Here is a 72089-nt window from a genome sequence, read left to right as displayed (position 1 = left end):
ACAGTGACCAGGGAGTCAAAAATTGCAGCTGTGAGAGCTGCCAGCAAAGGCTGTGCTGGCTTGCTGAGGAAAGCAAACCCATGAGAGACAGTCTGAGTCCTAGAGCCAAAGAGCTACGGAGTACATTACCCTTGAAGTCCCTTCTCAGTGGATTTACCTGTTGATTCCCCCATAATTCCTTTAAACTGATTAGTCAGGCCCTTAAGCCCCCCTCCTTTTTCTCTATATCTTAGTATAGTACCTTTTAATGAAAATCAACTATCAGTACCTGTAGCCTTGGCCTTTAATTGTTTCTTTATATGAAACATTCTAATGAATTAACTAAGGCAAACTGAAAGCATCAGCTGACACTATGAATACTGTCAGACTATAGCTGAACTGTTGAGAAGCTGAACAAGTACAGCTTCATCTTTCAGATCTCCTTTCTTCACAGAGATTCAGCTAAGGACATCAGGACAACTACTGCTGGAAGATACAATGGTAATAGAAGAAATCTGCAAGAAGTGACATGTTACCACTGTACCGTAGTAGAGATCTTTCCAGGTTATTTTCTGCAATTTATAATTTCTTGAATAACAGTTACCAATATATCATTTTTAGAGCATTTTCTAGGTTATACGTTTTCAGTGAAACAAGCTTTTGATCTGGACTTCTGAACCCAGGAAGGCCAAAAGCTTATTCCATGTGCAATCAGGAAACAACTATGGATTGTGAACATTTGTCAATGTCTGGGGCTAGGAGTTCCTGCAATGTCACACGCCACTAACATTAATCTGTATTAATCACAAATTCACTGTAGAAGTAAACTCTAATGCATTCTCTTGTACAGACTTGTAAAAAACTAGACCTGGAAGGAACAGTGAAAGGACTTCCATGTCAGGCTTCTTTCCCAACACAGGATCTTATGAGGTGTATGAGGTGTATGCCAGAGACTTGTTTCTGAAGGCTTTCAGAGACAGTGATCACACAACCAGCCCACACCATTTATTCCAGTTACTCACTGCCCTCCTTCTTAGAACTATAGTCCTCATTTCTATCTGGACATCTTTTGTTGAAGATTAAGCACATTATTTCTTCTCCAGCTACTTTTCAGAAACAGAGAGAACAGATTATTTCTTTTTCCATAGCCCTTTTGTTACATAGAGGCCACCATCATGTCTTCCACTCAGTCTTCTCTTCATGTTAACAGCTCCACGGGGCATGGTTCCTGGACCTCTCACCAGTTCTGTGGACTGGACTGGACTATCTCTGAATCCCTCTGCTCTACCCAGTTTCCCTACATGTTTCTGGAAATGCATGTGCCCACAACTGAAGATAGGACTCCAACCACAGCTTTTATAATGCTGCAGAAGCAATAGAGCAGGAGGAAGATTTCACATGCTTCACTGGCTGTTGTCCCCTTCAAAAATTCCAGTACAGTGGTTGGGGTGTTTTGCAGTATCATGACACTGTTAGTTCTCATTGAGCTTGCTGTAAAATGTAACCTCTGAATCACTTTCAGAAGAACTGTTATCTCCAGCTACCTTTTCTCCCCTATTTGTGCCATTGATACCTCTTCCTACGTGTAGTTCCTGTATTTGTTCCTGTTAAAGTTTGGGCTAATTTTCCTGAACATTTCTCCAACCTGTTTTCCATTTTGAATTCTAATACTGCTTTCCAACCTGCAATGCTCCTATTTTCATTTCACTCACAATTTTATTACATGCACTTTGCATTCAGGCATAACTGGATAAATACTCTGTGCAGAAAAATTACAATGCCATAAGCTCCATATTCTACTTTGTCATCTGAGTAAAAGCCTTCCACTCTGTGTAACTATATATTCACCCTTCTGAGCGTATGATGAAAGGACTGTAGACATTGTTCCACTGCTGTTAGGGGAGTTTGGACCATCCTATGGCTTTTTATGTTCTTTTCTGTACAAACTACTTCTTTATCTTAGCTGCCACATTTTAAAGATAAAACAGCAGCAGACAGAGATTTACTGTGGTGAACTGCACAGTTGTGTCATACGGCTCCCTGCCTCACTGGCATTCTCAAGGCCATCTTTTTCTCACACCACAGCTTACTTAAGGAATGTGTGGTGCAGTGAGAATGCAGTTTGCTGTTACTGCCTGTTACTGTGACTCTGTAACACTTATGGTGAGGTCAGAACGACATTCAGGGAGTCCTCATCACAGCAGCTGACTTGGCTTCATTGATGTTTGCTTTTTCCAAATTAACAAATATTTGTGTAATTAAATATTATATACTGGCATCTCAGATTGACTGAAGTGTGGATTCAAAAAATAATTTTAGACCACAAGGTCTAATTTATCCACTATTTTTGGCTTTCTATAGCTAGCTCCCCATTAGGTAATCTAGCACTGTCATCCATTAAGAAAGTAAATCAAAAGGAGAGAAAGTGTGGATGCACATGGCAGTAATTACTAGAACTGGACTGGCAGTCCAGCAGAAAGATGCTTTTTAACTGATTTATGGAACTTGCAGGGTTTCAGCTTGGTAACGTTATTCAAATACTGTGCCTCAAGTAAAACTCAAGTGAATTGATTTTAGTGTCCAGTGTATGTAGATCCCAGTGCCTATCACTCTCTGTTTTCTCCAAGACTACCAACTGAGCTATCAGGTAAATACCTTTTTGGAGGTAATGATTTTCATTATGCAGTCATTTCTCTTTTTTTCAAGTAGACAAAGACTTCTATATAAACCACCAGTCACCAGCCATCCATTTCATGTTATTCATGTTTACCTGATGTATACATTGCCTGTCTTCAGTTTGAGCTCCTGGGATGAAGCAGTCCAGCTGATCACAAGGTTTTCTTGAAGACCCTTAAATTGACATGGATTTTCCAAGAACACTTCTAAAACAGGAAAGAACATTTGAATAAAAGAAAATCATATTAAATGCTTACTGAGCTTTTCCCCTTTCTCACTTTCTAGTCCTGAAATCACCTCTGAATATTTTTAGGTTTTGGGAAACAGGAGTATAAACCAATACTAGAACAAAGCAAGTGCTGTAGATGGAGTCATAGCACTACATAGAGCTGAGGTTCATGATCTTCCCAGAGGCCATGATGTCAGTTGCTTATAACTCCATCAGACCATGACATTGACAAGTAGCTTTTTGCATGCTCCATTGTCTGCATAAAATTTAATCTTTCATAATTTTACATTTAAACTTTATCAGAAACATCTAGTCTTTTCCCCTCAAAATGCTAGAATAAAGATATTTTTTGCCTATGTTAAAAAAATATTTTAAGCCATTCAGTGATGAATTCTAGTACCTCTGTGCAGTGAAACAAGGATTTCATAAATGGCATGGGTTATATTGTGAGAAAGATACTTGCTTTCTTGCCTTAATCTAACTAAATTCTGTATAAGAGTTGCAAAGTTAGGCTCGCAAAACTTAAAAGTCAGAACTGAAGTCAGGTGTGTGACCATAATATATTCCACTGTCTGTGTGCTATACAGTACACAATTGCTACTTGTATAAACACAAACTAATTTTGCACAAGACCCTTACTTCATTCAGTTCATAAGGGGGTTGGTGGTTGTTTAATAATCATTTCATCAATATTTCATTTTCTCTTAATGCCTGTCTGCAGTCAAAATGTGCAGTTTAGTATGCTGTGATCCAGGCTGTCAGGGCATTGACTGTCCTCCCGGCTGCCCTGTGCAGGCACTCGCAGCCACCCTCCCAGTACAGGGAAGGAGGACGGGGAGATGGGAGGAAAGGCCTTCCTCTCTGAAGGTGTGGTAAGTTACCACACATAAAGGCACTCTCAGCTGTAGTAGAGAGTATCCACAGAGGAGGCTTAGTGCAGAATTACTGTCCTTTACACATCTACATGTGTATAGGGTATTGAACTCTCTTCACAGGCAAACATTCATTCATAAAATAATGTCCAGTCCAGCTAAAAATAACACAGGAACCCCACTGGCAGAATTCATCTCTACCCAACCTGGTTCACACCCAGCAGAAGCATACCCTGTCCATGCCACGTGTCAGGGTTCCTGGAAAAGATGGCTTATAGGCTATGTAATTTGAGAAAACAGATGCAGTCAAGCAGGATAACTTAAAACACTGCACATGACCTTAAATTCAAGCATTTCTTAACTCCAATTATTTAACTTTTTGACCTCAATGGTCTTTTATTGGACTATTTTTATACATATATATAGTGTTATTTTTATTTATGTGTTATTTTTTTTTATGTGTCAATGCATACTAGATATATTTTCTTACATACTGTCTCTTTACGTAAGGTCTCTTGCCTTTTTTTTTTTAGTTTTCATTTTCACCTTGTTCCTATCCACACACCTCAACATTATTATTTGTCACGTTTAGTTTTACACCCACAGGGTTGGAGACTTGCCTTCTAAATCCCTGAAATGTCATACACCTCTATGGTGTTATATACATAATAATAATAAATAGAAAAAATAAATCAAAAGTTTATTTTATGAGCTCACATTATGTTGTTTTGCAGAACATCTGAATGAGGTTTTGTTGATTTGGGACAACAAAAGATAGATTTGATCCTCTGTCATAACATTTTTTTGTACTTCCTTGTATTCTATACAAAATAAATTATTTTTCTTGGTTTAATGCAGCACATGGTGCTACTAGGACACAGAAGTTCAAAAGTAGTAACACTTGCACATGTATTAATGTAGCGTATAGTTGTTCAAAAACCCATGCCATCCTTTCACTGACATTTACTCTTCTGAAAAAGATGAAAGCCCACTTATTCATCTTACAATAGTTACAGATGTGACAAATCAAGAATATATATATTGTGGCTATATATATATAGAGAGAGAGAGAGCAGAAGTAAGAGGACAACACTGGGAACTCCAAATGTCTACATGTGTGTGTAAATGTAGGAAGTCATAAAAATTAAATCAGCTATCCCTGGAGGCACGGACTCTACCACTGACTTACATACAGATGAACTCTTCATACGTTCAAAATAACACTTATCACAAGCTTCTAAACATTTAAATATGAATTAGCCAAGATGAGCTATGGAAACTTGGAAAAAGGCGGTTACAACTATATACATGTCATAAACTAAGTCACTTGCAGTTTTAAAGAATATTAACACAGGGTTACCCTCAAAGTTGACTGAAATCTGTCCTTAAAAAAGCTGACTCCATGCAATCAAAGTCACCACAGAAGTCTGCTGTTTCTTTTAAAACATTTTATGAAGAAACCTGGAGTTATCTTTGGGATGTCCCAAATCCTGATATCCCATTGTCCCTCCTGATCAATTGCCTGGTATCCTCCTGAGATACCCAACTAGTGGTCTCAGCAACCTCTGTGGCTCCTTAGCCCCACAGGCCTACTAGAAGCACCCCTCTCAGTTTGCCATTGATCCATTTTTCAAGCTTTAAAAGGTGTGTGCATTAAGTTGGGAAAGCAGTAGCCATTTGGCTGTAACTGCTGCAGCCCATGTAGAGACAAGTATAATTTGTTAAGATAAAATGAAGTGGTATTTTTCCAAAAAGTGAGGGAAAAAGTAACCAAAATATTATCTTAGCTGGATTTCAAAAGGCCTGGAAGTGTTGTCTGAACACAGTCCCCAGTACAGTCCCCAGCGAGAATACAGTACACCTCACCAGTGCAATGGAAATACTGCCTCTTTAAAATAGAGGCAAGCTGATAAAGCATAAATGTTTCTCTAACCTGTAATCTTGCAATCACTACCTCCTTCATCCGCCAGCATCTCTGTATGAACCATTTCTTGTCTGGCTGCTGAGAGCGACAGAAAGAGCAACCACCATGGAGCTGCCTTCAATTTCTTTGAAAAACTGCAAGACGGAAGAATAATTGAAAACCTGGTGGGATTCAATCATTTCTGGTGTCCATGGTCCATGTTTTCCACCCTTGCCACTACATCATTTAGAGGTCAGATGCAGACTTTGCTTTGGTGCCTGGGCTCTACACTGCTCTATGACTTGCGAGAGATGAATCGGACTAGGGACTAGGGATGAGGCATCAGCTCTCCAGGTGATTCAGTGAGACTCCAACACCCCAGCCCAGACCTGAGTATTATCTGGGTATTGGGAGCCACCAGAAGTGTTTTGAATGCATCCAGCCTCAGACTTTTTCTGTTTCATAGGTGTCTCCAGTCTCAAAGTTTGGTTTCCCCCCTACAACATGAAGATAATAAGTATAGCATTCACACATGGTCCTTCAAGATTTCTGCTTGAAAAATGCTAAATACAGAAAACTGTTTTTTGCTCAACACCCCATCAAAACCATTGCATATTGCTACATAGGAAAGGCTGAAGGAACATGGTCCTTTTAAATAACTCCAAATTTCAATCTTCTACTTTTTAAATGTGTTTGGTTTTTTTTTTTTATGCCTGCTGCACCACATATTTAGGAATTAAAAAAAAAAAAGAGATTAACAGCAAAAGAACAAGCTTTCAATAATTAGCATATGGCATGTCTTAGTTCTTTACCATCCACATGCTATTAGAAGTGCTGTGGTCATGACACATCAGAAAGGACATTATTCATGTGTGGTTAAGGTTGCTGGACATACTTAAGTGCTTCTGCTTCCACCTCCAACGAGGGCTGCCTGCAGTACAGTGTCTGCCTGAGACCCCCCAGTGCAAATCTTTAACTGTTGGGGTTTTTTTTTGACTCAACCATCATGTCTACATTTTTAAAATAATCCAGATAAATGTTCCTTTTTCATATAAAGCTTATTCACTCAGCTTCTCAGTGCAGCTTCTTAAGAGGTTTTGTTTCACCATGAACATGGCTAGAAACAACATATGTTGTACGCATAAAGGATAATTTCAATAGCATTAATCACGACATCTACTAGACATAGAGAAATCATTGTTGTATAAAATGGATGCAAATAAGATTAAAATCAAGCTAACTTCTGCTTTCTGTTTTCAAACTATGAGATCCCCAGCAGTTTCAGTTCTCAAAAAGTTACAAATGTTTTTATATGTGTGCTTAGGTCACCTTTGACAGAAACTTGGTTGAGACAATTTTTTCTATGTTCACATTCTGAAGGGAAGATAAAAGATATCTTTCAGTTGTCCCATATTCATGATTCATTCTAAACGTTTATTGATTAAAGCCTTCTGGAGTCTCATTTTTAACTTAAAGTGGATGTTGCTGCCAAGTTGTCTCCTAGAGCTCTAAAGGTGTTCTATAGCCATGTGTTGCTTCCATTCTTGCACAGACCAGCTGGATCTTATCTGTATGATCACAGAGTTAAAAACAATCCCTATTATTATGCTGATTTAACTCTTTCTCATGGTTTTGCATAATTCTAAAGGCAAGTGTGTCTTTAAAGGCATGTTTGAGTTCAAACTGATTTTGGTCAAGAAAGACCATTAAAGATTGTTTTAAAGACATTTAAAATACACATGTGTCTATATATGTATGCCTACAGAGAAAAACATGCTATTAGACCCTACCAAATTTGGGGTTTATTTTGTGTCTTTCTTACAGTATGGATTAAAGAAAAAGAAGAGAACCAGCCTAAAATTTCAGGGTTAGTAATCTCTGATGATGAAATCCTGCTTTTTTTGGCAGAAAATCCATCTTCTTGATGACATGCATTTTTATAGCTGCTAGGACAGTTCCTTTCTGATAAAATCCTGTTGCATGTCCAAAATCAGGAAATAAGTACCAGTGGAAATGGAATATTAATTTGAACAGCCATACTTCTGCTCCTCCTATAGACTGGAAGGCATGATAACATTCTTGCAATCCAGTGAGGGGCGGATTCCCAAACCAGTTCTACCACAGAAAAGACAGTGGTGTTCAAAGTATTCAGACCAGTTCAGATTCTTTTTTTTAACTTTTGTGTAGTTTTTATTCAGAAACAGGCTGTGGAAAAGTTAAGTCAGTGCTAAATCAAGTCTCAGAAAACAAAATAAGAAGGAAAACTGAAAAGCGCTACTTGTGGAACTTTAAGATACTCTTTGGGTTAAAACATCTCAGGTATATTGCTTCAGCATGAAGGCCCCAGAGATCCTGCAGCAGCAAACAATCTAAAACTAAATTATATATGAGGACTTTGATGTTAAGGAAGTGTTTATTCTGACTGTAAAGGCAGGAAAGTAGGGTATGAGGACAGGTGGTTAATATTTTGCATTATAAAAATTATTTTACAAAATGTTATAGCCTGATTCATTTACAGTGAATCTTGAGATAGAGGTGCCCATGCTGTTTGGTTGGAAGAATATCTATGTCTGGCATGCAAGGTCAGTTCAGATCTGACAGGACTTGTTAGTTCAGGGGCAGTGATGTGGAAATGCATCATATCTCTTCCAGGACTAGCACTAATCCAGAAGCAGTACATCTGCTTTTTGTGCATCAGCCAGAATCTGTGGCAATTATAAACTGGCTTCATGAAGAGACAGAATGGGTGTCTCCAAGAACCTGGTCTCAAAGAAAGTACTTCCTTCTATTGGGAACACTTTCTGCTTCCTCAGTAAGCGATGGGGACCAGCTTAGATTATGATCTCTGAGCACTATGTATGATAGATAATTCAGTTTATATAAGGATTTAATTGATTAAGTGTAAATGCACAGATACAGACTGCACCAGCACTGCATCTAAGCAAATACAAGGTCCTAGATGGCAGTGCAAAGATAGTGACCGGCTCTGTAGGAAACAGCTGACAAATGTTATAGGCAGAATAAAACTACAGCTGGATCTAAACTGACTCTCGCAGTCTCTCTGTCTCTCTCTCATGTCTGCTCCCCAATCCTTGAGATTAGAGAAGGATTTATCAATAAAGATGTGACATGAGACACCCAACTATGAAAAGTCATTCTAGAGCATGGAGTTTGGGAGAAATACTGTAGAAAAGTCCAATAAGTTTGGCTTAAACTTAATTACCTTCACACTGTTGGTATGTATATGAATACATATATAATTTGATTTAGGTTCTTTGTACTATTTACAGATTATACTAAGTCCAACCATGTTTCAGTTGAAAACAAAAAATTAGGACTTTTATGAGCCCCTAGCAGGCTTACTCTGGGAACATTTTGTTCTATTTCCATTTCTACATGCTCTTAAGGATCTGTAGATTTTGTCCATTTGTTTCTATTTGCTGATGCCATGGGTTCAGCGTAAATGTGGTTGCTTTTATTATCCACATGAATATATACCACTCTTAGAATGAATTTTTAGATACTTAAATACCAGTGCATAGGACCAGGAGGCATGACAGCTAATAATATCCCATGTCTCAGCCAGTGCAGTCTCCCTTAACAAGTATGTTTCCATCCAGTAGTGCTCTGCTCTTATATTCCTAGGATGGCCACACAGGAATGCCTATTTAGGCACTAATCATTGCAGTGTAGAAGAGGTAGAAAGCTGGATTACCCCATCCATTAAGTGATCCCCCAACCAGAGGGAATCCCAAATGGAAGAGGGCCAAGAAAATGTGTTTGCCATACTCTAGCATGTCAGTACGCATCAATGGTGAAAAAAAGGTTTATGTAGATGGTAAAAGTTGATGCTAATTCAATCCCTAGCTCTGACATATTGGCTTCCAACAGAGTTCATGTTTGGTGATTGAGGCAGTCCAAGATGGCTCTGAGAAGGCACAGATCCAGCATTTTAGAGGTTGAAATGCTTCTGGAAATGGTGCTGAAACAGAGTCTTCCCCTCCAGTTACTCATCTTCTGCCATTTATATGGAGATTATGTATTCTCTTTTTTCTTTTTTGCATTTATGCTGGTTCTCATCCAAAGATATTTTACCCATTCTTTTCCTAATAAATTCTTCTTAGGAGTTTTGCTCAAGACTTCTCAAAAGTCTGATTATCGGATCCTTGTTACCCACTGCCTTGGTTATGTCCTGTACTATGATTAGGCAATTATTTTAAAGAACAATTTACTTTTTAAAAAGCCCTGCTTTTTGTCCTATCATAACTTGCTGCTGTATAAACTTTTGCTTCTTTCAGCCATTGTTCTCAAACGATGCACCATTTTTCAATACAGGTTTAAACAGACACATCGTTGCTATGAAAACAAAAACTAGAACTGATAACTAGGTATGGGCGTGTGGTATATGAAGTCATGAAGACCAGACTGGCCCAAGCCTACACCTTCCCTTTAACATAACTACCTATTTCGTAAAGTCATTTTGTAAAGTTATTTTGTAAAGTTCAGAAAACATCTTTTCTCAGCTCATCTACAATCTTAGCTTGCATTGTCCCACTTAAATTCAAAAATGTAGACATCATACCTTCTCACATCATGATCTTTCACGTGTAATGAATACTTCCTGAGACTACTCTTAATCACTAGTAAGCAAAACTGTCTACAGTTTTATAACAGACATACATAATGAATGTGATCCATTTTTTTGTTTCAAGGTAAAAATAGAGGGAAAAGGTAAGAAATGTGGCAAAATTATGGTATCTAAATTGGCATTATAGTTATATGCACGTAAAATAATGCATATATCATTATATTTAGTGTGAGTTGATAAAGATGACCCTGAATTTGCTAGTAATTACTCTAAAGTTCATATAGCAAAGAATATTGATACTGAAAATTCTAGTCAAAGCAGTATATTAGTATATAACCAAAATAGTAATTATCATTTATAAATTTATAATTTATAGATTCTTACAATGAGCAGGCACTACTGTTTTCCACTTAAATTCAGTTATAAGTAAGTAAAATCCTTATGTAAACACAAATAGCTGGTATTTCACAATGTATGAAATATCTTCATAATTCTTTATGAAATATGAAGATTTTCTGTTTCTTAAGTAAAACAGGGGTTTTACTTAAGGGGTCTTAAGGGGTCTTTGCAACTCCTCGGATAATGCAAAGAGGCCAAAGGATATGAGACTATGGTCCTTGCTTTTTGAAGGTTCTGATCCACCTCAGTTATTTGACTGTAACACAGGACATTTGCTTTTGTGTCATAACACTGCTTTCAGGCTACTGACTTTTGATTTTCTCTCTATGTTGTTTACTGCTATTGTGCTAACACTGAATCACTGCTTCTGTCAAAATTAAAATGAAGTAGGTAATAAATAACTCCCAAATAGCATGTATTTTTGTTCAAACCATGGCTTAATTCAATGAACTGTGCAGAAATTTTATATTCCTTAGGCACAATGAGTCACTTATGCATTCTTCTCTTTCTATAGATGTCAAGTCCCATCTTACTGATGCTAATTGCTTCTACCATAGAGACCTTTGGCTTTTACCTGTAGGTATGGCAAGTAACAAGAATTTGAACCTCAAATGAGATTGTCTGTGGTGTTGTGTATTTTGCTGCTATGTATTTTAGAGAATTCAACATTCAATGAGACAACAAAGCATCAGCTTATCTTACAGCATTCCCCACTATAGAATCAGAGATGGCATTTTAAAAAATGGTCAGCTTCAGCCCGTGATTACCTTGAGAGTAACCATTTGCACTGGAGCAGAATTCCACCAGTGCAAGCTATGTCTGCAAAAGTATCTCTGCAAATTCCACTATACCTGTAAGCCACAAACCAACCCAAAAATTCCCTCTAGAGAATGAAATAAATAATAACGTTTCAGCATGGTAGCTTACCTGAAGGAAGGTGTACCTACTTGTATTTTATATTAACCATATGTTCCCTTTAACAGTGAAGACAGATAATGGGAAGGCAACACAACAGACACTTCATAACTCCAAATTTCTGAAGTTTGGAGAGTTTTGGTTACATAATTACTTTTTATAAATTATATTGATCCTAGACTCAGTATAGTAAAGGAATGAGATTTGGGAATATTCTTTTAAATCATTTAATCAACTCCATTGTGATTCATGACTGGGAAAAAATAGATTTGAAACAAAACAGTGGTGTAAATTTCATCATTACCAACAGCAGTACCCCTCTGTTTCCATGTGTGGGGTCCTGTGAGACCAAGGGGTCATCCAGACAGCTTCCACTATGCAGAAAAAACTGTCAGGTCAATTGTGGAACCACCAGAGCAGCTGATGACCGCAACAGTGTCATGGTATGTGAGAAATTATTCAGGTTTTTTTTATATACAGAGAAATCTGGACTTGTCTACAGTAAAAGTTAAGTCCAACTTCAGGGTTGAATTTTACTGGGAGGATGCATGACATCTCACCCAGGCTCCATCCCTCTCCTCTTCTGCCAGCATCGATTGGCATGGCACATGGTTGTGTAGTTGCAAAGCCTCCCACCACAATAGATGTGCCCTGGCCTTAAGCAAACTGTCATGCCTCCTGAAAGCAGAGGTCTTTCAAATTGTATTGCAATGACAAGAACATTGAAACTCCCTCAGATGTCCCCCAAAAGTACAGAGGATTACAGAGTTAATTACTGTAGTTATCATACAGCTCAGCTAGTGGGAGGCTATGGGCAAACTATTCATTTCTGCTCTATGTATTCATATTGGGCAGGAGAGTCCACAGATTTACTGAATCTTTCCAGAAACCCCAGATATACTCTGATAAAATTTTGCCAGACAAAACGTTACATGTAACACATTGAACAATATATTCCACTGTTGTGAGTCCCTTACCAAAAATCAGTATAGCAGAACTCCATAACACACTTATTTGTATTAAATCTCACATGAAATGAAAGAAAAAGTGAACTGTGGACAGCATAAAAAAATATTTAGTGCCTTTACCGGACATTCCCTCTACTGCTGTAATGGGCTGACCCATGCCAGTAGCCAAGCACCCATGCAGCCAATTGCTCAATTCCCCCTGCCCAGGAGGACTGAGGACAGAATAGGAAGATCAAAAGCAAGAAAAGTCATGTGTCAAGCTAAAGACAGTTTAATAGGTGAAGGAAAGGGGAAAAAAAACCTAAAACCCAAGTGATGCATAGCTGGACACTCACCACCTTCTACAAGCACAGTGATGCCCAGCCAGTTTGAGCAGTGGCCACCTTGGAGGACATTCCCACCCCTCCACCCTTCTTCATCTGCCCCAGTTTTGACTGCTGAGATGGGAGTCATGTTATCCAGTCATACTAAGATGGTATGGGATATCCCACTGGTCATTTGGGGGCAGCTGTTCTGGCTCTGTCCCTTCGCAATTTCTTGTCCACCTCTAGCTTACACGCTGGGGACGGGGGCAGAGAGTGAAATGGAGAAAGTGTCAACGTTGTGCAAGCAGTGCCCAGTAATAGCCAGATTATTTGTGTGTTATCAACATTATTGTAGCCAAAATCCAAGACACAGCACCAAATAGGCTGCTATGAAGAAAGTTAATTTCATCCCAGCCATGTCCAGTAAAATTGCTCATGTATAATCTAAAACCATGCAGTATTGATGGTTCTTTCACCCATTTAAGATGAGACTTCTCCTTAAAAAATAGTTCCTAGTTCAATAATGATTTTCCGAAAGCTACTTCCTGCAGCTTAGGCTCTGTTCACACTTGGATGTTGATAGGAAAAGAACTGTACCATCAAACACACCCAAGAATTATGTTTTCTAGGTTCTTCTCTGTTTTCTAAGATGTAGGCAGTGCCAATAAGAAATGCATCACCACTACAGCAATCACCAAAAGTCTCACTGAAATGGACCAAAACCAGAGAGCTTTTTAACTGGTATGAAATATCAGAGTTTTGTACTTTGGCGGCTCTGTGGACTATAAAGGGTGTATGGTTCATTTTGCAATGAGGAAAGAGAGCCAGTGTTTCACCACTGAAAATAACGCCTGTATCCCACATTAGTGTTAACGCTGATTTATTATGGGGAAAAAGGAAGTGGACTTTACCTCCCACAAGCGCTGCCCATCACGGGACACGACGCCGTGTCACGCAGCGCAGTCACAGCTGAAGGAGACCTGCCCACTCGGGCACAGCGGGGGCCTGTTGCGCCACTCCTCAGTCCTCTCTGGCCCACAGCAGGAGCAATTCATCCCTGGCCAGTCCCTGGCAAAGGATAGCTGCCACCTTTTGGCCGTCTGGGGCCATCTGCTGTGGGAATTAATTCCTTGTCACACAGGGTGATGAGGAGGCCTTGAAGACGGGCTTTCCCTCAGCTTAGTGTCTGGGCACACTGGACACACACCTGGAGTTGCTACAGAAGTATTCTGGATTGAAATATGGGGGCTGGGGGCGGGGGTGTTGAGTTGAAATATGACAGCAAGGGGAGATGCTGTCTATGGCAGACCCCTGCCTTGCTCCAAAAGGAAACCCTCCAGGAGTCATCTTCTCACCAAAGTACACTAAGCGACACAGAGCTTCAGTATTCGCCAGAAGTGTGCATAGCCTTTTTCTCCTTACGAGAAAGGTTTGATACGTTTGTTGCCCACGTTAGGTACACTTCGCCCCTCCATCCTGAGCCTGGTGGTGCTGAGCTGCGACCGGCGCGCCCACCCTTCGAAGCCAGCAGCCTGCGAGGCGGCGCCGCCGCCACGGCCACCCAAACCGCGGGGTGCCACGGGGACCCGACACCGCGGGGCCCCAAGGACAGCCGCATCACAGCGGGGCTCGGGCAGCCCCATGCCGCGGGGTCCGGAGGACACGGCTGCTTGCCCGCACCCGGGGGAAGCACCGCCGGAGGGGCCGGGGGGCCCGCAGCGGGCCGGGCCGTGCCGCGCTGTGCCGTGCCGTGCCGCCGCGGCCGGGGGCCCTGCGGCCGGGCGCCCTCCCGCCGGGGCTGCGCCCGCTGACGAGGAGGGAGTGAGCGCCGACACCCCGTTGAGGAAGTGGCCGCGACTGCGAGACAAAACGAGGAAGCGGCGGCGGCACCCGCGGCGCTACGCGCGGGTCCAGCCCCGCTCCCGGCCGTACCTCGACGAGGCGCGGCCAGGCACGGCACGGCTTGGCGGAGCCGCCCGCCCGAGGGCTGCCTCCCTGCCGGCTCTCTCCCGGCGGCGGCGGCGGCGGCGCCGCGGGGCCAAGCGACCCGCGGTGGAGCGGTGAGTAGCGGAGCCGGGCCGCCAGCACCGGGGCCCCGGCGGCGGCGAGCCCGCCGACACCGCCCCTTTCCCGGGGACGCGTGAGGCGGCGGCGGGACGCGGGAGCGCGGTGAGGAGCGATCGCAACCGGGCGGCGCTCCCCGCGGGGAGGGAGCGGCCGGCTGGAATAGCACCAGCTTGGGGAGCGAGGGTGAAACCTTCCTGTATTACAGCGCTTCTGAAAATAAATACCGCTAGCCCGGCGTTTGAGGAACTTAAATCTAGAACTTAGTTAAAAAAAAAAAAATAGTTTTAACAGGTTGTTGGTACGTTACCGTGGTGGGTAGGTTTTAAACAAAGCAAAGCGCAGGGTTTCTGTCCGAATGGTGCCTAACGTTGTCAAAGATTTGGTGCCTGACAAAATGTCTTTAAAAATGTGTTTATTTCTGACTAAACTTCCCTATTTTGTTTCCAAGAAAACAACTGTAGTGTATTACTAGAAGTGCTGAAAGTAGTCGAATACTACGAGCCTGGTGGCCTAGTCATTGCCGTTCATTTCATGTGTTTTGCCAGCGTTATTCGATTTTCTTCTTTAGCACCGTACTGCATAAACTTTGTGTTGTGGTTGGCAGAATTAGTTTGAAGTGATAGTACCCTGGACAAAGATGAGCCATGCTTTTGTTAGGTGCCACTGGCTTCAGCAGAAGGGTGGCCAGTGGTGTCCCAGTCTGGCCAAATGACGTGATATAATGCAAAGCACTTCCATTTTAAAACAAAATTATTCCTTTTAAGGGAATTATTTTTTTTTTTAAATGCTCTTTTCTGGTAGGCTTTTTTCATTAGGCTCTTCTTATCCACAGAAACTTAGATCTCCTGAGCCCTTGGGTTGAATCTGCATCCTAATCCATGGGCACAGCCATCCGGTATGGAGCTAGTATCAGCATGCAAAGCTGTGTATTTTTACAGGCTTGGAGGCCATAAACTGTAGCAGCATAGAGTACATTGAGACAGTCCGCTTAGAGGAACTGTGACACTTTTTTTTTTTTTTTTGTTTCATCCCTCTGTTGAGCATTGAGCGATAAACAGACAAATAAGGAAGTCTGAATGTTCTTTATATCCTGGCAGTTATCCTGTGGGGGGAGAAAGATTATAGTGTGGTGAAGACATAATAATTTTAACTAAAGGGTTTGGAATCAGTTAGGATGCTCAGAAATGGCTGAAATAGATAAAAGTGAATAATTGCTTTGGTTTTCACATTCACTTGAAATAAGAGCAAAATCACAAGAGAAATACTGTTGAAGCGTTCAGGCTTTGCTTCTGTTAAAAAAACGTCAAAGCAAAGAAAACTGTGCAGCTCTCCTACCTGCATGTCGTTGTGATTCTGATACAAGAGCAGAATTTGATCTGAAGGAAGGCAAAAACTGAAATTTATTTTTAGAAGCAGCTAGCAGATTATGTTGAGCACGAAATAACAGTTTAGAAGACTGATGGTAAAACTGTAAGTTGGATTTAAGCATCTTTGTAGATACCCATGACCAGAAAAAAAAGAATTGTAGGGGCATTTCGTTAGCCTCCCATCCTTTCTTTTGGATCTGTTATGCTAGAGGCATTGGAAGTAGGAGAAGTCACTTCTGAAATATGTGTTTTGTGTAGAGGTCATGGTCTCAAAATCATAAATATTTTTTTGCAAATTGCACTTATTTTTTCCTTCCTAATGCTTTTCCAATATGTAGTATTTAGCAGAAAGCAACGAGTCTGTTGTCATTGCCAGTTGAATATTGTGACTGTAAGAAACTGTGTTTGCATCTGAACCCACTGAAAATACTAGGTAGTGTCATCCTTTTTCCAGCTTTATAGGCTTTTGGATCAGTGCCTCCAGAATAACTCTGTGCACACTGGACAGGCTGTGCCAGAATCTGCTTTCAGTGGCATGTGTTTAGTTCCAGAACAACAGAGCTGAAAAGGGGAACTTGTCTGGTTTTATACCATAATTACAAGGAATACAACACTTACCTTTGAATGTGAGTTACAGTTACAGAAAGATCATTCCAATGAGCTATTTAAAATTACTTCTGTTTTTTTACTTAAGGGTAAACATGTGCTTAAGTGAGTTACTCCACTGGGGCGAGAGTACTTGCACTGTTCAAGATGCCTGTTTAAAAGCTGACGAAGGTCTTGCAGGCATTTGCGAGCACGAGTAGCAAGGTTCAGTCGTAAGAATGAAAACTTTTCACCTTGCAAGGATTTGCAGGATCAGCTTCTTAACTTCTAATGTAGGAAAACAATAGTATTTTATTACAGGGAAACAGTTTCATAATCCAATTAAACAGTAGTTTTGCATGCATTTGATGCAAGAAAATCTTGGGGGAGGAGGTGATGGTAGCGCGCTCTGTGTCTCAGCTGCCATTTCTAGAAATGCTTTTGCAGAGAAACATTCCTAACATTTGCACCACTTTTACAGAGAAACATTATTAATTTCTGCAGTTTCATTTAAGCCCTTTGATCACTGTTGTGAGAAAAAGAAGCCCTGGGCTTTGCAGGATCATTCCCTATTCTTGTATGCAGTAGAGGATAGTACAATACACAATTATTAATATTTATTTTGAACGTAGTAAAAATAATCACAAAGTTGTTGGTTAGTATTTGCATTTTCCTCCTTTAATTTAAGGTTTCAGCAGTGAGGTTATGTAGTCGATGTTGTCTAGCTTTTATTTTCATGACACAGGGTAATGTGGAGGTATACAATTAAGCAGAAGAAAACGTCTTGCTGCTGATTTCTGCGTGGCTTCTCAGGGTGACGGGAAGCATCAGCAATGCGAGGAGTATGAAGGAGCCTGCATTCTCATGCATCAAAAGAAATTATTCCAGGATTTGCTGTAGGAGCACACAAAATACCACCTGCCTCAAAGAAATAAAATGGGATTTTGTAGTTTGTCTTTACATTCCAAAGTAAAAATTAGATCATAACTTCCTGTCCCTGTACATATAATGGCTAAATGGCCACTTTTTTAAACATGGTTGTTGTAAAAAGGAAAGAAAGGGGAAAATATTTTTCAGCTCTTGGGGACCCTGATGTTCTAAGGAGACATCAGTATATGTAAAATGCCACAATCCTTCCCTTTGTACCAGGTGCCAGAGCAACTAGTAAAAAATTAACAAGTATTAGAACGTAAATAACCAGTGCACAGGAGTATGGTACAGATAGTTAGAGCACTTTCACTGTCACTCGGTTTGTAACTAGCTGATGTGGAATGTATTGGTTCGACCAGATAGGACTACCCTGTAGTTTCTCTAGCTTTGTTCTAATTTGCTTTGGGATGGTGTTCTTGAGCACAAATATGGGGTGCCAGGAGTCCTGAATGGACAGTATATCCAACAACTTCTCTTCCTTTCAAAATGCAATGAGACAATGCAAGGGATCTTTCAGCACTGACTCTGAGTAGAGGTAAGGTGTGAGGTGCTAAAAGCTTTTGTAAAGAAGTAGGACTGGTAGCACTCTGGTATGTGTATCCGGCCATGTAAACTCACGAGGCAACTCTAGGCTGGGGATGGAGTTGAAATTGGCCAGAATCACAATAGTGATTGGAGGTAGCTAGAGAAATCACAGGCAGGAAGTATTAAAGTAGAATATGTACCAAAGAAATGGGCATACAATTGCCTAAATATTTTAACATTGTAATGTAAAAAAACCCAGAGGTTTGTTTGTATGTTTGTTTCTTTTTTTAATAAAAATCCTTATCTTAAGCAACAGATGCAGTAAAATGTGTAAAAGGACCAGGGGTCATCATCTAATACATGAGCCGTAGTCTACCCCTACCCCCTTGGATAGTCTTTCTCTTATTTTTTTTTCCCCCGTTTGGATAAAATAATGAAGTAAGTGAGAAAATAAAATAAAATAAAATAAAATAAAATAAAATAAAATAAAATAAAATAAAATAAAATAAAATAAAATAAAATAAAAAAAACAACAACTTTTGAGACCACAGCCTCTAGAACATGTAGAAGAAGCCACTGTACTCTCTCTTAGCTAAAGCCAGGGTAACTGACAGTGTCTGTGGGATGCTAGAACTAAAATGTTAAAATATGTGCTGCCCCTGACCACAGAGTGTGTAGTTCTGCATTTTAAAAATATAGTGCCAATTTCAAAATTGGGTCTACAAATTTCAGAGGAATTCAACTCAGTTTAAAACAATGTCTCAATGTTTTTTGGAAACTAGTTTTCTTGGTTTTTTTGTAGCACTGGCTGAAAAAAAAAGATTTCTTAATCTAGATTGGAAAACGGAGGTTAGAAACCTGCTATGAAGCAAATTCTATGTGTGCCCCCCGCCCCAACTCTTCTAAAGTACATCACAGGAAAACTTAAACTGAAAATAATTTTTGTCATATTGTTTGGAGGGAACATGGAAAAGGATGCTAATAAGTCTACTAAGCAATTGTTTATTGATAGGTTCCTACTCTGGGAAACTGAGCCCAAATTGGATAACTTGAATCAAACCCAAGTTTGCTCTATGCAACAAACAAAACTAAGATTTTGGTAATGTGAAAATCTGCACTATCTGAAATATGGGGAATATAAGTAAAGGAAACAGCGTTAATATAGTCATCTTTGACATAAAGAGTTAGATTTTACTGCTGTATTTCAAAGAATACATATGAATTGGCCAGTATTTTGCTCAAAATTAGTAAAGCAAGCATGATGTTTAAGTAAGGAATTTTTTTTTTTGTGAATCAGATAAGGGGATTAGCTATCTTTTGAATCAGTGGAGCATCTTGCAAGTTTTTGAGAATGATGACTTATTTAAAATTAGTGTCAAGAGGAAGAGCACTGCTCTGAACAGTTCTGGTCATGCAAGCAGCAGGACACCCCAGAATCGAAGTGGGCATTTAGGGAGGTTTTGAGTGACTATTCTGTCTTCAGTTATCATGTGCACTTGGTAAGAAATCTCATTCTGGCTCAGGTGAGCTGAACGACTGCATGACAGTCTTCATCCAGTGGGTGTAACAAAGATCAGGTCTGCAGGTACTCCTAGCCACAGAAGTGCAGATGAAAACCCAGTAAGGGAAGAGTGAGCCCAAACCCACTGGAGCCTGCTTCCTGCAAAGGATGCAGAGCTGTGTTCACTTGGAAGCAGTGGCGTGTTGAGGAGTGATGTTGCCAGCACGAAATCCCCTTGCCTCTGAGTCCCAAGGGACAACTTTCATCAAGTGGAGCCAGCTTTTTGGTATGCTGATGTAGCAACTGTCTGAAGCGACCATTACCACTGGACAATTTAGCAGTGTAACCACTGACGCTGTGTAGAGAATGGCATGACGTGAGAAAAGAAACCTGACTACAAGCTATTTTTTTTTCCAGCCTGGCAATTTGTCATGCAAGAGCTGGGGAAATACTGCCTGTTGGCCCAGAACGTGCTGGGGCCAGGTGCATCCTTTCTCTGCCCAGAGTGGTAAACGGGCCTTATCAAGAGTATTTCACTGGTCCAGGTGCTGCAAATAGGCTTCCTCTTTAGGAGGGGAGGAGGAGTCTCGTGTTTCTCTCTCTGCATAGATTTTTCTGGAACATTCTTATGTTTTACAGGAGAGGTGAGGTTAAAAATTGAAGCGGTCATTTGCTGGTTTAAAGAGATTCCTGCCCGCTAAAAGACTGATCTGTTCTTCATAGCAATGAGAAGTAAGCTTTAGCTGTGCTGCTTGTTCTGAGGATACAGGGTGGTATGGGGAGAGGACGCAGACTTAAGTCTTTTCCTGGACTGCTGATTCACTGATGTGCTAATTGCTATGAGGAGGTTTTTTGCTATGCAGTCTGTCTTTCTGATGTACTTGTTCTCACAAAAGCTAGTCAGGAAAAGCTGACTCTATTGCTGGAGGATACTGTTTTTGGAGAGAATCTTTCCTTTGATCTGCCTCTTAATTAGAAAACTATTATATAGACTTTAAGGAAGTGATCCTTAATGCCAGCAGTCTGGCTGTGTGAGCTACTATTGCATCTTTTCAAAGAAAATAAAATAAAAATGCTTGTCCTTTCCTCCATAACTCTGTGGGTGTGAACTCTTTCTGAGCATAATTGCTAGCAAGGGATGAGCCAGTGTCATCTACAGTGTCTCTGTAGCAGAACGTTAACCTTGAAATATCCTCCTACTATGAGCTTTTCAAAGAATGAAGTAATGTTGCACAGTTTTTATAGACTCTATAAAGTGGCAGTGAGAAGTCTTGATCAGTTCTGTAGAAACTTGCCTATTCTAAGAGTACAAAAAGCAAGTTATTTTTGTTCCTGCAATAATTTCTCTAGTTTATATAAAGCAGGATACTGCAGACTGTTTCAAATGGCAGATAACCTTGGTCTGAAAGAGAAACCTGCCTAATTTTGCTACTCTAACTCACAATGACGCCAGTCCAGTGCAAGACCCATTCCGCAACAGGTTTTAGCGATCCTAGAGATAGAGCAATACATTTCAGAGAAATTAATGAAGTATAATGGGATCCAAATGTTCTTGGTTTGTTATTCACTTAACAATAAACCATTGCTAACATTTGTGGCTGAGAAACTGAGATTGTTATCAACATTTGTAGCCTTGAGGCCAGGAACTAAGTAGAGACCGACAAAGCTGCACAGAGAAGGGGAGTTCATACCTTCATAATGGCTTTGGAAATGTCAGCCTGTGACAACTAAACAACTAATTAAAAAGAAGGTAACTGAAGATACTTATTCGAACCAAAAAGCAAGCATATCTTTTTTTGGGTTTGCCCACTAGTAAAATCAGAGTGGTGTTTATCCCGGATTTTGAATGAAACATGTGGCATTTTGTTTTAGTCCTGTGATGGCTTTCAAACTTCAAGACTGCTGTAATAATGTTCAGTTTCTGCTGAAATATCTTTTATTTTCAAGAAAGTGGTATTACTTTTCTTTCCCCTTCTGTTTGAAAGTAGTGACTTTCTTCTAAGACTGGTGGTGCTTTAGTTCTGAGAGATGTTTTGTTTACCAGGGATTTTGCTAAAAATACCCTGAGGAATGAAAACCAAAGTTATGGATTGTGCATGTATTCACACTTGGGGCATGATGCTTCTGAATGAAGCCAGTCGTTCTCATGGTAATAAAAATCCACAGTATCACCAGCTCTGCGCTCAGGACTGCAGCTTTCTCTTCTTGTGTGTGTTTGGAAATTGGGCAGATATTCCAGGTTTTGCCTTCCTGGAAAACAAGGAACATTTTGGTTCAGCGTTGTTGTTGGTGCAGCATTCTGGTATATCTGCTTCTTCTGGCAACTTCTGAGTTGTAAAAACAACTGACAAAAGTGAACCTTGAAAAAAATATTTTGGAGTAATATTTTGTGAAAGTTTGATGTGTCTTAGTTTACCTGTGGTATCTTGTCCATAACAGCTTCGTCATAGCTGTCTCTGTAAAAAGACTTCTGTAAAAATAAGAATATATTCCACCTGGAAACATGGTATGCTGACACACTTAATGTCACTGTATCTTTGAATCTGAAAATATCTAGGCTATTGGGTAGGCAGTTCTGCCTATTTTTAGTGGTCTTCCTTGCAAGTAGCCTGCTATTATTTTTGGTTTGCTTTTCACGTGTTTTCACTATTAATTTCGCAGCTTGCTCTGTGCAGCCGTAGTAGCCTGTGTGATACGTAGAGGAGTTTTACTTCTTACTGTATTTCTGGAAAGGCACTATACTTGAAACAAAACCAGAGAGGAACTTTATATGTTATGTAAGTCAGCTCAGCAGTTCCTGAAGTAATCAGAGGTAGTTTGGGGCTCCTTGAGAAGGACTTTTGTAACTGCACCCCAACCCAGGTTGTTTTTTTTATTGTCAGCGTTGGGAGAAACAGTTATCCCTGTACTCTTCCACAGTCACTGCAGAGCCCACAGCCGGTGTTAGGGAAGGTCTGTCTGTGCCCAAGTTAGTTTGTTCACACCTTGCCACAGCGGGAAAACCGGAGATTAGAGAAAACTCTGCCAGGAGTGTCTTGAATGCATTATTTTGGGTGTTAGCTCATCCCCAGTGGTTCCACTTTCTGTATGGTGGTTTAATGGGTACTGATCACAGTAAAGTACTTTGCCCAAAAGGGATTAGGCTTCCGTACAAACAGTGCGATCTGTTTTAAGGCAGAAATGGTTGCTTTGACAGGAGACATCTTTAGCTGGAGGCAATGGTTGCATTTATGACCGTGTAAGATTTTGCTGGAAGAGGGGGCAGGGGGGTGACTAGTAGAGCATGGAGAGGATGGGGAAGGAAGTGTTGATATTTATGTGTTGGTGTGGTCTTTTTCTGAAGGGAAAAAGAAAACCAAACCACCCAAAACTTTCTTTTCTTTCTTCAATATATGTGAAAATCGTAGGGTTTCTACTGCCAGGGAAAGAATAATTATAATCAATTTTTTTTCCCAGTAGCATTATGAGCTTTTTAAAAGATCAAAGCAGAAAAACCTTTTTAAAGGAAAACTATGACATGTGAAAAGGTTACCAAAGACAAGAGAGTCCCAAAAGGAAGGTGTTGTGGAAGAGAGACAGTAGATACCTAGCATCAGAGAAGAGTGGATTTTTAGTAATCAATGTCCCTCTGTGACCTCAGTACAGAAGCCTATATAGGAAATCCCTGAATAACATACAAATGCTGTGATGCTTTTTCTGAGCATCTGTTTGCGTTATAATAGGGCAATAATAGCATTGCCAAGTCAAGTAGTATTTCCTCAGGAAATATTTCAATAGCTGGAGTCCCTGGAGTAGTCTGATGGTATCAGAATGTCAGATGCAATTTAGAATAAATGAGGGCATTGCTGGCATGTTTCAGGAGAAATAAAAAGCATCTGTCTAACTGTCTGCAATATAGATAAAAATTACTCTGGAAAGCAAATCCAAAGAAAAATATTTCAAAAAGAACAATTTTTTGAAGCTAATAATAATTTTAGGTGTATTTGTGATTTTTTTTTTTTTTCCCTTTGGATGAATAACTTGCTGATACAAGAGAAGAGATAAATGGTATTTTCCTTAAACCTAGTAGATGAAGCACCAATGGCACCTGTTCAGCTGGCAATTTTTTGTTGTAATGTGGCCAAAACACTGATGATTTACATGAACAAAGGCAAACATTGTTTTCTCTTAAGCTGAGAGAGGTGCTAGCAAGGCTGCTAACTTTCAGAATCACGAGAACAGACGAAACCTGCCACAAATTAGACAATCCCACAGGTCACTGTCAGTGTTATTAGATCCAGGCTGTGGACTCCACAGCAGAAGAATCTTCTGGGCCCAAATCTACCACATTCCCTATTTGTTCCCAGGAAGAATTTAATTAAGATAAAATTCTGTGAAAGAACACATCTTAGTGGTTAAGAACCGTAGCCAGAACACTGTAGTTATGCTGGAAGCATTGCAAAAAATCAGAAATATCTGAAAGAAAGAAAATGCTTCTGAAACTGAACTGCTGCAAAGTAATATATGGAACTTGGCACCAAAGACAGGTATGTCTGATAAAAGTGCTAAGGAGAGACACAAATGTTGAAGAAATAGTAAAAGTGAAATCTGCGTAAAAACTAACTGATATGCTTTGTGTATCCATCAGCACTGCCCAGGAGTGTGCATGGAACAACAGGAAAGCCTTCAGATATGAAAGAAGGCATGCTTTAGGGTCTGAAGTGCAGGGAAAACACAGTGCAACATAATGCTTAGATCGTCAGTTAAAGGATGCAGGGTTCAGAGACGGGCATTTGATTGCATGAGGAAAGCTTCTCAGGCAAAGCCAGAGAAAACGCTTGGAGAAGGAGGCCCAAGCATGAGTGATGGAAAGGTTGCTGTAAGCTATAAGCTGGTTAGAGACATAGTAGGTGGAGGCTGAGGCATACAGCCTTAGGCGTCAGTACGTAGCCGGGGCACTTCCCTGAGGAAGATCAGCACACTGGAAGAAATGTGGTGATTCCATCTATGTCACTTTTCCCTTTGAGACAGTACCACACACATCTCTTTCAGTATGATGAATGGCACATTGTTTGGAGATGTCACTGGCTACAAAATTTGTAAAAATCATCAGTGTTACCAGTTGAATTAAGTAAGATTTCGGATTTTTTTCAGTAAGTCAGAAAGTTCATCCTAGTGTCCCAATCAAACTCTAGTTTGTTTGAATGACTTGAGAAAATGGTATTCTGCTTCATTTCCTACCCTAACAACTTACTTTTAAACATCTGTTATGTTCTTCCTTTATTTCTGAATAATTTTATCATAAAAATTCCTCTCCTAATGTCTGGATAGAAATTAAATCTTCATGTTTATGCAGGAAGGTAAAGAATACATTTAAAGGTAATCTGATGAACCAAATTAAGACTGCCATTCAGCTGCCTAGACAGACTGGAAGGTGATTTTAAAGGTGAAGAAATGAGAATAGAACAATTGTTTAAATCCATTTTATTTGTTAAAATACCATAAAAATGTAAATATCTGCTTTAAATGTGAGGCAATACCAATGGATTTATAATACCTTGATGGTAATTGTCAGAATTTACATCAGTTTGGAGTATACTATTAAGATTATGCTAAACCCTGAAAGTACCAAAATATTTAATATACTACGTGAAGTCACCATCAAATGTATATTCTAATTCTATGCACGCTTAATTCCTTTCAGCTTTGAGGTATGTTACATAAGGTGGAAATGTAGAAAAGTATCTTACAATGAAAAATTGTAGTACTATTCAAAGAGGCACACATCTTGATTTCAAGAAACCTAATTAAACAAGAATATTAGAAAAAAAAAGCACATTCACATTTTTCTGATTTTTTTTTCCTGTGGATGACCAACAAAGAACTGTTGAAGTTACAAGTTGGGTGCTTGAAATAGCACCCTGTGCTAGAACAAATTGTTTCAGTCAGCTTATTTCATCAGTCTGTGCTATCTAGTGAGCCTTTCTTATGCCTTTTGCATGACAAATACACTTGCTCTAAACTTTACGTCTTTACTTTTATACATTGCACGGAGAATGCTACTTTGAAAAACAAGGGAAGGGGAAAAAGTAAGTCTGTTCAAGTAAAAAGCTTATTCAGGACACTGTTTGACCGGTGCATGTCTTTTGATCTTTTGTCACGCTTCAGTCCTTTTATTCATTAAATAGTTGGACGAGTAAACTGATCAATCAACTGTCCCTAAGTCTCCTTCCATATTCATGTTTGGTCTTTGTAGAAGGATTCATACTCCTATTAATAATTTTGTGTGTTAGAGTAGAGATCAGTACCTCAGTAATACTATACTCACTGCTATGCAAACCTTTCAGTAAAAATTATTCTACCTTTATCCTTGCCTTAAATATAAGAGCTGAAAGAGGAGCAAGCTAAGGGTGGCAGTATGGTCAGCACAGATTCTTTCTATTCCTTTCCAGGTGAGTTTTCCTGAGTTTCGCTTTTTGTAAGAATGTTGCACTTCCCTGCATGCATGAAATGGGTGAGATAGTATACTCTTGTGTTATGTCTGGAGTACCCACTGTCTGCAACATTGATGAGGAAGCTACCTAGGGGAAGTGTGTACTTAATTTTCCTGTGTATTTGCATTGTATTTTTTTCTTCCATGTAAGATAACCATGATATTTGCTTGCATTTGTAGCTTCCTTAAAAGTCAAATTTAATGGCTATGGGGAGAGTTGCACTTTAGACCCTCTTTTACTGTTATGGTCAAGTGCATCTCTCGGGTAACCACTGCTGCGCTTCCTTCAGCCCTCTCAAGGGTAAAGCCTTACATTCAGCCCTTTGGTGACTTAATCTTTATTTCACAGCCTCACGTTTGTAACTGCACTGACTTGTCAAACTCAGCATTGTTTGTCCCCTGGAGGAATTTAGAAGAGGAGAAAAGTGTGAATCCAAATACATTCTAGTCTACTCTATTACTAGTCTTAGAAGGGTATTAAACTCCCCAAAAGAAGGCAAGATTTTGAAAGTCCAACCAAAGAGAACAGCCATCTCAAACTCAGAAATTCTTCCAAAGCATATAAGAAGTTTTTAACCATTATCTTATGGTTTGTGTGTATATTTGGCTCCTTGCATGTCCATGGGACACAACATTAGTCCAAACATTTCCTAATGTTGCTACACACTGAATATTCTTCATATATTAGACATGGTGGAGAAACCTTGCCTGAAATCCATCAACATTAACCTGTTTTGCAAAAGTAAATCAGGCCTTTGCTGTCTGAAACAGTTATAAATAAATGGCTTGTGAAATCTAAGAGATCATAAGGATCCTGCTGCTGTTCTTTCAGTGATAACTGAGAAATATTCTCCATATTTTATAAAATTTTATAGCAGGCCTTCTTACGTGTTTGAGCTTTGAACTTCTCTGTTTTATGTTCTCAAGAATTAAGAGATAGTCCCTTGTCACTGCCACTGCCATTTCTTCTAAATTGCAGCCAGTGGATTTTTTTTTTTTTCCCTCTCTGTTTTAGGAACTATAAACTGGTAAAAAGGAACATTTTTAAAAGTACCCATCACAGGAAGACATTATGTGTAGTGTGGAAACATCCTTCTGAAAAAGTGAAGAAAACATTTTCTTTTTCCTTGACCTTTAGCCACCATCTTGACCAGAAAAAACCCCTCATAGGATTATGATGAAATAAAATCAGATGATAAGCAAAGTCAAAGAAAGCAATCTTGCACCTGGAGCAGCCCTTTTTACTGCTCTTTCATTCAGTGTGTTGGTCAAAGCTTCTATCAGGAAAAGTTTTATCTCCATATAGAGGGGTCTGTTGTGACAAAAGTGCATTATTGGTCACAGTCTTCATCTCAGAATTATAAGAAATCTGTAGGATGCCCTTAGCTCAGAGCATCCAGCACCTTAAAGAGGAGTTGTATTTTAATGTGTTGTTATGACTGAAGTTTACCAAAGAATGATGACTTTTTGAACAAATGTTCTGGGCAATTCTTGGATATCATAGGCAATTTGGTCCTGCAACTATGCAGGTTGCTGCAGCCAAGTGGTTATCTGTGCTGGAATGAAGTCTCTGGACTCCACAACTGTGGGCTCTCCACAACTGAACATTGTGGAGTGCATTGCCCATGCCTGCTGCTAACAGAGGTCATAGTGTCAATAAAGAATCCAAGATGTCTAAATACAGGCATATCACAAACACCTACTTCTTACCATCCAAGACTCTACCATGTCTACCATTTCTTCAGAATGATTTTATCTGCCCACCTGTGCCATTGTCCTGCTGGGGGCCAGAGTCTGCTTTGGCTTTTATGGTATTTCTTGTACTTGAGAGAATTCTAAGATTGCTGTGAACTGCTAGATCCCATTTCAACTATTTTTCCCTGGTTTTCTAAAGAGAGTGGCTCATGCAGTCACCATCCTATCAGGCTTTCCCTGATAGCTTTGTACTTTTGGCCTAATTTCTCAGAGGAGCGGGTCTCATGGACAGTCTGATCAATCATTTATGGGAATAAATAAATGTGCCCAGAGGAGAAGTCGTCAACACAGTACCTCCATTGCATGAAGGTATGAGCTCAACAGGTGCCCCTTTTTTTAAGCTTGCTAACAGTAAGTGCATAGCTGCAGCATGTATTTCCCTGCTATCCAGTAGTTAATGGATGAGGAGGAAGCTGAGGGCGCTTGAGTTTGTGCTTGTGAGAATTTTGGAAGACGGAGCAAGTGTGACTCGAATAGGAGGAGCCCAATTTGTTGCTTGAAGTGCATTAATTCATAAGAAGCCAGGCCTTGTTCACAGAGCAATTTGCTGTTTCAATGAGAGCTTTGCATGCTGTTCATTGGTTGGAGTTAAAGATGGAAACGAAAAGAGGATTGAAAGGAAAAATAGTTTTGCCTTTTTTGGAAGCTTCTAGACAGTGACTGCTTCTAAAAAATGGGTCCCATGGAGCAGTGTAACTGATCAGCGAAGAATGGTTAAACCACTTGCCCAGTGTTTCTGCCCCTATGTTGACATGGTGCTGAGTCATTGTGCTTTGCACATTTGCCAATAGGGCTGATACTTTTCCAGGATGAAGGGGTTTGTTTTTTCCTGTCAAGTCATGTGAAGAGGAAGACAGAACCCAATCTGTGTCTTTAACTTTACAGAATTCATCTCCATGGCTTCTACAGCAGCCAATATCTTTGTGGAATTTTAATTAAACCTGCTTTTTAAAATCTTTTATTTCTATTCATTTACCATTTTTAAATACAACATTAAGAAATAATAAAACTAGGTTGCTCGATAGGAAGCAAACAGCCTTTAAAAGAATGATCTTTAGCAGAAGTTAAATTTATGTGTTTTATTTCAGCAGTGCATTTCTGAATGCCTCGTTTTAGTTGAGAGCGAAGTTCTGACTCAACTCCACAAACTCTAATTGCATTAACAAAGCTGACTATTGAACATAGGCATGATATCCATAACTCATCTACTAGAAAGGAACATCTTTCTCTAGTCTAGTAGACAATTGTCACGCCCTTGTTCCTGGGGGAGGCACCGATGGGCCCCGCAGCACCACGCAGCAGAGCAGAGGAGGGAGGAGCACTGGAAGGGGCTGCCTTTGCTCAGCACCCGTAGCTGCCGCTCTCCCGCACGCCAAAGCTCAAAGAGCAAGCCGAAGGTCCTGCTGGAGCCTGCACGCCTTGGACAAAATACAGGGGCATAGAGGCCGTGGCTGCTAAATGTAGTGAGGTCAGGGGCTGTCTTGTCTTCTTCTGTCTCTTCAGTTACAGCTTTCTTTTGCAATTAATAAACAAAAGATATATTAGTAGATCATTTGGGCTAAGAACATGAATTCTCAGAACTGAGACACTTAAATGGGAAAGTAGAGGGAAATTTTGTCAACACAAATGCCAGAAAGATTAACTTGAGCATAGTATGTGATCTTAAACCAGTAACTTTGGATTGGAAACCACAAGAGTAATAAATAACACGCTGCATGCAGCTCTTTTGTAGGGCTGCAGTAGCTCTGCAGCTTTGATGTCTCCCTTCTGCGTGATGGTGAGGGAAGACCAGAAGATCTGCACAACATGTGGTTTGTCCTGACTGTGTCTAGTTTTCTATACTGTGTGAGCCTCGTTCATTTGTCTTGTGTGTTCCTCCCCACCTTACACCCGCCGCTCTTCACGTTTCCACAGAGCAGCGCAGGTATTTTTCTACTGTTTCTTGACCCAACTGCAAGAGGCAGCAGATCAGCTATTGTCCACTGATGGGCTATATCTGAACTAAGCGGTAGGCGCACCACAGCTCTGCCTGCTGCAGAGCTGCTAGGGAAGGTGTCAGCCTGAAGCACCGTGTGCCAAAAGGCCCTACGTTAAGAATGCCCATTCCTCAGTTGCATCTTTGCACTGTGGACCCTCCCTTCTTACATGTCTCCCATAACTCCTCTCTACAGAGTCCCAGAATGGTAAGGGTTGGAAGGGACCTCTGGAGATAATCTCCAGGCAGGGTGCACAGGACCGCGTCCAGGTGGGTTTTGAGTGTTTGCAGAGAAGGACCTGGCTCACGTAACTCAGTTGCACACTTTGTCCAGTTGCAAGCCAAGAGGTCTATTAGCCCCGTTCACATACCTCCTGAATTATTTAATGCTGATTCCAGACCGCTGCATGGCTTCCCTAAAATTGTGCCCTTCGTTTAGCTGTGAAGGGCACATTCTATTTACTGCTACATCCTGCACAGCAATAGAAACAGGAACTGAACTTCTGATTGCTTTGGCCACTTCTAGCCAAGGTAATGGAAGGTGGGAAAAGAGAGCTGCAGTAACATGAATAAACCAGAGATAACAGTATTTTGTAGGTTAACGGTCGTGGGTTGCATATTTAGTATATATGCATTTTACTTAGAATATATACACTGGAAAAAAAAATGAATACAAGATGTGCAGTGATCTTGTAGATAAAAAGAAACAACAGTGCTTTTCCTTTGATATACATGTAGTGTTGCCTAGTTAGCCTAAAATCTGCATAACACACTGCAGATAACAGAGGCTGTCACCTATTTTGCATACTTGAGAGTATTTCAATACCAAGTTGCCACAACTAAACTTAAAAGACAAGGAAACAAAAATTTTGGCAATGAAGTCTTGAGATATTTCCTAAAGAAAAGTGTAAACTAACACACACAAATGATACAAACATAAGTACGTACTGCTAGTTTTAGTCAGTATTTGATGTGTTCTCTGAAAGTAATTTTTCAGATTACAAAGTCATTTTACAGATGCGCAGACAATAATGCTTAGTGGGATTTTTCTTTTCCTTCTAGACTGAAAGAAGATGTTGAACTGTTCCTAAATGGTGTTCCTTCCTTCTTATGCTCCATAAACCATAGATGTAATGATCTGTGGCCAGTCCTGATTAAACAGTAATTGGATTGGGAAAGCATTTGGAGGAGAAAGTATATGAAAAACTCATAATGTTGCAGGAACCAATTAATGACTCGACTGGTGAACTTGCGATTACATAAGTAATTGCAGTTCTGGGCCACTTCATCTTACAAAAAAGAGCTTGCAAAGTCTCTTGCAAGAATACAGGTCTCATTGGTGTGAATATATTCGCATCCTATCCACTTAAATGTTATCAGCAGGTAGCTGGGATGTTCTTCCCAGTATCAGTTAGATAGTCATTTAAATGTAACTAATATGAATAATAAACCAAATTCAGTTTTTTCATTCTGATGTCTCCTCTTCAATAATTTGAAAGAGGCAAAAGTAATTCCAGCACAAGACTTAGCTGTCCAGGCAGTGTAAATCTGCCATGGGATTTAATGAAAATAAATTTCTCTGCTGACAGTGTAGGTTAGAGGCTGGGATAACTCAGGGAAGACGGGACCCAAGAACAGTGTTGCTGTAGCTAGAGTTCTATAGAGTCCTTGTGCATATTTTAAAATAGGTAATGTATTAATATATCTAATAATATAATATCTTATATGCATATATCTATATTAAATATATAAAAGATTATTTTTATTATTAAATTAAGAATAAAAGAATTGAAGCTGTTTATGTTATATTCACTATTATTTTTCAGAGATGCTGAACTTGATTCTCTTCTGTTTTTGTTGGTAGTGTACCTTCATATTATTTCAGTATAAGCTGTTTGAAATGAAAACTGTTCAGAAAGACACTATCTTTTGACCACTAAAACACCATCGGTAAATATCTGTGGAGCGGAATATTAATTATTTTAATATACAACTTGTCTGTACTCAGCCCACCTACTGGCATAAGCTACTCTTGTAAGCAAAATTATAATGGCAGAAAACCAGAATGAAAACCCTGTTCTCACCGAATCTTTCCTACCTAGTTATTTCCTTTCATTGGGAAACACCTCAAGGCCAGTACAAAAGGATGGATAGAGGCATTCAGGCAAGTGAAAACGTCAGGACCTCTGTATGGCTAGGCAAAGCAGCAGAGGGAAAGAGTTAAAGGAAACTTGTGCAGTTATAGGAAACTTTTGTATTACTAGACAGCAGGGAAAAACTTCCTATTGGAATTTAGAAAGACTATGTCTAACAAGATAAAACCAAAAATGTTATCTTCATCCCAAAATTTTTTTTAAAATAAATTACCGTCGTACCCATGTGAGCTTCCATGCTACTGGTTTATCCTCTGTTTTTTTCAACTGACACTCATGTCTCTGTCTTTGTTATACAGGTATAGAATACTGAGTTTGCTACTTGGAAAAGAAAAGACATGGCTTCCAACATGACGAACCCTGCTAACCATTTGCCATACTTCTTTGGCAATATTACAAGGGAAGAAGCCGAGGAGTATCTGATGCAAGGAGCAGCAAGTGATGGACTATACTTGCTCCGCCAAAGCCGGAATTACCTGGGGGGTTTTGCCTTATCCTTGGCCCATGGAAGGAAAGTTCATCATTATACAATTGAGAGGGAGTTGAGTGGCTCGTATGCTATTGCAGGAGGCAAGTCGCATGCCAGTCCTGCCGAACTCATTAACTATCATTCAGAGGAAGCAGATGGCCTTATCTGTCTACTGAGAAAACCTTTCAACCGACCACCAGGCGTTCAACCCAAAACAGGACCCTTTGAAGATTTAAAAGAGAACCTCATCAGAGAGTACGTCAAACAAACTTGGAATTTGCAGGTAAATCCAGGGTGATTTTGCCATAAAGTGGTCCTTTGTGTTAGGAGAAAAAGAGATTGCAATGTTTGTTTCCAGCTGTTGCTGCTGCTATGTAGTATTTTTTTCATAATGGAATCATAGCTGTTTGAGTTTTGAACTTTGTGTGTGGGGTGTTCCACCAATGCATGCAGTAATTTGGATGTAAGTGTAGTTTTCCTAAAATTTTACAAAACTTAGGACTTCTGTGATGTGTTGGCCTAGCATAGCCTTATCTACTGCTGTATTAGCTTGTGTCATCAGATTGCCACATATATCAAAAATTAATAGATGCAGTGAACAAGATACAGAAATGGTTTGTTTGGTTGCTTTTCAGTCTGATTTTTTATGGATTGATGTGCAGGCAGGCATGGTGACATGGTGGCTTGTTTTACATCCTCCCTTCTTAGCTGGCCTTGTTTCTGTGATGCTTGTTTAGATTATGTCCAAAACAGAACTTGGTTTCTTAACTGCAGAGCGCTGCCTGTGCATCTTCCCGTGCTGCCTGCGTTAGGTAGGAATGTTCCATGCTGAAGAAGACAGGCTGGATTTTTTCCTGAGAATTACTGTGAAGAAGCCAGTCTTAACATGGAAACACTGGTGTCGGAGGCTGCAACAGGAATATTACTTCACCTTGGGATGCCATGAGTTACCATTGTGAACCCGTGGAGTTACACTAGGTTTTTAATCTCTTTCAGTACTTGCAAGTAACCCTTATGTGTTCTGCTCTGTGAAATAATGTTGAGCAATGCCCAAACTGGAAAAGCCTGAAACTTACACTACATTTACTACAAGTGCTGAAGCTTATAGTTTTTTTCTGATGAGTCTGAGCCCAGTCTGGAAGCAAGCTGATGAATTCAAGTTGAAAACTGATACAACTAGGGGGTTGTGCCCTCAGATTATTGCCAAATTTAGAAGCGATATGTTGTAGATGGGTTTAGAATTGTCTGGGTTATACCTAAAATATTAACATAATTCACTCTGAAATTGGGACTGTCCTGTCTGCCTTTGGGAAATTTGCACTGACGTGTTCAACACAGACATGCTGCGAAAGTGCAAAGTGTAGTCAGTTTATTTCAGCAAACTTCCATAGGAGATGTAATATGGAGGTGTGTTATGACATCTCAGGGTGACACTAAGTATATTTAGCTATGTCTCATTAGCATAAAAATATGATGTAGGTTTCAATGGAAATACTGATATATTAGGGGCTTAGTTTACTTGTTATTTTTCCTTCTGTTTCTCAGAGGTAAAGGAAGAATCCCAGCTTTGTGATGTTTAGATTACCATACATTAGTTTCTGTTCTAATATCTTCATAGCAACCAGGTCTTTTCTTCACATACGACAAATAGGTGCAGATTCTGGATGTTCCAAAAGCAATCCAATAGTAGGGGTCTACCTGTCATGTTTTTATTGCAGAAGACTGTTTCACTGTCCCACTGTGTTTTACCACTCTCTAGGGGCATGCTCTTGAACAAGCTATCATTAGTCAAAAGCCACAGCTGGAGAAGTTGATTGCCACTACAGCCCATGAGAAGATGCCATGGTTCCACGGGAGGATCTCTCGGGAAGAGTCAGAACACCGTATCCTCATTGGGTCAAGAAGCAATGGAAAATTTCTGTGAGTGCTTTTTTTCCTGTGGTATTGTTCGCCACCAGTGTTACTACAGAGTACTCTTGAATGAATCTCAAATGAGAGTATGCTCTGAAGAGTGGCTCATTTGCAGTGAGAAGCCCAGTCCAGCACGATATACATGATGTAACCATCCCTGTACTAAGTAAGCATTTCCAGGATCAGATTTCTGCTTCACTAAAGATGGGAAAGTATAGCAAAACTGTGCACCATTGTTTTTTAATCAAATACTAGGTTTAATTTTAAAGGGAGCATCTGAAAGACTCAATACCAAGAAAAATTCATTGAACTTTGTTTTATAACTGATACTGGTACTAAGTGGCTGTGGTAGGTTAACCTTGGCTCACCAAGTTGCTGTCACACTCCCCTTCCTCAACAGAACAGAGGGAGAAAACAGGATGGAAAAGCTCATGGGTCAAGATAAAGATAAGGAGATCCCCTACCACTAACTCTCATGGGCAAAACAGACTCCACTTGGGGGAAAATAATTTAATTCTTTGACAATGAAAATTAAGTTGGACAGTAAGAAACAGACAAAAACATAAAAAACCACCTTACCCTCACACACCCACACCCCCAATTTTCACAGGCTCAGCTTCACTCCTGCACACACAACTCTTCTCCCCACCAAGCAGCGCGGGGGGAGGATGGGTGGGGGACGGGGGCTGTGGTCAGTCTGTAACAGCTTCTCACTGCTGCTCCTTCCTCCTCATGCTGGTCCCTGCTGCCACAAGGGCTCTCCATAGGAAATATCCTTCAGGAAATACCCACCTGCTTAGAGGGCTGCAGTGTGGACACCTGCTCCACTGTGGCCTCTCCCACAGGGTGCAGGGTACTCTCTGCTCCAGTGCCTGGAGTGCCTCCTCCCCACCTCCTCCCCTGCCCCTGGTTTCACTGCTGCTTCTGTTTTGTGGGTTTTTTTTTTCTTCACTTCGCTGCCACCTACCAGGCGCTTTTCTGCCCTTTTTTAAGGATGTTTTCACAGAGGCGCCACTTACGGGGCTGAGGTGACTTGGCAATGCCCTGCAGGGGTGTCCATTGGGGCCAGCTGGAACCAGCCGTGACCTGCCCAGGGCAGCCCCTGGCCTCCTCACAGAGCCCCTGCAAGCCTCGCCACCAAAGCCTAGCCATCTGCACCCAATACTCTGACTTACCAACAGCTGTTGGGATCCATAACTGCCAATTTTCCCAGGGGCAGTGGTGGTGCTTCATTTTGCAGTTAAGGAACAGGAGGAATTGCTTTTACCTTGGTAATGCGGTTTTGTGTCTGCCACTCTCTGCATTTACTCAGCCTCATGATCTTTTGTTTTCTGAGTGCAAATGTGTCATTTAGGATAGTGACTAACAGCTATCATCTCGTGAGGATTAAAGCCGGTCAAAATCTTCTAACAAAAAAGTTTTTCTTTTGGAAAATCCTCATTTGAAAAAAATCAATGTTTTTACTGAGCTGTTTTTCACCACCCACCCCATCCCCAAAATAGAAGAATTTATATAATGATAGAAAATTAAGCTTAAAGGTCATGGCCAAGGAAGGATCACTTAGACCAATATAATTCCTGAGGGAGGTTTCATCACCTACCTATGTAGTCTCCTCCAGTACTGAACTAGCTTTGTCTTTTTTAAAGCTAGTTGAAAATAAAACCGCAGGAGTGAGTGCAGGATGGATATGCTTCTTCAGTACTGACTCTTTCACTTTACTGATTTGCCGTACTTGTGCCCCACTAATTGCTAATGTAGATCCAACCTTGATATGTTTCCATGTTTCGGTCCTAATTGTAAGGAACCAGTAACTACTCTAAATCTTTATTTCTAGTAGAGTTAATTCCTGTCAGGCCTTACCTAAGAACACCTTGATATCTCATTACTTTAGATCTCTTTCCTTCTATCAGTCCTTGAATTTTTCCTGTTTCATGGTCACTGTCACCCAAGTTGCCATGCATCTTCATATTTTCAGCCTTGTATTCCCTGTTTCTTGGGATGACATCTAGAGGGTCATTTATCCAGTTGCTTTTGTTGCCGTTTATAACAACAAAAAAAAAATTGTTACACATTTGTTACAAATTTTATTACATTTGTAACAAAAAACTTCTTACAAAAGTTTGTGGAGGCAGAGATTCCCCTTGTCACAGATCCATCTTTTCTGAATGCTTCTTCCTGTAGCACAGGAGAAATTTCATTGATTTGGTGAACATAGTCACTCTCATAGGTTACCAGCAGGGCATTACCACACCACCTCTCCTTTTCATTACCCTGTGACTTCGCTAGTTTCTTTCCCTACTGTTTAGACATAGGGGTAGGTGGGGTTGTAATCTGAAACAAAGCAGCAACCCTTTCTTTTAATGACTCTTTTTTTAATAAAAAAATACGACTTTCCGTATTAACATCTTAGCAAATCAATGCTATATCAGCTGAGTTGTGGTGTTGATTGTATATTAAAGCTTGCAGCTTTTCCAGTTTACCTCTTGCACACGTTGGTTTCTCTGTGGTCAAAGCACTTCTCTTTGAGGGAAAAAAAAAAAGGAAGCGAATTTTTCTCCAAAGAAATGCATTTCTTAGCTAACATTTCTTAGCAACAGGGATGGTCTCTGGAGTGAGAGAATGTAATTTTTTAGCAGACTTGACATTTTCAGTCTCTATTATAGACCCTAGTCTCTTTTTAATTTTTTATAGGTATCCCTACAGCTTTAAATAGAAATACTTCCCCAGCATTTTCCTGTTTCCCTTAGAGATGGCCTAGGAGGCATTGCTGGTGCTGTTAGCAGTGACATGCTCAATGACCGTGGAGTCAGATCCTCTCTTGTGGGACTGGTTATGTCAGTGGATGCATATCTTATATAGTTCTGCTGGAACTCAGGCAGCTGTTTTCACACCAGGTAGATAAACCCATAGAGGGGGAAATGCTAACTTTGAGACTCTGTTTAAACCATAAGAAGTGCCACTGGAGCTTAAATAATATGAAAATATAACTGATAGTATGTTGAGCTTGGGTCCCTCTTACTAAGGACAACACTGTGTACTTCTGCATCAGTAGGATGCTTTCTGATGCATTAATTGTTCTTGCATGGACTGCCATTCTGGCAAGTTTAGAGCTCAGTAATCACTTAGCTTCTGTTTACTCTTACGTTCCCAGGGAAGAAACAGGGTGAGATCTTCATCTGCCCCATAAATCCAGCAGCCAGAACAGCAAGAGAAATAACATGTTGTTCATTTGTATCAGTAGTTGGTTATATTTCTTTCCAGAGCTATTCTAGCTTTCAGATCGGTAGACCTAGAGGCTCACAGCAAATAACAAAAGAACCGCCTAATTCAGAGAGGTTTTCTGTTTTCTGCAGTGGTTTGCCTAACATGGGCTTGCTCAGCAGGTGTTGAGAAATAAACCACTCATTTGTTAGCTAACTGAAACAGGAGCAGCAAAATTGTTGAGTGCTAGAGAGGTGCGTTGTTTTACCTTCCAGGCACAGGGATTGCACACTTTTTCCTTACCCAGCAGCAGTGTGCGTCAGAATCTTCTGTACATCTGTAGGCTGAAAACTGTGAATTTGTGATTTTGAATGTAGCTGCTCACGGACTGTTTTTCTTACATTGGTCGAGACACTCAAGCCTGGTAGCTGACTGAAAGGTAAAACTTAGAAACATTCAATGTCTCAGAGAAGCTTGCTTGTTGAGGTAGGAATTGGAGCCTGGAAACATAGAAGGAAGCTAGATTTTCAGAGAGATAAGGTACTCCAAGGCTGTTCAACAAGTCCACAAGCAGCTGCTGATATACAACAAAAGTAATCTTGCTTATTATGGAAAAAATAGTAAATTATAGAAGGCTAGAATGTTTCTGTATATTCTTTTACAAAGGTCTCTAAAACTTCATAACACCAGGAAGCTGCTGACTGTTTGACCTACCTACCTTGAAACAAAATCCAGTACAGCAATCTCTGTGAGAACACATCTAACACCTAGATTTCTCTAGCGCTGCTTTGCATCACTACAAGATTACCAAATCTAGATTTTTTTTAATGTAATAAATGAAGATATAGTTGAAAAGCTTCCTGTTTGCTGTTCAAAAAGTGATGAATAACACCATACATCTAACACTGCGACTCATCCAAGCTGCTGCTGGAAAAGTTCTGAGCTCACTGTGCATTATTTACTAGGGAATATTCATGGGTCTTTCTAAAGTTTTTGTCGTGACTGAAAAGTCAGTGCAATAAATATGTATGTGGCTGCTATAGAGTTTGTTTTCAAAGCCAAATATTGAAGTAATGTCATGAAATGATATGAAATAGGAAGCAGTGCCCACCTCTTCTAGGAATAATACTCATAAAAGACTGCCACTTCAGCCACAAAATTTGGAGAAAAAACTACAGCAGTAGAATAGAAGGACAACTTGGTATCTCTAAAATGTCCTGAAGAGCAACTGAAAATAGAGAACTTTATTAAATAAAGTCTCAAGCCCCTGTTAGATTCATTAACACTACTTTGCATGCTGTGCAGCATGCTGGTTCTTACAAGACTTCTGTTTCTTTCATTAGACTTTGCCTGGTAGGGGGCATAACTGTAGAATATAATGATCAGTATTGTCTAGATGATCATAGATAATGCTATTAAAACTATCAGTACTGTTATTACTATTGAAATAATATATTAATAATATATAATTTATAATATTGTTAATATTGGCATGCATATGTGGAACAGTTGAAAAAGGAACTAAAAGTTTACTAACAGTGACAGACCAGCAGTATATGAAATGTTCATTTTCTCTGCAGCTTCACATAGGAAACAACGCGGGTAGGTGTGTGGTAGCTCATGGTACGTCTTGGTTTATCGTTGGTAGTGACCACTTCAGTTATCTGAACATGTGATCTTGCATCTGTGTTAAGAACCAGAACTTCTGAAGCAGAAGGGAGATAAACAGCAGTCAGAAATACTGTTATACTTAAAAATTCAACATTAATGAAACTGTGAGTGAAGGCATTGCATAATCAGCGGTTTAGTCTCTACAAACCTTTTATATGGATCCATAGCCATATGTAGTTCACATAAAATGTGAACAGTTGTGTAGAAGGAAAATTAAAAATAATTTTAGTGTCATAAGAATGTCTACAATATGTACAATATGCAAGGAGATACACTAAAGAGCACAAAACTAGTTTAGACTATTAGAATGACTCACAGTGCTACTCATCGTGGCATCTTGTGATGTCTGGAGACTAAACTGTCTCTTATATGTCACAATAGTTAACACTAGTAACACCATTTCAAAATAACAAGTTTTGAAATGCAGTTGTCCGTGAAAGTTTTCTTGTCTTCTGTCTGAACAAAAATTTGTGTTTCCAATACATGTAGTAGTCCATATTTACATTAATCTTATTGTCTTCCTCCAGGAATTTACCAGTACTGGAGCGCATACTGAGCTAGGTGATTTATCTGACCTTGTAGAGTGTTCTTTAAATAAATCTATCAGTGTTGTGTTTGTATCCATAAATAGAACTGGGCATTGTTGACATCATACAAGGTGAAAACAATCCTCCTAAACATGACCTTTATTCAGGGTTATTAATTAATGATGATGTTCCTCCTTAAAATGCCAAGCAGTTGCTAGGCTTAGATGACCATAAAAATTTTCCAAGATAAAATGATAACATACAGACAGTGGACCATGTTTCTGAAGGAGCCTGAATGATGCCCACAGCTCTTTGGAAGAGGTGTTTACTGATCTTCAGTTGGGTACAGAGTTAGGTGCCACTTGAACACCACTGCAGCAGTGCTATGTCTTCTCAAGGCTGGGTCTACGCTGGGTGCTTCAGCAGCAGGGTGGGTCAGAGGTGTGAAGACAAGGTGTGATCCCTGACTGAGATAGCTGTACTGAGAAGATCCCCTGTTGCAGGTACAGTACTAATACAGCAAAGCTGTTTGTTAGGGTTTTCATGTTGCATAGTGTATTCTGCTGGCAGGGCTATACCAGCAAAATAGACTATAGTGATGCAATCCTTCTTGAAAAGGTGTTTCGTCACTGTGCAGCACACCGCAATGGCCTTAACAGGAGATGAAGTTTTAGGTTCCATTATAGATAGCAATAGTGTGTGACTGAGCTAGCTCCTAAATCTGTAGTGTGCTGACATTTCTGAAACAGCTTTGAATGTGTTACTCTACAGGGGAGAAGAAATGACATAAATGAAGACTGCAGTCAATCCATTTTTGCTTTGTGTGATCCTTTTACAAATGGCACCACGTTCATTCCTTATTGCCCTCAAATGTGGAACATGTGTGGTGTGCTGCAGATATTAGAAGTGATAGTGAATAGCCATGTTGTTAATGACATTGCAGGAGAGATGGCCATAAGGGCAGATGAGCAGGGAATGGCTGGAGCCTGATCAGCAGTGGGGAATGGCGGTATCCCTGGCATCAACGAAGCTGTTGTCGCTGAGAAGGCAAAGCAAGGCTGAGAACAAACTTGTATTCAGGAGTGAGAAAAATTTCACACAATTCCTAAAGCAAGCATTTTGCTACTTTATTTCGTTCATTATTCTCCGCTCTAGAATGCTGTGACTTCTTTTTTTCTGCACAGTCAATGAGGCATGTTGTAATAGCCATTTATTTTTTTTGCCCTCAGGGTTTTTTTCCTGTAGAAAAAAAGGGATCATTTGGCTTTTCACTTGGAAGCATAAAAAATTGGGACATTATTCTTTTTGCTTCCAAGCAAAAATAGACTTTACCAAAGGAATGGATAGCTGTTTACAGAGTGTGTAATGATACCCCAAATAGTTATTGGTTGCTATTTGGATTATATTCACAAAATCATAAAAAATACTCAATGAAAATTAAAATCAATAACTAAACCTTCTTTGCATTGCATCATGTAACAATTTGAGTTTCTCAGTTCCTTCTAAAATTGCTGTTGTAAAATGTATGTCATAGAAAATCTAGATACCTTGCTGCTTCTCTAATATAATTACGGATTCAAATTTGCTCTCAGTTAAGTTGTTCATGTTTCTCATTGAATGTCAGTGGATGAAAGGACAGTATTGTTTATTTAGAGATGTTTATTATCTTTATGTTTTTACTCTCTGCAATTCTCTGCAATGGCATGAAATGGAAGACCAGCTGATATTTCACTGCTAGGTTCCTTCCTTGCCAAAATGCTTTTTAAAACAAATATAGCCTTTTAAAATGAAGATTTTTTTGTTGTTGTTATCAGTTTGTATTGAAGAGTGGTAAATATTGTGTGTAATTTCAGAGCACGTTAAAGCAGACAGTACATTTGGGATTTTGGATTTTTTTCTCAACATTCCAAAAATTATTATATTTCATAGCAGGGAAGTTCTATATATTAAGAGATCCCCCAAATCTGATGTGATGAGCCTGAGTAGTACAGGCAGCACTGTCAAGATGATGTGAAAACCTTGATTTCCATTTGAAGAGGTTTCAGTTCATAACATTTCAGTCCGAGCAGCTTTTTTCTTTGATTCCATTTTTTTACAGCAACTGTAAGGTACTGGATACTGTGTACCCAGCTGGAGTTCTGGATTCTTAGCCTCACCTAGACAGCCATTATCACAGTCTACAAAACCAAAATAAAGTTGTGAAATGTGGCCAGTGACAATCCTTGTCACCAGTGGCAGTAAAAGTTTTTGGTTTGGACTGTGATGGTAAGTTCTGTGAGAGCACTTTTGGACCAGTGAGGGATCTGGTTGCCATAACTAGGAGTTAGGCCATCATTTGGCTGTTGCTTCAGTGCTCTTCATTCTTCTGCTCTTCAGACATGTTTTGGAAGATAGCAGTACCTCCTGTTGTTGTATTCTGTAGGGATCCAAATTGTGCTGGAGTTGATTGGCTATAGTTTAAAAAACACCTGGACCGTAGCCCCAGGAGTAGGGGGTTCCTCTCCACCCTAGTCAATCATAAGTGTTAGAATGGAGATTTTTTCCTTGTGCAGTGATAGAGCTGTATGACAGAAGTTGCCAGGACTGTGAACTGCAGTTGTCTTCAGAGTTACGTAGCTGTTACATGGGGGAAGGAAGAGCTCAGAAATACAGCTAAGCCTTAAAAACCTGAACTCTGCCTATATCCAGCACTGGATACTGCTACGGCTGTTTGGATTTGTGCCACGGTCCTTAGAAATCCGGACTGTCTTTTCCCATTCATACCTCTGCTCTCACAAAATGTTTACGATGCCCCTTGTGATAGTTACAACTCTTGCAAATGAGAGTCAGATTCAGTAGAGATTATTGTATTGCAGCCACCATTTCTTCATGTGAAACGTGAAGGACCTGTGTTACTGGGAAGCAATTCATTGCATTTTTATAATCTTACTTGTGCTGTGTTCTGAAGTCTGAATGCAATGAAGTGTCATTCATTTCTGTTTTAGAAACAATGCCCTCTATTCTGAAACTATTTTTCAAGCCTTATTTGCCAAGAGAAATTCAGAAAAAGACAAAGTAGAAGTCATTCTTTATTTTAGCAGAACCTGTTGCTCTCCACTGGTCAGTTAGCACAGGAAATCAGCATGCTGAGAAAATACCTGCATGTCATGAAAAACCACAACGTGTTTCGAGTTGCTTTAGAGACACCAGGCAAGTTACCTTGGTTTCACAAAAAAACCCTACTTCCCTTTTCCTTTAGCCAGTGTCCTGTTCACATCTTAGGCAACCAGAATCACTCTGCTTAAAAAAATAGTTGCATGAGTAGTTCACACAAAACACAGTTTTAGTTCAGCCTTCAGTGAGTCAACTGAGGACCAGAATTTAATGCTTGCCTCTGAAGTCTCTGAGATGTGATAGCCAGGACTAGTGTTGTACCAGTGAAGCTGCTTAATACCCTAGTGAACATGTCCTGCTATATTTCTTTTCAGGGCTTTTAAAAAATTCAAGGGAGAGTGAGTTGACTTCTGTGCACAGTGGAACAAGAAATGTTTCAGTGTTGCTGAATCTGGGGTTTTGGTAGGAAAAAAATATTATTCCAGAAAATTTCGATCTAGCTCTGTTGCTGTCTCACTGCCAGCAGCAAGTGAACACAGGCAACTCAAACTAAAAGAAAAAGCCTACTTTCTAAACTTAGAAATGCTATGCCATCTGTGATGGAGGTAATAGTAAATTCTTGTCTGCTCTGGGTCCAGTCACCAGAGGTTGCTGGTCTCAGTGTGAGCTAGCCTTCAGTACACATAAAACAACTCTGCAACACTTTGCAGGCATTTTAGATGTTGCTTGCAGATCTCTTGGAAGAAGATGATCATCCTGGCTACCTATGAATTTGAGACAATGTTTTTATTACATTCCATGATCTCTCCCTGGTGAAGTTTAGACCAGATGTATACCCTACTACCATGTGAAACTTCATGTGAATTTTATGTGAAATCTGCAAGAAAGCATTAATGTCTTTACAGAAATTATAAGAACTGATGATTACAGAATGTACAGGAATTACTTTAAATTCCTAGCCAAACAACAACCTATTCCAGTGCACAAAGATATTCCCTTCATTTGTATTTCATGTTATATTCTTCTACACTTTTATCTTCTGCCCTTACTGTCATCTCTTTATTTCAAAATAAAAGATATGAGAGAAGTCTTGCTTTAATAAAGGTGCTTCTCTGTTGTTTTTAACTTTAGGTCGTGGTAGAGGAGACTGAAGTGTAGCTACTTGTATGTGCTGGATCCTTGCCTCAGACGTCCACAGCTGTGTAGGCCTGCAGTACACAAGCCTTCAAACACTTCCTTGCTTAGAGAGTGCTTAGTGCAATGCACAGTGCTCTGTAGCTGCCTAGCAAAGAGCTCCACATTGTGGATTTTCTGTTGTCATCTGTTGCCTTTTGGGGAAAAAAAAAAGAAAATTTAGGGAATTCTATCTGAAAACAAATGAAACTAAGAAATAAATGAAAGGCTTAAACAAAATGTCTTCAGAAGTTGTTGTGCTGGTTTTGCTTTGGTTTTAGTTCAAAAGCTTAAAGGAAAGGGTGATTTAAAAAATAATTTCAACCCAGATGCTAATCTGTAGTAAAGCGTTACACTGAAAATCTCTCTCATTCCTACAGTATCCGAGAAAGGGACAACAATGGTTCCTACGCCCTGTGTCTGCTGAATGATGGAAAGGTACTGCATTACCGTATTGACAGAGATAAGACAGGAAAGCTCTCCATACCGGATGGGAAAAGATTTGACACCCTCTGGCAGGTCTGTTAAATTTGAATCACTTGGATGTCTGTCATCATGTTTCCGTATAACTGACTAAGGCAGCTTGTTTTACTTTGCTGTGTGACAACAGTCTTTAGCTAAACAGCAACGTGTTTTAGCAGGTTATTTGTCATATGTTTCCAACTTTACGCGATTCCTGTACATGAAGAAAATATATGTTAATGTAGAAAGCTATGTAAGCGTAGAGAGTTTAATCATCTTTAAATGTGATGTTGCAGCTTGGCTGAGTTCAACATTGCTGTAATTATTATTCAGTTAGCTGAACATTCTCTGGAATGGAAGACTCTTTGCATTTGCAAGTGTCCATGTTCAAAAATAACTACGCTAGGTAGAATCTTTTGCTAATGTCCTTTACGGCAGCAATAAAGAGAATTCTAGGAAGCACAAAGGGCATGGTTTAGGATGCTGAACACATACTGCATGCTTTAGCTTTGAAATTCTCTATCTTCAAGGCTGAAAAAGCATACTTTGCTGAGAGTTACCACCAAAAGATGTCTGAACCCTGGTAAAGATCAAGCAATTAAGGAATGCATAGTTGCTTGTGCCATAGATGATAATAAAACCGAATACTGGAAAAATGACTGCGTAAATTGAAAATGCTAAGGGAATTGAAGCCCCTGCAGAAGTCTTTTATGTCCTCTTGCTTAAAATTCTATTAAAACAAGTAATGTGAGTTGCACATCTAAAATATAAGTCTTTACTTGCATATATTAATACTTAGCCTTTCCTGTAAACATTCTAAATATTTCCTTCCTGGAGTCATTAGAAATTTAAAAGCAACGATGCTATCTTACAAATTTTTTGAATGAGTCTGCAACTTTTTCACTCACAGACCCCCTTCTTTCTACCTAAATGCACAAAAGTCAAAATAGCAGTAACGAACCTATAAAAAAATGGCATGGAGAGGACGATCCAGGAACACAAATGGCCACAACTATTAGTGCTATACATTCATTAGCTGCTTACATCCCATTGCAACTTAGAGGTCCAAAGAAAGCATTGCATATGAGGACAATTCCTGTAGTGTAGTTATACCTATCTTGGAAAAAAGAAAAAAATAAAAAGGAGAAAAAGAAGGAAAACTAAAAGGAAAAAAAAAAAGAGGGTGGGAACTCAGGTATAAAAAGAAGTGATTTGTTTAGAGTTACAAAGCTGGTTAGCCGCAGAACCAGGTGTGAAATGCTGAGTCTTCCAAATCCAGTTCCTGGATCAAGTTCCAGATTCATCTACAAGGTTACTTCAGAAAAATGGACCCCTGCTAAAGAGAAGTAATGATGAGGTAAGGATATATGCAGTAATGATCTGCTATGTGCTCAGTTCATTTGCTGTAATATTTACCAATTATTGTACATATGCACACAAATTTAAAGAGACAATATATTTAATTATTCCTCCCTTACCTTTTAATATCTTTTTTCTCTTCTTCTCCCTTTTTTTTCTTTCCCTCTCATTCTGGTAGTTAGTTGAGCATTATTCATACAAACCAGATGGATTATTAAGGGTTCTTACCATTCCCTGTCCACAACTTGGCTCAGAAAATGGTGAGTTATTCCTATTATTTTGATATGTATGAATAGCCATGCTAAGATGATAAAGATGTGTGCATTTTTTCCACTTGCCATGTAGGTGGGTGCAGATTACAGCAGATTAAAGTTGTATTAAAAAAGGCATTTAAATGTTAAATTTCCAGCTTTTCAAATGAGTTAAGATCTGCCAGACCATGCAGAATGGAGGCAAATCTCGTAGCCTAAGGGAGGCTACCAACTCCCATTTTTGCTGGCTCTAAAGTAATGGCAGATCCAAAACATGCTTTGCTGCTCGAAGTTGCAGTGTGTGTTAGCTGGCCCATGCACACGAACACAGTGGTCATCCCAGCACTCCTCCAATAGTCCTTACTGCAAGCTGAGGCCAGCTCATCAGCAGTGCTGCTGTAGGCATTCAACTTGGGTGCAGTGAGAGGTGCTACCCAACAGAGGAGTTGCTGGTAGATGAGGAGTTACTTCCCATGTTGGGGAGAGCAGGGGAGAACAACAGATTGGCTGCACCTGATGCTGAAAATGGGGGTCAGAGACACATTCCTTGGTAACTTAGGGGAAGGGCTGGGGGGAAGTGTACTGAGGTCCATTATGCTCTTTGGCCTGTTTCTTCTTTAATGTCATGTCAAATACCGATGAGACCTTGTTCTCCCTCTTGACCTGACTGCCAGGGGAAAAAAGATGCTTCTGCCTGATCCTTGTCTAACTTACGCTATTCCAGAAGTGGTGTTCGCTGTCTAAGGCCTGTATCTGTAATTCTGACTGGATACCAGTGCCATGGTGAGAAGATATGCCCGTACTTTTATCACTCCTTTGAATCATTTAGGCACTGCACATGCTTTTGTCTCTGGCAGCATATAGCAAGTCTGCTGCACATTAGAGACAAAAGCAAAGATGGACCAGGAGGAACAGTGTAATATAATTTAAAAACTGGAAAGTCGGTTGCCTGTGTAGAATTTTGTGTTCTTACAGTACATTTCTCACCTTGCTCAGTATCCTTCTACATTTGATTCTTTTACAGATAATGTTGTTTTTAACTCTCGTCTTCCTCTTCCTGGAACCCCTTCTAAGGTAAGAGTAGGTGGTGATATAGCAGTAGCATTCGTTTGAGAAGGCTGACAGTCACATACTGCTCTAGGAAACCTAATGCTTGGATATTATTGCAGCAATGCACTTGTTTTACTAGGGATATAAGCAGTAAGTTGAAAAGAATAAGTTTACCATCTAACATGGTTATTGTTTTCATCAGTGTTTTGCAAAAGCTATCCATCATTTAATTTTGTGAATTTCTTTTATGCGTATAATGTATGTGAAAATCAGTAATTTTCATAGGCAAAATGCCTCATTGATGGTTATGTTCCATAGTGACTGTATTAACACTAGGAGGAGAGATACTACTTTGTTTACATTGTCTGTTTTGAGAATCTGCTGACTGAAGCAGAAATGGTGGTTCAATTTATTTTCATATTTGGTGTGTGCAGTTAACATCAGACTGCGCAATGGTTTCATTCCTTGTGTAGTGAAACTGGGGGTAGTTCTTTCATCAGCTCCATGAAAAGTAAGCAAGCCCATCTGTGATTGTAATTGCCTGTGTTCTTAGAGTCCATTGATTAGAGGAGCCACCTGAGGTGTGATACATAACACCATCCTATTCAGCTGTAACTGGTCTCAGCTGAAATAGGGAGTTTAATTTTGTTGTTTCACCACTCCCTGGGGTGGACTCCCTGGACCTAATCATCTAGGTCATTATCTTGATGCAGTCCCACATTATAGAAAAAAATATTATTGTTCAAATAGGCAATTACATTTATTTCACTACTGTTGAGTCTCTTTGGGTCTGTGACAACCATTCTCATGCCACCACTTTCTGCAAATCAGGTCCCCTTTTAAATAATTGGAAATTATGCAAACAAAATTGGGGCCATTTTTTTTTAAATGTTGTCCTGAGGTTTGGATCTGTGCCATTTACAAGGATGACCATGAAGTTTAAGCACATGAGACCACATGCGTATCATCTGGAATACACACCATTAGAGCGATGGAGCAAGCACATTCAATGTGGGAATACTACGTAGGTTTTAGATTATCCATAGGAAATTTCACAGTTTAAGTGTAAATGAAAGGAAATTCAAGAAATCTTACTTTAGGTGCTTAATTTATCAAAGTAGTAACAAAAAAAACCATGTATCTGACTAAGTTGACTGATGTTTAGGACTGTGCAATGAAAGTAAATGGGCCAACCTCTTCTCTTTTCATCAGTGCATTGCAGTAATACTGCCCCAGTCATTCATGGTGCTTTACAGCTGAAAGACTTGGTCATGCTAACAGGGTGTGATTAAACTTGCCTCACATTAATGAGCTCAGATGAAGAGCCAGTCATTTAGCAAATCTCAAAGGCTCATTTCTGAGGCATTCTGAAGCAAGAGAGAGACACATACCCATCCACATGTCAGTTCAGCCTAGAAGTGGTGGAATGACTTTCCACCAATATGTGCTTGTGTCTTTCCACTCAGAAGGGGCACAGGTGATTGATTCATCAAGACTATATGCCTTGCTTTTAGGTAGCCATAGTTAGGTGAGATTATTCCACCCTTCAACATGTACTTCTTTAGCAAGCATCTGACATACATGCTTGGTCACTTGCACATTTTACATACGACCATTAATGTTTTCAGGATTGATCAGTATTAGGACTCATTCAGGATTGATCAGTTTAGACTCATCGTTTTAAAACAAAGGATACGTTTTTCACATGAAATCAAACTCTTTTTTTTAAAGACAAAACTAGCAAAAATACCAGTCCTATCCATTAAAAAAGCTATCTTCTCAGGGGAAAAAAGTCCAAATGGGTTATTTAAAAGTTTGGAATACCTAACTGTAAGTCAGTTCAAAGGCTATTTAAAGTGGCTGAGAATGTTGGTCAGATTATTATTTCAACCTCCGCATTAGCCTAAATGCGTGATCAATAAGTACTGTGTTGCAGTTTTAATTAGGGAGGTACAATCTCTCAGTGACCCCTAGAAATACTAATTAGCCACATTTCATCAAATTACTGTATTATTGTAAAACATATTTGCATTTCTTTTAAAAGTCTTTTTATACAGAACATAAGTGCACATGTAAAATCTAAAGCCTGTTCATTTTTGTTTGGAATTAATATCAGTTTGTGTGCTTTTTGCTTCAATAACCACACTGTTTGTTGTAAGACCAAAGTGTGCTTCAAATCTTGCTTGATATATTAGTCATACTTCAAGACACTGAGGTTATCAAGTGATTTACATTGCTAAATATATTTGGGGTGGTCTAAAGTTCAAGAATGAAGGCAAGAGAAACATACCGTGTAAAAGAACTGGGGAAAGGGCAATGTGCTTGAATTTCAAAATTGCCTTAAGGTGTATCTACAGATTCAAGATGGTTTGAGAGTAATAGTTGAAAGAAAGTTTAGTACTAAGATTTCCTATACTACATTTGTTTGATGCATCATCTGTGTACTTGCAGGCATATACAGGGAAAGGTTGGGAGTGTTTTGTTCTTGTAACTACACCTGTTTTGTAAAATACCTTTAGCTGTTTTCCTGACACATTTACTGTTCCTCTTTGACATTGTGGTTTCTAGAGTTGGGCAGGAGGTGGAATTATCTCAAGACTCAAATCGTACACCTTTCCAAAGGCTGGCAGCAAAAAGGTGCCTCATATAGTCTTTCTAGGTTTTTGACCGAGTTAAAAGGACTTACACTTGACTAATTTAGCTTTTTTTTTTCCTCCCTTTTGGCTTGCTGTTACTAAATGTGTGTCTTGGCTACTAACAATTAGATTGTGAAATTTTTGTAAGCTTTCTGCTTCTTTCCTAATCATCTGCATATGGCCTTGATTTTATAACTAAAGCAATGGTTTTAAAGATGTTTTAAAAATTGAGGGACTGTTTTTAAGTAATTTCTCACATCCCAAAATATTAGTGCAGATCTCAACATGTCTGCAAAGAAAATGTAAGTGATAAAATATTTTTCAAAAAACAATCACTTATAGCAGAACAAAATTGTATTTATACTCTGAACTATCATTCCTAATCAGAAGATTGGCGTGCTTATACAATGCTATTACTGAGCATGTTTAGGGAATAAACTGTTAATAACAACCACAAAATACATTCTTAGAGAACCTGTGTGCACAAATCTTGTTATGCATTGACTTTAATTACATTTAGGCAAGTGCGAGATGTCACAAGACCAAGCAGAATGGGAAAGGTGGTAAGATGTCAGGGAGTCAAGGGGAACCCAGCCCTGTACTAATGAAAATGCTTCTGCATGGCCATAAAAATATGCTGTCCCGTAATTGATGTAGTTGTAAAGCATGTAGTTAGGAGCTTTGTTTGCATGCTGAGAATAACACGTGTCCCTGTTCCACCCATGAGTGTCTCTTTTTGTTTACTTATTTATTTATTTATTTATTTCCAGTTGCTCTTCAACAAAAATGAGCAGGCATAAAAAGCCCTAGAGGTACGCTGCCATTCAGAGTGAAAAACTATATTTGACATATACTGTATTTGATAATCTTGGTAAATAAAAGTTATTCTGTTTTTATAACTTCAGTTCACTTTTGTAGTGAAGTACCACTAGCTGTTGTCATCTCTATACTCTTACAGGACCCATGTCTCATATTTAATGTGCTGTCACCTTGTACAGATACCTATACAGTAGACACGTATACACAGTATATACATATACGTCAGGACACGTTCTAAAGCCATCTGAAAAAAATTGCCATACTGTCACACATTAGACAAGAGCAGTGTTTTAGTTCTGTTCAGAAAAGTGAGTGTTGGGTCTGAATTCTCTAGGTATGGCTTTGGTCACTCTGCTGTCTGTTCACCTGGTAAAACCTGTGCTTCTGTCTGGTTGCTTTCTGCAGTCAAATACCTATTTCCTGCCTTCTGGAGAACGTACACAGAGTACAGACTGAAGCATATTGGCAGAGAAAGACCACTCATTTAAGAAAATAATTTCAGAAATCTGATATGATCACCATTTACACATACTTAATACTGAATACTCAAACCTACAAATTTCATCATACTGCCAAATTTTAGAGTCTAAACAAAAGTCCTGCTCTGAACATTTTCAAAAGCTACCATCCATTAACCCCAAAATGCAGAGTTTACCTTAAACGTAGTCAATTAGGCAGTTACTTCTCTTATGTCAAAAACTGTCAGAAAGTAAACCCCAAAATTTACGCTGTTCTATTTAATCCTTCTTGGAAATAATGGATTTATTTTTTTTTAACTTTCACAAACTAGTTATTTTGATCCAAGTGCTAAAGTTACATCCAAATCTTTCCAGCTGTTTTACTGACTACTAATGTAAAATTGGCAATTTAGACAACAATTTAAATGAACTCGTGCCACCTAGTGGTGTCTAAGACGTCTTAGCCAAAGCTCACTGAGGATTTGCCTAATAAGGACTTTGTCATGCAGTATTTTTCTCTTTGGTTTGGTGTAGCAAAATAAGATTACTTTATAGTCTTACATTTATGTTTGCGTTTTTGCAAATCAGAATTATTAACCTGAAATCACATTTGCTGTACTGATTGCCTTGATAAGTACATTCTTTACTATAAGATTATAATCTTTACCATCAGACTTAGAGTAGTTAGAGCCGTTTCATTCATATTTTAAAGCAAACAGTAAGTGGGTCTTGTCCTTATTGTATCAACTAGATGCTGTCAAACCTCCTTAGGGCTTATCCCACTAAGGCCTTATCCGTGCGTAGAAAGTGGTATTCCTTTTACTAGAAAGATATCTTTGAGTCCATGCAAAGTCTCTGCCCCTGCTATCTTCTCATTGTGGAGGTGGCTATATTACTATAAAAGTGCCACACTGGTATAGCCAGTACCTAATAAGCGGAAGAATGACACATTTAGATTAGCTTAACTATAGGTACCTGAGAAGTTCAGCCAATGCAAATTAAACTCTAGCAGAGTAAAAAAATATGTTGATGTGAAAACAGGACAGGGTCACAACAGCATTCTAGTATGAGAGAATAAAACGACAGCCTGCCCCATAGTTTACAAGCGTACCTACCACAAGGTGTCACACAGTATGTGCCATTTTCAACAGGCTCCTCTAGTGGACTCTTTTCTGTATTTCTTCTTACTGGACAAGCAAATCCATGGTTATCTGACCATTCTCTGCTTCTTGTAAGAATACAAGGAGTAATCTCCTACCCTATACCATGGTTGTATTAAGATAAAGCTCCCTTTATCAGAAAAAGATCTGCAGAATTAAAATTGCTGTTTTTAAAATGTAGGGCAGAGGGGCCTCTGGATTTAAATGACAGTTAAATAAAAAGGAAATTTTTTTGTACTGTTACCCAGACCACTGTACATGCAATGATATATACCTCATGCACCATTTCTAGTCAGCCTCGCTTGACTTCAAGAGAAAAATTCCAGCCTTTCTGCTAGAAAATCCTATTCAAAGGCATCAAGGTGCTACATGCTACGAATACATAACTGGCAGAACTAAAGAAAAATGTTTGATGTTTTCAGAGTGCTGCACAATATTCCGAAGTTACTAATATGAGCTTGAAAAGGTACCTGTGAAACGTCGAATTGCAGTTCAACCAGAAATATTCATGAAAAAGCCATTGTTAAGCTGTTTCATCAAACTGCAACAATGGGGAATATCATTCCACACATACATATATATTAGTTAGCTAAGCTACACTAATGATATGTAAGACATTATCACTCATCTTAAACATGAGCAGCTCTCTGAGAAAGAGAACCCACTTCGTTAGATTCAGTGTCACTGTATCATTTCCAGTTCACAGCTGCAGAGTTTTATTCACAAGCAGAGGAGTGATGCACTCTTTTTTTTTTTTTTTTTAATGCAGTTCCCAAAGAAGAGCATCCAATCCTTTCTGATTCTTTTATTTGTTCTTGAATTGAAAAGAGCAGAAACATCTCTATATGTCCCATTTGAGAAGTCAGCGACATCGTGGCCAGGGCTATATTTTTACCAGCTGCTCTGCACTAGTGAATGGATTCTTGAGATGTATGAATTTGGTGTACATGAATTCTGTTTGGCCAGATCAAAGTGTGCCAGTTCATACACTGAAACCTAGGATCAGGGATATTTAACTGCCTCTCTAGTCTGCAACTAATACTAATCTCATGAGAACTTAGGCCCTCCAAGTTTTTTTAAAATTTGTGGGGTTATCCAGTACTGGCTGGGTATTTCTTAAGTGTTTCCGCCCTGTTGTTCAACAGCAATCAGATGAAGCTTACTTAGCAGACCTATGCAAGGTGTTGCAGTGGAATGAGTAATTTCCATCATTATGATTCAGCCTGCAAGGTTATATTGCCATTAAAAAATCATCACTTCTTCAAACAGTAAGTTCAAGTCCATTTGAAATCTTGAGCTTATCATTTTCAAAGGCCTTTCGCAAAGTGCTTGTGTCTCATTTCTTGTAAGCTTGGGTTACAATGAGGAAAGTGGTACACAAGCTTTTTATTCATCTAAAAATGAGGATGATCTGCTGAAGTTGTACCCTTCTGTGGGCTGAATTTATATTCCTCATTATGTAGCAGCAACTACACAAATTCTATCTAGCCCTTGACTGTTTGGAAAGAAAGAAAACAGAGCTGCTGTGCTTCATTGGTTAGCCTGGAAATACAGCTACACCTCTATGACTTTACCTAATTGTGACTGCAGAAAAGGTTTCAGTGATTTATGTGAGGGGTGTGAGGCTTGGGTTCAGATATTCCTATCACACTTTTTGGTGCACAGTTGAGATACTCCCCACAGTGAACAGAGGGCAATTGACAGTTCTATCAAAGCTTTCAAAAAGCAAAGGAGTCCCAGAGCAATGCAGACTCTTCTAGATATCATTTTCTGAACACACTGCGTTTCTATCAGAAAGATTATTTTATGGGTAAAGTATGCAAAAGATAGCCATTGAAACTGTAAATCTATCATTCCTAAGTATTTCAGATCTTTCCTTCTAGTGTTCTGGAAACTGCCAGCATCTTGGCATCTCAGTCCCTTTTTTAAATAGTTGCCATATTTTTATCCTTTTTTTCCCTACTATACTTTCGGACCCCTTGCCCAAGAAGTATTAACCAGAGGCTTTCATAAAATCCATGCAAAGTGGCAATTTGCATCTGCTTCCTTTGTACTTGTATCTGTCTAGCAACAGGTATTAATGTCAGTCCATATTGCTTTGTATCCACTCAGTTAATTAAGTCCATTTACCTTTTGGAATGTAAAATGATCTCCCCTTTAATGTATAAATATAGTTAACATAGGAAGCAATAAGACATCCAGAAAGCTATCCAGTGGACCTGTAATCAGTTCTTAGTAGTAATACTGAATGGGTCATAGTAACTAGCAATAAGATAAAAAAAACCCTAAGAAGGCTTGATGTGTTCTGAAGCCATACAGGATATAGGAACTGCACAAACTAAAATCACTGTGGTCTCAGTAAGTATAATTCCATCTGATTTTTTTTTTCTTTGCAAAAGTTCATTAATATTTTTGACTGAACGTAAGCATTTTGCTATACATCCTGACATAGCGCAGGGAAAGACTGTCCCAAGTTTTCACAGTGAAACTGCCAGCCCATCACTTGAAAGGTTTAGGACTGAGTTCCAATCTTAGTGCGGTTTTTTTGTTTTAGTGAATGGCCTGTGTGTGAGATAGAGTGATACAGATCTTGGAAATACAGTTCTTAACTTACAGACCTGGCCAGGTGTACCAGGCTAGAAAAACAAAACTAGAGCTGAGGATCTTAGAATCATAGAATCGTTTAGGTTGGAAAAGGCCATTAAGGTCACCAAGTCCAACCGTTAACCTGTCACTGCTAAGTCCACCAAACCCATGTCCCTAAGCACCACATCTACAAGTCTTTTAAATACCTCCAGGGATGTTGACTCAACCACTTCTCTGGGCAGCCTGTTCCAATGCCTGACAACCCTTTTGGTGAAGAACTTTTTCCTAATATCCAATCTAAACTTCCCCTGGCACAACATGAGACCATTTCCTCTTGTCCTGTCACTTGTTACTTGGGAGAAGAGACCGACACGTACTTTGCTACAATTTCCTTTCACATAGTTCTAGAAGGACATAAGGTCTCCCCTCAGCTTCCTTTTCTCCAGGCTAAACAATCCCAGTTCCCTCAGCTGCTCCTTAAAAGGCTTGCTCTCTAGACCCCTCACCAGCTTCGTTGCTCCTTTTTGGACTCGCTGCAGAACCTCCATGCCTTTCTCGTAGTGAACACAGTACTCGAGGTGTGGCCTCACTAGTGCTGAGTACAGGGACACGATCTCTGCCCTGCTCCTGCTGGCCACACTATGCCTGACACAAGGCAGGATGCTGTTGGCCTTCTTGGCCACCTGGGCACACTGCTGGCTCATGTTCAGCCGGCTGTCAGCCAGCACCCCCAGGTCCTCCTCTGCCAGGAAGCTCTCCAGCCACTCTTCCCCAAGCCTGAAGCATTGCCTGGGGTTGTTGTGACCCAAGTGCAGGACCTGGCACTTGGCCTTATTGAATCTCATACATTTGGCCTCAGCCCAACGATCCAGTTGGCCCAGATCCCTCTGTAGAGACTTCTTACCCTCAAGCAGATCAGCACTCCTACCCATATCTTCTTTTATCTCCTGCATATCTTGTTTACACTATTCATTTGCCTCCTTGTGCTTGAGATTGGCAGGTTAGTTTGGTCCCTGACCTACCTCAGAACTGTCTCAGGGCTCTTGTGGCTTGCCCTGACACCAAATGGCCTTTCAGCACTGTTCCACAAGACCGAATGATTCCAGTCAGAAACGTTACCCTTATCATCCCTGATGCCATCATGCGCATCTCATTAGGTCAGAATCTTGCCAAGCGTTGGCCTCCAACTTGGGGTTTACTTTAAAATCTATGTAGTAAAACCTTTTGTGCTTCATCTAACTGGGCAGATCATTTCATTACAATGTAAAGGTCTGTACAACATGGGTCAGGCATTTTCCCTAAAAAATACAGTTTCCAAGATAAAACTTCTTTTGCACCCAAAAATTCAATCCTGGACATCTCTCAAGCTCTGTTTCTCTTCACTTGAAAACCACAGCTCTTTCAGGCAGGAACTTATGCCACTGAAATCTTCAGTTATTAAAAAGAAGAATTATATACTCAATTTTGCAATGCAAATATTGCAAAATAGCCCCATCCAGTGTTTTGCAAATACAATATACCTTTGTTTCCTATTTGAGCTGAGCAAACTCATGTTGATGTTTGAATTTCTGGTTTTAAAACACTCTCTCAGGAGGGTGAGGTCACTCATGAGTAGAGTAAAAATTCTCCATTGAGGAAGAAAAGGGACTAAACTGCAGAAATATGTTCTGTAATTCCCTGTTCCTAACAGTTCACAGTCAGAAGAGAGCAGATTATAAGTTTCTCTCATCTATACTTTATTGTGCCAGACATCCTTCAGCCAAGGAGCTTCAGAACACACCATGTTTCTGCTGGAGTGGTTTGTGTGCTCCATGGTATTCCTCTGACAAAGAGTAAAGGCTGAGCGATTGGATTTGAACCAGATGTTCAAGTACAGTAAGAATTAGGTTATTTTCTCCTCCTCAGAGAGACGTACTGGCCTAGTATCGGGTCCATGGTGTTTGTCCATGATATTATACAAGCCTATTAAAGTAATTACTTCTCACCCCAGTTTCTTCTAAGTGGAATCACTAAAAATCCACAAGAGAAACAGGGAAGCATTTTTTCTTTTCATTTGTGCTAGGAATTTCTCTGTGGCCTAGATATGGAAAGAGATATCTTGGAGAGGGAGGAAGGACAGATTAAAGAGAAATCCTTATGACTACTTATGTTACAAGGCAGATTTGAAAAAAGCATGTAAATTTTATATCTGCAGAATAAGATTTGTGCATAACCCATTCCAGTTAATTCTCTCAGATCGAATGTTCTGATATATTTGCAATAACTTTTTATGCTTTAGCAGTGTATGTTTCATTTGGCCTACATATTTACTCAAGCAATAACCTCCAAAATGAAATGAACTTTGTTGGATCTCTTTCTTACTTTCTGATTCTCACCTATGTGTCTCTTGCAATCATTATGCCCTAATCCTCAGGGGAAAAAAAAAATTCTTTTAACTTACGCATTCATAATTAAACACAAAAACTGTATTTGTGTGCTACAGCTTCAGGGAACTATCGGCCACTCACCTGATGAAGCACCTTTTAATCCGTATGTGCTGCAAAGGAAGAGGGGTCTTACAGGAGCAGAAAAAGGTAGGCAGAGTAATTTATGTCATTAATACAATTTCCTTCTTTATGCCAGAGATCTCTCCTCAACCCATATTTCTTCTTTCTTCCATGTATTGCACATCATGTTGTGTATTGGTATCACCACTATCATAGCTCAGCCTTGGTAGCTGAAACTGCCAGATGTCACTGTCTGTAATAAAAGTCATTTAGCAGAAATCCCTTTTTCCATTTTGAAGTGAAACATTATTACTTCCTGACTCTAAAAGCTGCACCCCTTCACTCCATAAAAAGAATTGTGCCCTGTTGCATCCACAGTGCCAAGCTGGTGCTTAGGCTTTCTGTAAAATGCAGTTAAAGATGGGTGCCTAAGAATGAACTACATATAAGGCAGCATTCTGAGTGAAGAATTGTCTGAGGTAACTAATGGGAAGTACTAAGGAGAAGGGCCAGCCTTTAACCCTCTTTCTGTCAAGGAACCTCTTCCTGGTTTCACATTATGCAGGTCCTCAATAGTTAAGAGCATGTCACCAGGTGAAGGTCACTCTCTTTTGGGGTGTTCTAAAGGTCCTGTAGCTGGACTGCATGTGGTTTCTTTATAATGCCCTCATAAGTCAAACACACTGATGATACTGAACATAGAAAGGGTGAATATAGTAGCTATTGCAGAAAAAACTTCTTATATAATGTCTAATTTTTTCATTGATTGAACTGCAGGTGATCAGAGAGAGGCCTTACCCATGGATACTGAGGTCTATGAAAGTCCATATGCTGATCCAGATGAAATAAAACCAAAAAATGTCACTCTTGACAGAAAATTGTTAACCTTGGAGGAAGGAGAACTTGGGTCTGGCAACTTCGGTACCGTAAAGAAAGGGTTCTATAGGATGAAAAAGTAAGTTTCTCCTTCTGTTTTCATGGAGTCTAACATGTAAAAGCTCTAGCCTTTATTTTTCAGAGCAGCAGTAATGTTTGCATGTCATTTGGGGTGACAGACTGTACCCAAGTAATTTGGGCTAACATTCACTGTTTTCTCTCTTTGTACGTACACTCATACACTCATTTTCGTTTCCTCTGCAGACACCTCTTTGCCTGCAGTATAGTCACCTCCCAGACATTATTTTTGTCTGTAAGTGGGGAAGTGCCCACTATGACTATTTTCTCTCCTGTTAGGGATGACAGAGTGGGAAGTCTGCTGCCTTCCACCATAGTTTGTGTGGGCAGTCATGCTACTCAGTATTTCCCATCTGCACAACCTCTCTTTGAGAAACAGTGTAGAGTGCCATGGACAGCTTGAATGTAGCAAAGAGGTTCTCACCTAAAATAAGTATGATAAATACCCATTTCAAGAAGCTGGAATGTTGATTTTCAAGAAGACAGAACAAGTTTGGACCTCTTTTATTGAGTAACTGCAGTAGGAACAGACCCTGTTTACACTGGTAGAAGTAGGAGCACCTGACTGTTCATGCATTTTCATAGTAAAATGTTATAAGTATATTGTTTAAGTGCATGGGATGATTATGTATACAATTCCAACACTTGAAGCTGGAGGCGTTTCTTTAACCAAGGTTTTCAGAGCCAGGAAGGATTTTTCTTATTCCAGTCCAGTCTGAGGGGATTTGAAGGGCTCTGGTCCCAGCTTGTGTGTTTGCTAATCTTGTTTCACACTTGAGCTCTGTTGATCTCATCAGTCACTCTTCCACTTATGAGCTGAAGGCTGCAGGAGTAGGCTTAGTTTTGCAGGATTTCAGAGGACTGCCTTGGGCCCTTGCAGTGCTGCATGTTCTAGTCTTACCCCCAAAACACCTCAGTACTTAGAAAAGCTTTATGGCATTCTTGCCAAAATAGGCAAGAAAATTTTGTCCAGTACATTTGTTTTCAGGCTTGCTAAGACATTTTTATGACTATTCATAATTTTCTCAGGTTCTTTCCATTCTCCCTCTTTTACTTAGCTGGATTCTCAGCATTTGATAGAGATATGTTCCTGTTACAGTTGGTTTTTTTCCCCTCTGAATGTCAGTTCTGTCTTTTGTTATAGTTTGTACTACGTGCACAGAAACGTCAGAAGATTGTGTGCATTTGCACACAGACTTTTCAGCAACTAATCCCAGAACTGAATTCTTTTTTGTAGGGGTGCCAAGCCAGTGGCTGTAAAAATTCTTAAGAATGAGAGTAATGATCCAGCCATAAAGGATGAATTACTGAGAGAAGCAAATGTAATGCAGCAACTGGATAACCCCTATATTGTCCGAATGATAGGCATATGTGAAGCTGAAGCCTGGATGTTAGTAATGGAGATGGCCGAACTTGGGCCATTGAACAAATTTTTGCAAAAAAATAGGTATGTACACTTTGATTCCATTTAATAGGATTTATCCAAAGGGGAAAAAAAAAAGATACAGGTCTTTTTTTTTTTTCTTTAAGGGCAATTTTAAATTAATATGTTGTTAATGTAATAATTAATTATTGTAGTTACTCTTCGCTGGAACATGATTATCTTGTGTGTGTTTCCTAACTGTTAAGTATTTCTGGTAAAATAGTGCATTTTGAATAAATTAAAGAATTTTCACGTCTTTCGGTTGCTCATTTATTATGATCACACGTCATCTTGCTCAGGACATTCTTATGCTGCCTGTTCTAATTAAAGCGTAGCTAAACATAAGTGGATCAGGTTCCTAGTACAATGTGGGGAAGTTCATAGTAAAGATTTGTATTTGAACTCCATGAAAAGTCATGAAAATGAACTTCTGACCTCTTAAAAATTCAATTATGATTTTCAGACATGTCACGGAGAGGAATATAACAGAGCTGGTACATCAGGTTTCCATGGGGATGAAATACCTGGAGGAGAATAACTTCGTTCATAGGGATTTGGCTGCAAGGAACGTGCTATTAGTCACCCAACATTATGCCAAAATTAGTGACTTCGGACTTTCTAAAGCTCTTAGTGCTGATGAAAATTATTATAAGGTAAGGCTTGCACAAGGCATGAAAGCTCTATAGTAGCATACCTTAATAATGTTATTTTCAATTAAAATGCAGTTGTTTTTAGAAGTTGAAAATTAGAAATAATATGTATCATCCATTATTTTATAGCCTGATAATAGGTAACTAATTTTCAAAATGCATGGTGGCCATTGAGAGATGTGTAGGGGGGAAGCGGCTAATCCCTTCTTTTATTTGTGTACTTCTTACATTTACTTTTGGTGAACTGGTTGATATCCCTAAGAAAATTGAATTTTTGGAACTGTTTGCAGGCTTGCATAGTTCATTAGGCATAACAATGAACTATACAAGCCTGGGAAAACAGAAGTTGAGGGCCAGAGTCAGAAACTGAGATAGGGAAGCACCTGTTTCATGACTAAATCCTTGAGGAGAGTTGAGAGACTGATTAAAGCAAACATCCCACCTCAGAAGCTGCTGAGAACAACGGGGTGATGAAGTGTGTAGTCAAGGAGAGCAAGTAATTGGGATGTAGATAAGAACTAAAACAAAGTGCCCAGTATGGGAACTATCCTTGTGATAATACTGAAAATCAGGCCCATAGGCCAGGAACCACCACCTCTCTAGTAAGTCCCTTAATCTATGAGCATGCACAGTAAATTAAAGTAAGCTGTACTGTTACATCCAAGTGAGGAAGAAATTAATCAATTATTAGCTGAGGCATGTGAATATTAGCTGTGATTGATATATTTAACTGTATAAATGCCTTGTAGTTTCTCAGTACAGGGTGCTAGCTTTGTGGGTTACCACCTAGCACCAATCTTTCCGCAAAAATGAATTTAATAAAACACCTCTGCTCTGTGTGTGGTTTGGCATTTTGCACACCAGGTGAATGAACCCGCTTTTCAGGATAACATTGTCATTAGAAGGTTAAAATTTATGTTGGAAATTAGATACCTTCATATATAAAAGGGGGAAGATGTCTTTGCAGGTATGAACTTTTGGGCACTTAAAGTTTTCACCATGTCCAAAGAAAATTTAGGCTAGCACACTGTATTACTGCCTAACAGAGCTCATTTTGGGGGATTTTTTGAAAGAAAACCATTGGTAAATAATAACTTGATCTAAGCAGAATATGTTTAGCTTGGTTTTAAACTAATTGGATCTCTGTACAGCTAATGGGACTGAAGTAACTGCCACTTTTAATAAGGTAAAAACGTCTGTGAGAGACAAAGGCTCTAATTGTGTCTGCGTCTTTTTTCTGATATATTGTTCTTGCAGTTCAAATTATTTCTTCATTCTACCTATTCCCTTTCATCAGCTATTTAAAACTAATAAGCCAGACCACGAAACGCTGCAGAGGATGAGCAAGCACATACTCCTCTCTGATGACCTTCCTATGGGAAGAGTAACTGCTGCCAGAAAAGGCAGTAACGTCTTAAATCACTGTCACTAGCCTAGCCAGAGCTGCTTGTTGGAAGTTTGAGAATTGCTATCAAAGGCCCATTCTCTTTACAACTCCACAAAATGCAGTGGGGTTCTTTCACTAGATTTGGCACTGTGCTGGCATAATTTGACACTTGCGTGGCTGTAACACAGTGTTATGACACGATTTAATCAAACTGCAGTTTGCCACAAGGTGGTCGCTGTGCTTTGAAATGGAGCATCAACCTCAAGTAATAATGAGACTCAGCGTGGCTGGGTATGTATCTCTTAGCCTCTGTGGAGAGCCTAGATGAAAAATCTTACTTTTAAAGAGCAACTTTAAGTTAAATGCCACTAAAAACATGACTCCAGTTCATTTAGCTAAACTTTGCTTTACCATAGATTTAATTTCAGTGCATTATTTTGAAAGTGGAAGACTAGGAACAATTTTGTAACACTTTTGAAGAAGCTGCTACCCAGTCTTTCTAATGCCATCTGTATCAAAAATGTTATGGTACTTAGTACAAATGTGTGTGGATGTAAGTTAACTGGGCTTATATGAATTCTGATGTTGTTTACTACTTACCACTGTCTGTAGCCTGCTTTTTTTTCCTTTCTGTTATGGCTTATTTTAGGCACAAAGTCATGGAAAATGGCCAGTGAAGTGGTATGCTCCAGAATGCATGAATTTCTACAAATTTTCTAGCAAAAGCGATGTCTGGAGCTTTGGGGTTTTAATGTGGGAAGCTTTCTCTTATGGGCAAAAACCATATAAGGTGAGTAGTTCTATCTGGCAATTTTTTTTCTGTAAAAATTCAGAGCAAATTTGAACCAATGCCTTTTCCTGCCGCAAAGGGTTATTGCAGGACAAAGCAGCCCTTAGTGCCCCATCTGTTGTAACAGATGAGTAGAAGTGTAGCCCCAAAATCAACTCCAGGTCTCTGTTTTGTACTCGCATGTTTGCTGTAATCATTTGCAACTTGGGTGACTGTTCTGGTCACCCTTTTCCAGGGAATGAAAGGTGGTGAAGTTGCCCAGATGATTGAAAGAGGAGAACGCATGGAACGTCCTGAAGTCTGTCCAACGGAAGTCTATGATCTAATGAAACTGTGTTGGACATACAAGTGAGTGTGATGCGATGTTCTCTCTTTTAGTAGAAGTATATTTTAATCTACTTAGTTAATAGCTAGAAAGGTGGGGGGAGAAGGGTGTTTCAAAATACATAGTTTCAGCTGCTGTTTAGCTTACAAGCAACCTCCAAACTAAGGAGCCAGTTGCACTTTCGAGTTAACATTATTTGAGTTACTGAGCACGATACTAGAAGCTGATTTTGCACAGCTGATTTTGATGGAATAGTTATATACAAAAAATAGTTGTATAATAAAAACCAAGCCATTCCACAAAATGATCAGTCTGTATTTTGAAAAGAAAGTTTGAAATTAAGCAAATGGTTTTGTTTCATTTTGGATTGTATTTTGCTTAATTTTCATTTCCAAGACTTTTCTTGACTGAGACATCAAAGTCATATTGCCAAATTATTCATTCCATTCCTCAATAGTTAATTTTTTTGACCTATTTTTCTCTTCTCTCATTTCTGAATATAGTCAGGTTGGATCCCACATTGACTTCCTATTAGTGATAGGCAAAACATATTTTCAGGTCGTACCTGTCAGACACATATTTTCTGGTCAATAAAAATTCCAAAGGTAGAATTATTAAATACAGAGAATAATAGAAAGAAAGCCTACCTAATATTCTTTTTTTATTAGTGTATTGCAAAAATTTATTAACAATTTTTTATGGTTTATCATTTTAAACTGTTTTGTTGAAGTTACTTTTAGCTGTAGGAAAGTCTCCATAAAGCAAAGACTACTGTAATGTCACTTACTCTTCCAGTTCACCATCTGGAGAAAATGTGTGTCCAACAAAGGTCTCTGGGTTCCATTTAAGTAGCTGTGGTACTTCACTTTTAGGTACCTTGCTTCTTTGTTAGTTTTATTACCCCTAGTAGTCTTTAAAGAATGTGGAGCCACAAAATGATTTCTGCCTTTTGGTTTGACTGAAAGAATGCTGTAACAGTTCTAGGGTGAGAGGGATCATTTTTTGTTATTATTAATAAGCATATCATAAAGCATGCTGCTTTTTATTTGTTTGCACTCAAATATCATTAATATTGGAAAGAAAATGAAAAAAAATTAAGAAGAAGGGTCATGTCAGGCAGCAGAACTATCTCAATATGTAGAGTATTATTGTAAGGGCTTGTCAGTTTAATTGTGTTCTGCCAAATCAACAAGGAGTTGCAGATAAAGAGGAAAGAATGACAGTACAGCCATATAGTGTTTGTGTGTAGGCTTCTCTCAGTGGTGCTAAGCCACCCTGTATGACTGTAGCACCCATTGTAAGGCAGATATTGTAATGTAAATATTCTTTTTTTCTAGATTATTACTGAAGTAAATGAAGTAGAAAATGAAATGGAGATGATTTGCTGTTTCTTTCTTGTAGTACCTTTAACAACCACAAAGTAACAGGCATGATAGTAAATCCACTGACTGGATGCTCTGTAGTGACATTTGCCACTTGGTATTCCTTTGTAGCATCATTTTGGTAGCCTTAAAATATTGTGAGCAGCTTTACTTCAGCGATCGCTGAGGTAAAGTCCCAAGCGCTACAAGGCCCATGCACCTTTACAGCGTTTTCTCCTTCCAACGCAGTGATACTTGTCGTCTTTCCACAGTGTTGAAGACCGACCAGGATTTGTTGCGGTTGAGCTGAGATTACGTAACTACTATTATGACATTTCCCACTAACAGCATGAAGAACAGCAGCTTCTGTGCCTCCAGCCAGCACCTTCTGGATGCAGTTCCGTTTCAGAAAACAAGCGACTTTCATTTTTGTACTGCCACCTTCACCCTGCAAAGCTCAGAGCTAAGCCCTGTGTCTGTAGGGTTGCTTTTTTTTGCCTTCTGCGCAATATCTAGTCCCCCAAATAGAGTGTTGAAAGTGGAGAGGCCCCAAAGCAAGGAGCAAGGATGTCAGAGCAGATGCTTATACTTTTGCTATATTCCATTTAATTTTATTTACAGTTCTATTGGCATTACATTTTGCGGTCATGTAAAACCTATTTAATGTCTTTCAGCCCTCTTCCTCTCTTGTATTTGAATGCAGATTGGGATTTAGATTCTTGTTATTAATATTCATAGCCCTCAAATGCATTAAGAGTTGTTCCAGCCTTCCCGCTCCCCAAGGAAGAATAGCATAAACATTCCTCACTGTGAAGGAAATTCATTGTGAATATGACACACTGTGAAGTGTGTCAGTTGCTTTGACTTTGACTTGACGCATGTTTGATTTTACCCCCAAGCCCCTTTAAAACCAAATCATATTCTCAGTAGTAATGTAGGCAGAGGGGAACTAGGAGATGTGAATTTCTACCATCATCATCTCCTTTAAATGAGACCAGCTTCTCCCATTCCTCATCTCATGTGGAAGCTCAGCTGTCCCTCAGGGAGCTATTTTCTTCCTGGTGAAATATGGGAACTCAGGGCTTGCTCTCATCTTCAACAAAACACATCAGCACCTAAGACAATGATTCTGGGTTTCAGCATGAACTCCATCACTGCATTCCTGAAAAGCTAGCTGTACAGTGAAAGGTGACAGAGCAGCTCCTTTCTCTCTCTGTGCTCTTTCAGTCTTTCCAGAGGTATCTTTTCCATGTATCTCTTTGGGTATACCAAAGCTCCTTGTGTTGTGTTTTGAGTAGCAATCATTGCTATCTTCTTTTCAAACATTTCTTGAAAAGCATTTGTGAGAATTGACAACACCTTACTGCCTCTAAAGCTAAATTTCACCCCTAGCTCAAATATTTTAAAACAGGTGTATGGACACTGAATTTACTTTTGTCCACTCTGAAATGTTAGTATTTGTCTTCTTATTAATGCCTGTGGGCACCTCAGGAAAAGGTATTTGTCTTATCAATCTTGTGTAATGGACCATGCATCTATATTAATGTGCAAGTATAGCAATGGTAATAACAAATAATGTAATCAACTTCTGATTCTCTTTTTACCCTTATGCTTTATTTGTCCAATCTCATTTTAAATATTATAGATATCAAAATTCCTATGACTTATTCCTCACAAGCATGTACTTTACTGGCAGTTACATATCTCTCAGGAGTCTACACACATTGTATCTAGTAGATATAGAGATTTTAGAAGAACATGAAGAATAAGATTTAGAATTAGATATATTTATTGCATATGGCTGGTTAGAACATACGTGTTTAATTGTTGTGTGAACAGGGTATTCGTAGAGGGGCAGTCATTTTTTTCCCTAACAAAGAAACTGTGTGGGCAAGTACAGTGAGAAAGCATGAAATCTTTTTCATAAAAGAGGTGATTATAAACAAATGTAGGAGTTACTTGGGGTTGGGTTTTTTTCATTTTACTAAGTTTATGGTCTGTTTTTAAAAATATACCTGGTAATTTTTGGTAGTTTAGTCTTGGGTGTCCAGCGCAAGACACTTCACAAAGGACATGCTACTGAAAGATACTGAGTGCAGTAGACCATGTTTCAAATGTGACCAAACATGACTTACATTGAAAATGATTTATTTTTTGTTTTAAGAAAATTTTTTCTACAAGAACAGCTTGTGTAGGTGTTAGCCGTAGTTATATGGAGGTGTTCTGTCGTTTTGATCCTGTTACAGAGAAATTGTTAGCTTTACATGTGCAATTAATACATTCATGGGGATATTAGTTGTAAACAAATTGCACAAATCTCTACTAGCTAGTGAGTGACAGCTCTCAATTTCCCTGAAAGAGAGAGCGAGAGAGAGCTATGTTTCTATATCTCTGTGTATATCTCTCTCTCTGAAAGTGTTTTTTGAGACAACAAACCTGGAGGAATATTTCTTCCCCTCTCTTCTGAGTGAATGTCACTTTCTGGTGTGACTCGATTATTTTTTAACCTCACTATTATGTAATAAAATTTACAATGGCAATATAAAGTATTGTGAAATAAATGGATTAGGTTTTAAAATTGAAATTAAAGACGTTGTTTTACAAAATACGTTGTTTTAACAAGAATCCTTTGATGCTTAAGCGCTTTCGAAAAAATGCTGGTGCCGTGCAGAGCATGCATATTTGCTGAATTATTGTGATTCTTGTGGAAGATTGAGATTCCCCTATTGACACTGAAAGGTACCTGACATGACAGATAAGCCTGCTGAAGCATGGGCTGCTTTTGGAGCAATTCAGGACTAACAGGAAAATACCCCAAAATATGCATGTTGTTATTACAGCTAAGCCTTTCCACGATACTGCTTTTCAACAACGCTGTGCTAGATCTGCAAGGTGTCAGGGATCGGTGCAGTGTATCAGCTGTCCAAGGATTTCTGCATTACAGGTATCAGCTATGCAGGATTTAAGTCACATAATACCACATGGAGCTTCCCTCAAACGTGCAGGCAACTGTTGTAGGTATTCTGAAATAACAACAGAGAGATCTTAGTCTTTCATTTAGCTTTTGTTGCAAACTCAAGTCCTCAGGAAAGCAAAGGCTGGATAGGACTGAATGTAAATCTGAGTAATAGGCAACAAAGGCCTAAAGGTAAATTCTTCAAGCAGGCACTTAACCGTTGCAGGGAGGCAGGGAGGGGAGATGATCAGGGACTGACTGACTTACACTATACTGCTGTGGTGGTTTTCCTGCGTAGCAAATCTGGGCTAATTGTTCCACCTTCCCACTTGTGGAACTGCACCATCAACTGCTGTGAAGGGGCTTTTGTCTTTTGGCTGTTGAGATTAGGTTGTCTTTATTTTTATATCACAATATAAAAATCACAAATGCTGTTTGGCAGCATAGCCCCGCAAGTATTTGTCATAGAGTTAAGGAGTAGCAAACTGGTGTGAGTAACTCAGACAAGAAGGAGCAGGTGAGAACATGTTAAATGGGTATTTCAGAGAAGGAAAACACTGTAATTAGGGTTGGTTGAGGCTCAAATCTACAAAATCATGGAGCTTTCTTTGAGCACAGGAGGCCAGGCATGTTTTCCCTTAAAGACCCGCCCAGATTTCTTAAAAACCCTGGCACAATCTCCACCTGCTTCAAGCGCTATGCAATAAAGGGGACCTTTAATCAGACAATGAGAAATACCCATGATTTCCACACCTGAAATTGTCACAGTCAGAACTGCAGGTTTGCTGAAGAGTGCACCAGAGAGCGCCCGGTGCAGCCGGGTGGTACAGCTGTATGGCTCGGCCCTGCCAGGAGATGGCAATGCTTGAGCACTCTTAGGCTGATGCACTTGCCCGAGCGTTTCTGGCACTCTCCCTTCAGCCCTGGATGTTGCTGTGCCGTGCAGCATGGAGGAAGTTGTTCGTCACTTTCCTGCTTGCTGTGAAGCAAAGTTCCATGTGAGGACAAATCATGAATGATTTATATTGTAATGGGTACTCTGTGGATGATTAACAGAGACTTCTGAGACCCTTGTGTCCCCTTGCCTTTTAAGTCATACCAGCAGTGGGGGATTGCAGGCAGAAAGATAGAGAATATGTCCCACGTGTGCATAGAATGGAGTGAGGGTGGCATCTGGGTTGAATAGTACAGGGGAACATTAAGCTGGCAGTTGTAATTACGAGCCCAAATTTTAGTGAGGTCAGAAAGCCTGTAAGTCATGCAGAAAAAGCAGAAGGAAAAAAAGAGGAAAAAAATGCACCATCTCATTCTTGACAGTGAAGAAAAGCAACGTTAGACTTAAAGAGATCCCAGACTCGGATGGAAAAGAGCCGCTTCAAGAGTCATTATCGCCATTCCCCAGCAGTGTGTCCCAGTGCTACACGCCATGGTGCAACGTAGGACAGTGGCACAACCATGTTTGGGCCCCAGCCCTCGCTGCCAGGGTGGCTTGTGGGTCTGGTGGGAGCAGGGAGTGGTTGTAAGACCGATGGGCAAGGCTCAACAGCTGTAATGTTGGACAACTGGGGGCTGAGATGCAAACATTTTGACTGGGGCAGCCAGGTAACCTGTGAAGGTTTGCAGTTGGAAAAGGAGGGGAGGAATGAGGGTGGAGCATGCACCAACTCTCAGGAAGACAAGGTATGTAGGGAAAAAAAAAAAGTGTCCTATTAGATTGATTAATAGTGCTACAAAAAAGAGACAAGCCCATGGCATACACGTCTTCCTTCAGGCGTGTATTACACCATGGACTACTGTGAGGCAACAGTCAGAGTGATGTAGTGCAAACCCAACTGAAAACAACAGTCGTCCAACTACCCAGAGCTCTCTGAAGCCAGCCTAGCACTTTGCATCAGTCTCTAAACTGGTATTTTTATGTTTTCTGTCATACATGTGTTAACTGAGGTGAATACCCGCTGGCTTCCTTGGCATATAAATAACTGCGCAGAGTATTGCCACTGCTTCCCTGAGGCAGTAGAGATGTGCACATTTCTTGATAACCAGAGAAGCAGAGGAAACAAGAGGCAGCTGGGGAAGGCATTACACTGCTGCCTATTAAAATTTATAACTTCAAATGTAAATAGCACTTGGATGACCAGTGCAGCATAAACGTACATAGATCATTAACTCCCACTTTTGTCTACCATCACAAATGCCTCAAACTGTCAGCATAAGAGCCTGTTAGGTCAAGGCCTTGCTTAGCTGTAACAAAGTCGTCATGGAGGTGTTCGCCTGCCACGCGGGTGCAGCTACAGCTGCTTGCCTGGCACACACTGTGCGCCAGTGGCTCGGTAAGCTGACTGCCAGGCTCCCTGTGCCTCTGTCATGTTAGAAATACAACCTGCAATACAAAAACAAAAACAATAGAAGCAAGTTTGCAAAGAAGGGTTCAGTGCCACAGAGAATAATGTTATCCATCAGCCCATGCTGCAGCACAAGCATGACTTTGCATGGATACTTGCTTGCCTGTCCTGCTGCATTGCCACCAGCCAGTGGCTGCATTGACATCAACACCTGTTCTTTCTTCCTGCTTTGTTAAAATAAAATTGTGCTGGTTTCAGCAACAGCAAGAGTGCCAAGACTGTAACTGCATGCCTGAGTGGCAGAACAGGTAGCAGAGGCCTTTTATAGCTGTCTCCTGCAGTTTGAAGACTTTGCTTTAAAAACGTTACATGCACACACGCATATGTAGTTGCTCCTCATTTTTTCCTACCTGTGTTCAATAACGCCGTCCCACTGGCTCAGTTCTTATGACACAGCCACTGTAGCCATATCTTCAAACCTTGTTCTAATTTGTGTGCAGATTTCATCGACTTTATTGAGTGATTTCTATCTGACTGGTTTATCAGGTTCCACCTCCAGTACCCTGAAGCAATGACCAGCTGCCAAAGAATTGCTAATGTTGATCTTGAGTCGTATTTTTAGAAGATAGCAAGGGAACTACGAGGAGGGGAGCGCTGCGGGGGCACGGGGACAGGGTTACATCAAGAGATACACCAGAGAATCGAGCTGAGTTTGCCAAAGAGCAGGACTAAGGGCTATTTTTTCCACTCTGGTTTGGAGTAGTTGTATATTGGCTGTTTGACTTGGTTCAATGTTTCTTTTCCCCAGCAGATGCATCACCTGGAGCCAACGCTTCTCTATTTTTCCACAGTAATGACACATCTTAGACATAGCTGGGTATAAACACCTAGATTATCACTGTCATTTTGTTTCAGCAAGATTTCCACTGTTGCCAGTAAATCCCCCAAACTGGGCCATTTATATGTGTGCAGCTACATTTCTCTTCTAGCAGCTTACACAGGCTTCTTTATTCTGACTACTAAGCTAATGTGCTTAAATGACAACAGGAGCACCAGCAGCCAGCCCTCTCCCAAAACCCTCACACTCCCTCAGATGGTCTAAGGACAGCTCAGAGAACTGATGCACAATAAACTCCAGCCACTGCTGAGAGCAAGGCTCCTAACCAATTTCTTCCAGTATGGCTGGTTTTCTAGAAAGTATGGTCTCTTTAAGAGAGGAAATACAAAGTGGTACAAATATTTGGTACCAGATGGCAGTGGTGTAACAGGACCCATACACACACACCTTGCACTGGGGAGCCACCTCATTTTTTTGCAGGCTCCCAGTGCACTAGTACATATACATTTTTGGGTTTTTTTTTTACCTTTTGCAAATGTGTTGTTGACTCTTTCATTGATACATGGCTGTCTTTCTTTGCCTATTTTAAATTCTTGTATCCACTGGTATTACTGCTTCCCCGGGGGCATGCAGCAATCAGGGACTATTTTTAAACCCGTCAGTAAACCATGACTTCCTTTTTATCTGTCCACTCTGTAGCTGCTGTAGAGAGTGAGCATGGCATTCCTCATCTTTTTGTGGTTTCTACTTATAAGGAAAAGGCAGGACAAATAGTGATTATTGTTGGTGCTGGAGTACTACACAAGTTAGATTACAGGATGAAGTACAGATTGAATCATGTCTCAGAAATTCACCCTTCAGTGTCACATTGTACCCGAGTTAATGCAAACCAGAACTCACACTACACAAGCACAAGTACAAAGCTCTCAGTTTGTTCCCAAAGCTCCCACAGCTTTTTTCCATGCCAGCTATATATACATTAAAAAAAAAAAAAAATTAATAATACAACACATTCCTGTGTTCGTTTGCAGAATTGTATGTGGGCAATTTCTTGAGTCATTTAATTACATGGATGCCAGGGCCTAAGCAAAGACATAAACTCAAGGTTTGCTTGGTTATTGAGGGTAGTCCTTGTCTTCCTTTTCCTCAAAATGAAAATGTCACAAGGTGTTCAAAGTGCAGCTAGAAAGAATGGAGAGATCAGATGCCACACCAAACCTGGACACGGATACAGCTGTGCAGCCACTGGTAAGTACATCTTTTGCTTGAAAACCGCACTATTTGGTGGTAGTACACTGCTGGGCCCATGAAATCAGTACACCTTTTTGCTTGGCCACCAAGCATCAGCAGGACCCTGCTGATTATTACCTGTCACATATTAATAAGTATTTAGGGGTGAGGGAGTGTGGAAAATACCGGCAGAACCTCAATCCCATACCTTTGATTACACTGTAACATGCACCAGCTACGCTCCCCATATAGTGCTATGTTGTAGGGAAGAAATCAATCAGCCCTTCATCCTGGGAAGACCAGGGGACTATGACGTATGCAGCAAAGCACAGAAAACAGTCAAAGAGCTGTGACCAG

The 72089-nt window shown here is 39.8% G+C and overlaps 1 protein-coding gene across 2 annotated transcripts; it reads left to right on the top strand.

The window, feature by feature from the left end:
• Positions 1-14695: 14695 nt before the first annotated feature.
• SYK (spleen associated tyrosine kinase) lies at positions 14696-66313 on the top strand. Of its 2 annotated transcripts, XM_075078832.1 has the most exons (14): positions 14696-14894; positions 32464-32916; positions 34393-34553; positions 44590-44728; positions 46209-46290; positions 47306-47355; positions 49900-49968; positions 57473-57563; positions 58254-58431; positions 59668-59877; positions 60317-60506; positions 62540-62680; positions 62916-63028; positions 64639-66313. In XM_075078832.1, exons 2-14 carry the CDS (start codon positions 32503-32505, stop codon positions 64709-64711), a joined length of 1911 nt encoding a protein of 636 aa, XP_074934933.1. In that variant the 5' UTR covers positions 14696-14894; positions 32464-32502; the 3' UTR covers positions 64712-66313. The 2 variants fall into 2 exon arrangements, with proteins under 2 accessions (XP_074934933.1, XP_074934934.1); XM_075078833.1 differs by lacking the exon at positions 49900-49968.
• The last annotated feature ends 5776 nt before the right edge of the window (positions 66314-72089 follow it).

This window comes from Phalacrocorax aristotelis, chromosome Z, assembly GCF_949628215.1.
Source record: "Phalacrocorax aristotelis chromosome Z, bGulAri2.1, whole genome shotgun sequence".
Taxonomy (NCBI): Eukaryota; Metazoa; Chordata; class Aves; order Suliformes; family Phalacrocoracidae; genus Phalacrocorax; species Phalacrocorax aristotelis.
This window is presented reverse-complemented; position numbering and strand designations above follow the sequence as displayed.

What these genes read in the sequence shown, in the direction of transcription:
- SYK (XM_075078832.1), top strand. Translation starts at nt 32,503, where the DNA reads ATGGCTTCCAACATGACGAACCCTGCTAACCATTTGCCATACTTCTTT. An exon ending in GATTTGACACCCTCTGGCAG is followed by an intron (nt 44,729 to 46,208) that starts GTCTGTTAAATT and finishes TCATTCTGGTAG; the next exon opens with TTAGTTGAGCATTATTCATA. An exon ending in ACAACTTGGCTCAGAAAATG is followed by an intron (nt 46,291 to 47,305) that starts GTGAGTTATTCC and finishes ATTCTTTTACAG; the next exon opens with ATAATGTTGTTTTTAACTCT.